Source organism: Schistocerca piceifrons, chromosome 6 (assembly GCF_021461385.2).
Source record: "Schistocerca piceifrons isolate TAMUIC-IGC-003096 chromosome 6, iqSchPice1.1, whole genome shotgun sequence".
Lineage (NCBI taxonomy): Eukaryota > Metazoa > Arthropoda > Insecta > Orthoptera > Acrididae > Schistocerca > Schistocerca piceifrons.
In genome coordinates, this window is record NC_060143.1 from 63118337 (window position 1) to 63190425 (window position 72089).

Genomic DNA, 72089 nt, shown 5'->3' on the forward strand with positions numbered 1-72089 from the left:
TTGACCCTGAATAAAGAAAAGTGTGAAGTTATTCACATGAGTAGTAAAAGAAATCAGCTAAATTTCGATCACGCGACAAGTCACACAAACCTGAGGGCTGTAAATTCAACTAAATACTTAGGGATTACAATTACAAATAACCTAAATTGGAACGATCACACAGATAGTATTGTGGGTAGAGCAAACCAAAGACTGATATTCATTGGCAGAACACTTATAAGGTGCAACAGGTCTACTAAGAAGACTGCTTACACCACGCTTGTCCGCCCCATCCTGGAGTATTGCTGTGCGGTGTGGGATCCGCATCAGGTGGGACTAACGGATGACATCGAAAAAGTACAAACAAGGGCAGCTAGTTTCGTATTATCACGAAATAGGGGAGATAGTATCACAGACATGACACGTGGATTGGAGTGGCAATCATTAAAACAAAGGCATTTTTTGTTGCGATGGGATCTTCTCATGATATTTCAGTCACCAGCTTTCTCCTCTGATTGTGAAAACTTTGTGTTGCCACCCACCTACATAGGGAGAAATGATCATCACAATAAAATAAGAGAAATCAGGGCTCACACAGAAAAATTTAAGTGCTCGTTTTTCCCGTGTGCCATTCGTTTGGAACGGTAGAGAGAGAGCTTGAAGGTGGTTCATTGAACCCTCTACCAGGCACTTTATTGTGAATAGCAAAGTAATCACATAGATATAGATGTAGATGTGCAGCTTTCACAGCTTCTGTTATGCAATGTCTCAGTTCATTCATTGTTGTTGGTGATGGGGGCACATAAACAGAGCCTATCCTAAACCCCCACAAGAAATAATCAGATGCAATCAGGTCCGGTGATGTTGGAGGCCAGTAACGTAAGGCTGAATAATTTGGTCCAGTGCGACCAATTCATTGTTCAGTAATCCTTTAATTTAAAAATTCCTGCACTTCCAGAAGCCAGTGCCCCATCCTGTTGATAAATGAAGTTGTTTCAATTAGTCTCCAACTGTGGGAAAGGAAAGCTCTCATGCATACTGACATGCACTGCACAAAACGTTGAACAAAAAACACTTTCTGTTGTCCCAATACCATTCTTACTAGAACTGAAGTGGGCACACACTGCTGCTGCCTAGGAGGAACCATGTAAATCTCGAGTGTTTGCCCTTTCCAACAGTACGTTGTTCATGCACATATCTCAAATAATTTAATATTTATGATTTTTTAAATCAGATGATTCTTTTTGATACACCCTGTATAATGATATAAGTGGAATATCAAAGTGCCTATCACATTATATAGATATGATAAAACAAGCAAAAAAGTAGCTCACGGTATAGGTATAAAATATATGTGCTCACTAGCACAAGGAAGGATATCAGTAATGTGAAATATACTAACAACTGGTACAGGATTACAGTGTTCAGGTGATATAATATCAAACGAAGGGAACATATAATACTGTAACAGAAGTATGTAGTACAACACATGTAACATGGTGCTAGAGTTCGAAGTTTGGTGTAATAAGCATATAGTATCATACCAGCAATTACTTAATGAGTTGTTGTTGTTGTGGTCTTCAGTCCTGAGATTGGTTTGATGCAGCTCTCCATGCTACTCTATCCTGTGCAAGCTTCTTCATCTTCCAGCACCTACTGCAGCCTACATCCTTCTGAATCTGCTTAGTGTATTCATCTCTTGGTCTCCCTCTACGATTTTTACCCTCCACGCTGCCCTCCAATACTAAATTGGTGATCCCTTGATGTCTCACATGTCCTACCAACCGATCCCTTCTTCTAGTCAAGTTGTGCCTCTTCTCCCCAATTCTATTCAATACCTCCTCATTAGTTATGTGATCTACCCATCTAATCTTCAGCATTCTTCTATAGCATCACATTTCGAAAGCTTCTATTCTCTTCTTGTCTAAACTATTTATCGTCCATGTTTCACTTCCATACATGGCTACACTCCATACAAATACTTTCAGAAACGACTTCCTGGCATTTAAATCTATACTCGAAGTTAACAAATTTTTCTTCTTCAGAAACGCTTTCCTTTCCAATGCCAGTCTACATTTTATATCCTCTCCACTTCGACCATCATCAGTTATTTTGCTCCCCAAATAGCAAAACTCATTTACTACTTTAAGTGACTCATTTCCTAATCTAATTCCCTCAGCATCACCCGACATAATTCGACTTGCTTATGTTGATGTTCATCTTATACCCTCCTTTCAAGACACTGTCCATTCCGTTCAACTGCTCTTCCAAGTCCTTTGCCGCCTCTGACAGAGTTACAATGTCATCTGCGAACCTCAAAGTTTTTATTTCCTCTCCATGGATTTTAATACGTACTCCGAAGTTTTCTTTTGTTTCCTTTATTGCCTGCTCAATATACAGATTGAATAACATTGGGAATAGGCCACAACCCTGTCTCACTCCCTTTGCGACCACTACTTCCCTTTCATGCCCCTTGACTCTTATAACTGCCATCTGGTTTCTGTACAAATTGCAAATAGCCTTTCGCTCCCTGTATTTTACCTCTGCCACCTTCAAAATTTGAACGAGAGTATTCGAATCAACATTGTCAAAAGCCTTCTCCAAGTCTACAAATGCTAGAAACATAGGTTTGCCTTTCCTTAATCTTTCTTCTAAGATAAGTCATAGGGTCAGTATTGCCTCACGTGTTCCAACATTTCTACGGAATCCAAACTGATCTTCCCCGAGGTCGGCTTCTATCAGTTTTTTCATTCGTCTGTAAAGAATTCGCGTTAGTATTATGCAGCTGTGACTTATTAAACTGATAGTTCGGTAATTTTCACATCTGTCAACACCTGCTTTCTTTGGGATTGGAATCATTATATTCTTCTTGAAGTCTGAGGGTATTTCACCTGTCTCACACATCTTGCTCACAAGATGGTAGAGTTTTGTCAGGACTGGCTCTCCCAAGGCTGTCAGTAGTTCTAATGGAATGTTGTCCATTTCGGGGGCCTTGTTTCCACTCAGGTCTTTCAGTGCTCTGTCAAACTCTTCACGCAGTATCATATCTCCCATTTCATCTTCATCTACATCCTCTTCCATTTCCATAATATTGTCCTCAAGTGCATCGCCCTTGTATAAACCCTCTATATACTCCTTCCACCTTTCTGCTTTCCCTTCTTTGCTTAGAACTGGGTTTCCATCAAAGCTCTTGATATTCATGCAAGTGGTTCTCCTTTCTCCAAAGGTCTCTTTAATTTTCCTGTAGGCAGTATCTATCTTACCCCTAGTGAGATAAGCCTCTACATCCTTACATTTGTCCTCTACCCATCCCTGCATTAGCCATTTTGCACTGTATGTCGATATCATTTTTGAGACAATTGTATTCCTTTTTGACTTAATGAGTTAGTGTATACAAATAATTTGCAATATAGTGATATATGCAGGATACCAAAGTAACTTTTATTATATTATATACACATAGTACAACATAATCATAAAAGATCATCACAGTTCGAAGTGTAGATATCAATTATCACAAGGAAGGACATCAGTAATGTGGAATATACTAACATCCACAGCATTACCGTGTTCAGTTGGTGTAATACTTGAAAAGGGGGATACATAATAGAATTTCAAATGTATGTAATGTGACAGAAGGTGTCACTGCTAGTGTAAGATGGAGCTCTAAGTCTATGTTTGCTGTAATATGCATATGTTATTTATATTAAAAACAAGGAAGAATATCAATAATGTGAAGTATACTGATAACATGTACAATATTACAGTGTTCAAATGACTTAAAATTAAAAAAAAAAAAAAACGTGCAGCCTCATAACAGGTGATCCATCGTACAACACAAGGTCTTGCGGCCAACATAACATGGTGTTTGTGGTCTAGGTTTTAATACAAGAAGCTTGTAGTACGAGAACAGACCATAAGTAATAAGTAGTGTACATAAATAAGTTATTTTGTTGTAGCTATAAATTCGTAGATTTTCTACACTCTAATTTTTTACCTTTAGGAACATTAGGTAAAACTTTTGTGTTACAGTGAATATCTGTAATTCTATGTTTCCTGGCTCAGAGGAGCCCGCCATAAATGGTTGTATTCTTCATTCTTGTGTGCTCCTTGAATCTTGTAAAAAACGAATAACCCATCTGTACCACATAAAAACCACTGCACTCACCACAATTTAATTTGCAAACACCTGTTTTTGTTGTCATTCCGCTTTAGGTTTAGACTTTGGCATATTAGACGTATTAAAAGCAAGAATAACGTCTGATTTCTGAAAATGTCATTCACTCTTTTCAGACGCTTTCCCTCTGTAAGTCATGGATATGTGTTTTAATTTTGGTTTCAGGTTTTTATTCTGATTTGAAGAAATTTTTATTTAGTTTCATTTTCAGTTTTACATGCGTCTTCTCCTAACTCCTGGGAACAGCCATTTACAACAGTATTCTATGTAGTCAATTCCTGCTCTATACCGTACTTTTAACATCCAGCTGTAACTAAAATATTCTATCCATCATTGTATTACAATATGAAATCTTGCAGCACACTGGATGACAAGACGATGCTTAAATAATCATGTTAGTATTTGTGGGAGCCCTAAAAACACTAAAAGCATGCTCACCATTTTGCTTTTTAGGGCTATATCCAAGTAATTTATGGCATTGTCTTTCTATACTTTTTTTAACATCCAATTGTAACTTTAATATCCTATACAGCATTGTATTAAAACATGGAATCTCGTATTTATTTATTTAGTCCTTCAAATCCTATATGTATAGAATATATACAGGGATATTGGACATGGTTAGGTATTTACAAGATAGAATACAGTTTGTATTGCAATCCTAAGGACTAGATATTGAAGTAATTTAGCAAAGATTCATACATATAACAAACATTACAGGCAACATACAAAGTAAAATACTAATAATGCTTTTATATATTACAGGCAACATACAAAGTAGAATACTAATAATGCTTTTATATATTCTGTCAGACTGTAAAAGCAATGATCAATTAAATATGCCTTTACTTCAGCCTTAAAACTACAGAGTTTACCTATTGATTTAATATGGTTAGGTAGATTATTGAAAATCTTTATCCCAGTATGTAGTGTGCCTTTTTGGCACAGTGATGTTCTCACCTGTTTCATACGAAGGTCAGATTTTTGCCTTGTATTGTGTGCATGTATATCTTCATTTTTTAATAAGATATCTGGGTGTCTATCGATATATTGTTTGATGAAAACTGATGTTTCGTAGATAAAAATGCAAGGAAGAGGAAGTACTGACAGTTTTTTGAATATGGGTCTGCACGATTTGGTATTGTTTACCCCTTCAATAATTCTTAGTATTCTATTTTGCATCCTGAAAAGTTTAATATTTGTTGTTGTATTGCCCCAAAAGATTATGCCATATTTAATTACCGAATGCACATAGGAGTAGTATACATTTAACAGGCTGGCTTTGCTGCAACAAGTTTTTAAGATCCGTATCATGTAACAGGTTTTGCTTAGTTTTCTTTGCAAATATTCAATGTGTACCTCCTATTTTGTGTTGTTCTGGAGCCAGAGTCCCAGAAATTTAGTGCTGTCAACACTTTCAAGAACTCTGTCCCTAAGTTCTATTTCTATGTTTGGGTGCTGTCTTCCTTTTACTTTATAGAAGTTCAGTGCTACTGTCTTTTCTTTGTTTATAATTAGCTTGTTGTAGCTGAACCACTGTTCTACACTGTTCATTGTTTGGATAGCGAAGTCTTTAAGTTTTTCTTCTGTTTTATCACTGCAAATTGAAGGGTAGTTTGGCAATACTTGTTGTACATAAGATCATTGACACAGAGGAGAAACAGAATGGGTCCTAATACTGATCCTTGAGGGACGCCATATTTCACATTTTCATATCCTGAATAGTAGTAGCTGATTTTGTTATGGTCAGTATATTGCACTTCAACCACGTGTTTGTGACCACATAGGTATGCCTTGAGCCACTCATTGGATATACCTCTAATTCCTAATTGGTCAAGCTTCTGCAGTAGGGCATTATGGTCAATGACGTCAAAAGCTTTGATAAATCAAGACATATGCCTGTCACAAACACACTTGCATCCAGTTTAGTATAGATTTCATTAAGAAATTCAAATATTGCACTTTCAGTTGAATAGCCTTTCCTGAAGCCATGTTGTGGAGAGAGAATTTTATTTTTATTTAGGAAATCAGACAATCTCTTATAAAAAAAAACTTTTTCTAAAATTTTTGAAAATATAGACAGTATATAATTTGAAACACATTCTGCGTTTCCATTTTTGAACAGTGGTTTCAGTTTTGTTGTTTTTAAGCATGAAGGGAAGGTTCCTGATGCCAGTGAGCTGTTGCACAAGTGTATCAAGGGTTCAGCTAAGGCAAGACAGCATTTTTTAATAATTGCATCTGGTGTTCCATCAATTCCACATGAGTACCCTGTTTTCAAGGTTTTTATAACTGATAAAATTTCTTCAGTATTTGTGGGTGAAAGGAACAAAGATGTAGACACATTTCTCACACTATTGCATGATAGAGGTGATATTTTGTTGTGTTCTTCCAGTCCACTCACCAATTGTTCACTTATGTTTGCAAAATATTTGTTGAAGGTCCCTGCAATTTCTGTTGGGCAAGAAATCATTTGTCCTTCACAAGTTCATATTTTTATATTGTTTAGTTTCACTTGTTGTTTGATTTTTTATAACTTCCCATATAGCTTTAGATTTGTTTTTTGAATTTTCAATGTACTTGTCATTTGCCATTGTTTTAGCTTTCCTTACAACATTTTTGAGGATCCTCTTGTAATTCTTCAGGTACAAATGAAATTCGGGAGGCATGTTCTGTGTCTTTGCTATATCGTGTAATCTTCTTTTCTCTGCACAAGATTCTAATACCTGTTGTAATCCATTTGTTCTTTTTGAAGTTAGGTTGACGTTTTTGTTTTTTTAATGGAAATGCAGTTTCAAAGTATGACATGAAGATTTCCATGAATTTTTCAAACTTTTTGTTAGTATTTTCACAAGTATACACTTCGTACCAAGTTTCTTCACTTAGTCTCTGTACAAAAAGGTTTATTTGTATGTTAGTGAAATTCCTTGCTTCTTTTATAAGTTCCTCTTTCTCTGTTGTTTCACTTGGGGTGTGCAAAGCAATAAACTGTGCATAGTGATCACTGAAGCCAGTATTAAGATTTCCGGCACAGAAATTGTGATTTACATTTGTGTTTATTAATATCTGATCAACTGTTGAGCTAGTTGTTGGTGTAACTCTTGTAGGAGAGCCTATGGTGGCTTTTATGTTATATGTTTCCAGTAGGGTCATCAAGCTTTGCTGGTCTTTTGAGATTTCTTGAAAATCAATATCAAAATCTCCACATATGATCACTGTTTTGTTGAAGTTTTTTATAGTATTTAAAGCTGCTTCTAGTTGATGACAGAAATCATTTAAGTTCCCATCAGGGCTCCTATATACACAGATGATTATTAATTTTAATGCAGAGTTCAACTGCGGATACTTCAAAAACTTTCTCTTCAGCTAACAGTTCCATGGGTTTTATGTTATAATAATCAATGCCACTTTTAACAAATATACATGACCCTCCATGACTGGATGTAATTCTAGAAAACGATGATGAAAGATTGAGGTCTACAAGATTTGTGACTGACATTGCATCTTTAGGCAGCCAGTGTTCAGTTATACACATTACAGAAGTGTTTTTTAGCTCATCAGTACATAAAATTTCAACTTCACTTAATTTGTTTAACAGTGATTGGACATTTTGATGAATCAGCATGAAATTAAAGGATTTGTTAGGCTTTGGCATATTGTTAGACTTTGGCATATTTAACTGATCACTTACCTTTACCTTGTCAATAAAAAATCATTGGGCATTTTGTATATGGTAACTGATTAAAGGTTTTGGTAGCAGCATTATTTAGTCTTTGCAGAGTCAATTTTAATGAAGAGTTGTGATGAAGCAGGTTGACACCCACCCCCCCTATTTAAATTTCCACAAATATTCTTTTCAAAATTCCAGTATTATGTTCATACATTACGCACAAGTTGTGCATATAATCAGAATGGTAAAAAAAAAATTCTCCTCACAAAAGTTTATTATTCAGATATTCAGTTTGTTATCCTGGTTGCAATGAGCTACATAAATATGTCAGAAATGATGGAAATCAAAAGTTATTGCAGTTATCTAGCAATATGGAAAATCTTATAAGTTAATAGGTAATTTTGGAATGAAAGACCACATCCAAGTTAAACAGCTATTTTTCGTCTTTTCAGTAAGGTATTTATATTAAGCTCAACCAAAGTGTCAGTGCCAATTATAGCTAAACTACTTTAAATTTCCATGATCTCTCGACATGCTTTTAATCACCTGATTTTTATTATTACAATGACATCTATATCAATTAGTGCAAGGGTCCTTAATTAAGAATTACCAAATTTTAGCAAACCTGATGGATGCCATGGTCATAAACCTGTGATTCCCATTGCACAGGCATAAATTAGTACTGCATACTTTATAGATGTTGCTCATGAGCAATAATATACAAACGAAATATGACAACAAAATAATGGCCAATAAAAGATTAATCTTCTGACCTACAGAATTTGCAAATTATTATAAATCAACAAAGTTCAGTGATATCCTGGAGTGAGTGTTGTTTATAAGGCTTGTGCCATTTTCAGTCAGACTGCACTCTTGCTCATTCTGTTCCATCTGCTCTTAAGTCTTCATCTGATGTAACTTCAGACTAGCTGGTCTGTTTTTTTTATCATTATTATTATTATTAACCCACCCTCAGGAATCACTTGTGTTGACTCTCCATTCGTTTAATTCAAGACGAGTGAACATGTTTTATAGCTATGAACAACGGACATCAAATTGTGTTTTGGTTCACGGAGTAATATTTGCAGCTACAGTAACCATTCTATTTAATTGCGTGTGAAGCAATGTGGATCACTTCATCTACACTGTATGAAATTTTACTTTTTGAAGAAATAAGAATTATTACATTCCACTTACATCCGTACGAAGTACCTGTGTGTAAACATTATACAGACTGCAAAAAGACCTGGTCATCATTGGTAGCATCTTGAAGACACAATTAAAGATTCATAAACTTCCAATTGTAAACTTAAAAAGAAGCTTCTGGCTATCCATTTTAAGGGTAAGTCCTACAGCAGAAAGTTTCAGGTGGTGATCCTGCAAAACTGCGTAGCTACTAAGATTTCTTCCACAACAGGTAGGTTTCATTATATGACAAGTGTCTTTCTTCTGGTTTTATAATATACAAATAGATACTGAAAATAAAGCAAATTCCTTACAAAATTTGGTCTAAACAATCCAATACAGTTATGGAGATGTAATCGTGTCCATAAGTATTAACTTTTTTAAGACTGTGAAGATTACAGCTTCATTTTATCCATTGTGTTTTCAAACACACCAAATGTTAGTAAAGATGTTTCATATGTAACATTTGAATGCACTACTATGTAAACTGTTCTGTCTTAGTTTATAACATATGGTCTTGTACTTGAATTTAAGTAAACATATAACACACAATATCTAAAAAATGCTCTTGTGGGCAAGCACTTCCTTCCAACAACCCCATGGGTACTGCCATTATCAACTTTTCATTGTGGACACAGTTATATGTGCATAACTATACTGGATTGTTTAGAACAAATTCCATAAGGAATTGTATGCTTTCCTTTGAAAACCCATTGCCTCTTAAATTACCTAAAATACGATTGTGGATGAACACACCGTATTATTCAAATTGCACACTTTTGTACAAATGAAACTTTCTTCCCATATGTTGAATTACTCCAAATATAGTTCCACAGACTATTATTGACTGAAAAGGAGTGTAGTATATAAACCTACGATTTTGTTTTTGTGCAAGACTTGAGGCTAGAGAATGTTTTCTTTCAATTTAAAATTCCATCACAGCGTAAACTCAACATCACTGAAGATTCTTTTTTATTTATTTATTCTTCACAATGTAATAAACTAATCATTGCTTTTTTACCCTTTGATATGGAAGATTGATTTTTTCCTGAACCAAGCCTCAATATTCAACATTGATCTGCAAAAAATGATGTTCAAATAGATATCAGTACTTGTACATATTTTTTTAAATTAAAAAATCAAACTTTGCTCTCGTGTGAACGGCAAATTCACTGCTACCTGGCAAATTTTTATGCACACATGACATAATTACACAATAGGAAATGGACCTGCATTAGGAGAACCCATGTACAACAACGAACACTTCTGAGCTCCGCGAATGACCCACGATCAAACACCAAACAATGCAACAATTCGATACACTTCCTCACCTTTCCTCATGCGTCTCTACAATCATTTCCAAAGCAGTATCCCAAGAGAAAGTTGCAACAAAATTACTCAGTACACATCTTTCCATTACGAGACAGTTCAATTTTCCCCAGTCTCAGAATCCCTCAACTATTCCAGTAAATTCAATTTCTCTCGTATGTTCCAATTTTCTAGAAGTCCTCACTACATTTCAATTCCTATAAAGCTGTGTAAACATTTCCAGGTGGACAGGAAACATAGGAACTAGATAAAGAATGCATGGAATACAACAGTAGACAGATTTAGAAAATGTTATTCCTTTATTAGCATTTGTTTTTATTCATACATTACTTTTTTTTTTTTTTTTTTTGATAAATAGAAAACACTGGAAATACTTCAACCCTCATTATCCTGTTTTCTCGACAAAGGAAATAATCGATATACTAACAACCATCATATACTAAACATCAAGTAATAAAGGATTAAAAATATTGCCATGACACTGCTGACACTTGCCAGTTATTAACAATTCATTGGATTTATGGAGCAATGGGTTTCCCATAATGGAGAAATATGTTTCCCACAGTGCCAATACACAACAAATTACTGTTGTGCAGTGTGATCAATTGAAACATGAAATAATTGCAGACATGAAATAGAGTTGTGGTTATAATACTGAAGGGCTGATAAGAATTTAACACAAAAGGTTTCACAAGATGTTCTAATTTAAGCAAGAAGTATCTAAAATGAGGAAGAAACTGCAGACTGGATTTCAACCAGAGCACTGGTATATAATCTTTATTTCACTTATGCAAAGACTGACTTTGATTACAATAGTTTTATTAATATGTAAGCACAAATTCCATTGAAGACGTTCAGTTTAATGTATTATCCATACAGAAATTCAAGATACTGCACTGTCTCACAAAGTAGTAGAGAAACAGAACTATCATTACCATATCTGATGCAACCAACCAATGTTATAAAAAAAACTATGATTCTATGCTATAATGGTGTTCATACTCTGCACTGAATATTAACAAATGGTAAAGACACCAAAGCAATTAGTTATGTACTTAATATGTGACGTATTTACACAACTCATCAAATGTTCAATGAGAAGAATTTCATAAACTAAACCAAATTCATGTTTGAGCGAGGCATATTATGAATCCATCCTGGTGTTTAACTTCAGATACTCGAGAAAGACACCCTCTCTCAAAATTAATAAATTAAATAAAAAGAATTTAGTAGTTGAGAGTTAAAGTTAATTTTCATTACATGTGAATCAAAAGATAAGACATGAATACAAATTTCCACTTTGGTGCGCTGATAACCTCAGTGTTGAGTGCCCATAAGTCTCTCTCTCTCTGTCTCACACACACACACACACACACACACACACACACACACACACACACACACAGTTTAAGTAACTTATATAAGCTGAAATGAGAACTCTGATGGAAGTGTTTCTCTATTTGGAAGGTGGAACCGACAGAGGAATAATAGAAAGGAAACTGCAAACATTAACAGCCACCTGATGGAATTTTTAATGGGACACTCACACTAGGAACTGCAATGGAAGGTTCACAAGCAACACTAGTAAGTTTATGGCATGGAGGAATGCAACTTTTCAACCACATTAGAGCAATAAGTCCTGTATCAATAATTATAGACCAATTTCACTTGTGCCTATTCTCTCAAAAATAATAGAACATTGCATACTGCAGCAAATATGCATACACCTATCAGACAATAATATATTAAATGATTATCAGTATGGATTCAGGTCAAACTTATCAACAGTCAAAGCAGTTGAAAACCTTATCTCTTTTGTACTAAGCGCATTTGAGTCAGAATTATCTGCTGAAGCCATTCTAATTGACTTGAGTAAGGCTTTAGACTCAGTTAACCACAAATTATTATTAGATAAACTGTGTTGCTATGGAATCAAACACTTGGAACTCTCACTAATTGAATCATACCTCACCAATAGAAAACAAATAGTAAAGCATAATGACCAACAGTCACAGACTTTAAGTATAAAACGAGGTGTTCCTCACGGCTCAGTGCTTGGCACTCTACTATTTATATTGTTTGTAAATGACTTTCCGAATAACTTACCCTGTAAATCTATCCTCTATGCTGATGACACAACATTAGCTAATTCTGGAAAGGATATAAACATATTGAAGGAGGAAAGTGAAGAGTGTCTCAAAATATCTAATATCTGGTTTAAAGCTAATGACTTATCTATGAACCATGAAAAGACTGTCAAGATAATCTTCAGTTTATCAAACAGTAACATGGAGTTATCATCTGTTAAGCTACTAGGAATACACATTGACTCAAAATTAACTTGGGACACACATACAGATTATGTATGTCGAAAGCTATCACGAGTTATCTACCTACTAGCCAAACTACACACGTGTTACACAAGATTTATTGCTTCAGTCATACTATGCCTTCTTTCATTGCCATCTACAATATGGCATTCTTTTATGGGGTAACTCTCCAGGAGCCAAAAAATTTTCACTTGGCAAAAGAAAGCAATTAGACGTTTTTACGGAATCACTGACAACAAGACCTCTTGTAGACCTTATTTTAGAGACTTAAAAATTCTCACAGTCCCATCTCTTTACATATATTGTTGCCTATTAAACATAAAAGAAAACTTAAACAACTACACTATAAGGAAATCAGTTCATCAACACAATACTCAACAAACAAATATGATTGATATACCCACAACCAGACTTAAGAAAACCCAATCTAGCTATGAATACATAGGCATTAAATTATTCAACACTTTACCCGTACAGGCTCAATTGGTTTCAATGGATATTTTCAAAACTAAAACCAAAGTGTAGATGAAGAAAAATATTTTCTACAGTGTAGAAGAATTTCAGAATAGTTGTAAAGATGATCTAATTTATTGATAAACTAAGGCTTACTGTTATGTATAGTTATGGATGTAGAGGCAGCTAGCTGTAAGCTAATAGGGTACAACACTGTCTTTTTTTTCATGTAATATTTTTGTTATATGAAACATAATGTACAAATAGCTATAATACTTCTGACAACATTGATTGCATGTTAATGCTGATAAATTATGGCTTACTGTTATGTATGGATCTAGGTGTAGAGGCTGTTGTAAGCTAATAGTTGACAACATTGCTATATTTTTACTATGTAATATTTTGGTATGTAAAACATAATGTACAAATAGCTGTAACTCTTCTGACGACATCGATTGCATGTTAGTGCTGAAAGATGGATAAAATAAATAAATAATATAACATCACTGATAATAGTTTTGTCACCAATCATAAGAACAAAGAATGTATGAAAAGTGTAGGACCTCCATTTGTCTGGTATAATTCCTAAAGTAAATAAATGCTTTGTTTTCAATTTTTTAGTTTACTTTTGGATATCAATTACCTAGTAAATATTACAATTATTTCAGTTTTCCTGAGTATTATTATTCAGGCAATTTTTCTATAATGTACTGACAGATGTCGCATAGTTAGTTTTGTTGAGGAACATTTATTTTACAAAATAATTTGGTACATAAAACTTCATAGTATTAGGTGCTCTAAAATGTTGATCCTACTTTAAAAAATCTTGCTAGAAAATTGATCTGTACTGATTTAAAGTAGTAAGTTTCCTGATTATAGAGCAGTGCTTAAATTATTCTTCAAAAAATAAGGACCTGATTTATCACCATTTCCAAATCTATATGAATTACTGAGATGAACAAGGAAATAATATCACTAATAAAGATTACATTAACTGTGAAATAAGTATGTATTACAATATCAGTATAAACACACACCAATGTAAGACTACATACAGGACCATAGCAAGTAATGCTCTATATATACTTGCCAATTGCTGCCTATTAACGACAGCAAATTAATATTTTGGTATCAACTATGTTTCAGTATGTTAGGTTTTGATTAATCATTCACAACTGCATTCTTTGTAAAACATTTTTAGAATTCAACTGTTATTGAGTGATGACTTGTTATCCAGGAAGACCTTTCTCATGAACTGTGAAATTTAATGAAATGATGGAAGTCCAGTACTAATTGCACAGTCAATTGTGGAATTTAATTAGGTCATTTCATTACACGTGGGTGACTGCCCCCATATCTCTCTTAAGTGGAGTTTTCTTTATGAGAACCTGGTGAGAGAACTGCATCATCCAAAGAAGTGATAAATAATCAAGCTAATGCAGCACTCAGTGAAAATTTTAGACTGACAATCACAATAAAAGACTGCATACAAATTGGAAGACCCAGAAAGGAATGCATGATTGGAATTATTTTAGTGTGTGTGTGTGTGTGGGGGGGGGGGGGGGGGGGGTGTCACACACACCTTGTTCCTGCAGTCATGTTGACAAGTAAGTATGTGATGCAGAATTGAGACCTGCTTCAAAGTAATACAGTGTGTGTACATAAATACATTTGAAAAGGAAGTTTATGTCTTTGGCATAAAAAATGTGCTGATTATCTGTGATGAGTCTGCTAACATCAATAAATAAATTTAAAAAAAAATCCAACTGCACTTGTGTGCCAGAATGAACGGTTACTACCTATACCTCTCATCACTCTCACATCTCTTTGATTTCAGTGATACAGCCTCTGAATTTCTTAGGATACATCTGCTCTAATGAAGAAGTAGATAGGCCATAATGAAAAGAAATAATACTCAGATATATGCCGCAATTCTGTTCCATACAACCTCTTAAGAGCAGTCCAATATCAAGAGTTAAAGCCACAGCTTTACTGGGATATTTCTGCCAGTAAATGTAATTTGTATACAACAGGTGACTAAATCAACCAGCACAAAAATGGCAACACCAAATGTTAAGTATACATCATTAAATACCATACGTAGTCTTACCTGCTTTGAGCCAATTACACAAAACCAAATATTTCACTATTGACATTATGCACAACAGAAAATGCTAAAAAGAACTGAGACATCACTATGGCACACAAGCTAACCTTTGAATGCCAATGTTGTGCCTTCACATGGATCAAGTTTTAATTTTTGAGAGGCAAGGTCTCAATTATGTCTCTAAAGCAGGAGACACCAGTTACATAAAAGCATATGACAGACCAGAATCACAAAAAATTCACAATTAATATGGAGACAGTCAATGAACATCTCCATAAGGAATAAGACAATAAACCAGACTGGTCTGTAACTTAGGCAGCCAGCCATAAAAGTGAACATGATGCATGGTAATACAAACTATGGAAAAATTTATTGTACAAGCTGAACTGGACACTGTAATGTGTCAACTGACAGGCATCTATTTGGTACCATATGCACCAAATCACTATCTCCTCCATGATGCACAAATAATACCATAGGAAGTTCCACGTGGTGTCCTTTCAGCTCGTCGTACACCAGGGATACGCTATGACTTGTGACACATCTGATGCATGCCAAAAAAATCTTACAACACCTCTGACAAGCATGTTAAAAAATCTTAGGACACCACAATGATATGTAATTAGAAAAACCAAGGTCACTTTCACGATGAACGATGAGACAAAAGCAAGACCCCCCCCCCCCCCCCCTCCGCGACAAACGATGAGACGAAACCCGGACACCTCCGCGCCGCACGATGAGACGAAACCCGGACACCTCCGCGCCGAACGATGAGTCGAAACCCGGACTCCTCCGCGCCGAACGATGAGACGAAACCCGGACACCTCCACGATGAACGATGAGACGAAACCCGGACACCTCCACGATGAACGATGAGACGAAACCCGGACACCTCCGCGATGAACGATGCGACGAAACCCGCACACCTCCGCGATGAAACCCGGACACCTCCGCGACGAAACCCGCACACCTCCGCGACGAAACCCGGACACCTCCGCGACGAACGATGAAACAAAACCCGGACACCTCCACAACGAACGATGAGACGGAACCGCGATACCTCTGCCAGTAAAACCGTGACACCTCTGTGATGAATTCTGCTGGACACTCCATGATGAATCCCGGATCGGACATTTCCACGACGAATCATGGACATCTCCATGACTCCTGGATACCTCCACGACGAATCCCAGACATCTCCGTGACGAATCCTGGATGTCTCCGCAACAAATCCCGGACACCTCCGCATCGAGTCCCGCGACGAATCCCGGACATCTCCGCATCGAGTCCTGGAGAACACCTCCACGACAAATCCCAGACACCTCCACAATGAGCAATGCAATGAATCCCGGCTGCCTCCACAATAAACAATGCAACGAATCCCAGACACCCCCATGATGAATCCGGGACACGTCTGCGACAAAACCCGGACAGCTCTGGGACAAATGCTGGACATCTCCAAAATGAACAGGACCCCTCTGTGATGAATGGTGCAATGAATCCTGGACACTTCCACGACAAACAACAGATACCTCTGTGACAAATCCTGACACCTCTGTTATGAATGTGGCAGTGAAATCCAGCCACCTCGGCGACATATAGTGCGATCCTGGATGTATCTTGGACACCTCCATGACAAATTTGACAAATCCTGGATACCTCCAGGCAAAAAGAAAGCTGGGCACTTCTGCGTTGAACGATATGGAGATAGGCCAGCTAATCACGGTACAACCAAAATATTAACAAGGTAAACATTCTAGAGCGCATGCGCATGCACATAGCTTACAAAACATACTTGTCTGTGGTCTCGCTTGTGGTCCTGGTAAACTGAAACTTGAACACAGTAAATAGGTATGACCATATAAGGAACCCGTTAAGAGATGGACCAATCAAACGGATTGGTCTGGCTGAGTGGTCAGTCAGACTCAACTGTCTGTATCTGGTGAATTTTTGATAAATGGTTTGACATCCCCTGTTTAACAGTTCTATATGATTATCCAAAGAACCAATTACAGGGGTTTTTGTTTCCTGGAACTAAATTTGTATTAACTGGTCACTATCCTCGTCCCACAGTTGCTGAATTACTGCACATGCAAACCTATGACCTCTTGGATAAATGCACAAAAGAAATTATCTAAAAAAAAAAAAAAAAAAAAAAAAAAACAACAAGAGTACGTTTGACAACCAATGCAAATTTCACCACAGGAAACTGAAGTACCTGTAACTGTAGGAAACACCACAACACTACACAAACACTTAAACAATGACTAACAATTTACTAACAAATATAACACTGCGACATGGGATGGTACGAGCAGTTGTTGCATCAATCAGACTGTGGTGATAACAGCCCCAGCCTAGCACACAGATTAAGAGACAACACACAGCATCTGATAAAGAGATCCACAGCAGCCAAAACTGAAAAGCATATTAAACTGCAGCAAGGGGCCTAAACTTCAGTACACTCTTTTGTATAAAAAACGCCTGCAGAGCAGAGAGACTGAGGCATGTGGTTGCGAGTGGCTACAGCTGCTACAACCAAACACTGAATTAGCAGTGGTCCAACTGACCAATGATTGGAGACTAGTGGAGAATCAGCTGCATTCCACTTTGCACAATGTCAGCACCCAAGTTGATAGGCAAAGTTGCGAAGGACATCATAACGTGCTGAAACACTGTGTACAAGGCGCAAAATGCCCATGGTCTGCCAGACATTACAACTAAGGTCTGAACTGTACCACGCAGTACACAATAGAGTAAATCTCCTACAATCAAGTTCTTCAGTGCATTGCACAACAAGAAATTCACATCCTAAATCCACAGTGAACTGCAAACTGCACCATACTTCCAGGGGAGTGGAATGCAATACTGGCCTCACACTCAAACTCCTTAACACATAATGATGTCCAAAGTTCCACAACTAAGGTAACAACAAATTTAATGTTTTCAATCTCTTATGGCCTCAAACAAGTATGCTTTAAAAATACTCTATGCTTTTAAAACACTATATGGTGTCAGACCCAGCATTCTGGATCACATCAATCAAGTTGAATCTTAACACTCAGAAGCATTTTATGTTTTGGAAAGATCAAGTAGTGCAACTATGGAAAATGCAGTCAACAAGATCTACAGTTCAATATTGGTCCCCATATCTGAAAGGAAGTTGTTAATCATTGCAATGTTGTCAGTATTCTTGAGCAGCAATCACCATCAGAAATGGACCCATGAGTAGAATAGTCCCCAGCAAACTGCCACCACAAGTAGAACTGTAACCAGAATGACAACTACCACAAGATCATTGCTTGGACAACAGTACTGGTGTGTAGCGAAGTCACCTGTAAGATAGCCCTCACAAATGAAGCAGTCGATAGCCCCCACGAGTGGAGCATCAACCAGGAAGATGGATTCCATGGGCAGAACAGTTGATAGCGTCACAGCTCCCACGAGCAGAGCAGTTGCTAGCACCACGGCTCCCATGAGCGGAGCGGCCGACAGCACCACGGCTCCCACGATCGCAGCGGTCGACAGCACTACGGCTCCCACGAGCGGAACAGCCAACAGCACCACGGCTCCCACGAGCGGAGCGGCCGACAGCACCACGGCTCCCACGAGCGGAGCTGCCGACAGCACCACGGCTCCCACGAGCGGAGCGGCCGACAGCACCACGGCTCCCACGAGCGGAGCGGCTGACAGCACCACGGCTCCCACGAGCGGAGCTGCCGACAGCACCACGGCTCCCACGAGCGGAGCGGCCGACAGCACCACGGCTCCCACGAGCGGAGCGGCTGACAGCACCACGGCTCCCACGAGCGGAGCGGCCGACAGCAACACTGCTCCCACGATCGGAGCAGTCGACAGCACTACGGCTCCCACGAGCGGAGCGGCCGACAGTAACACAGCTCCCACGAGCGGAGCCGTCGACAGCACCACGGCTCCCACAAGTGGAGCGGTTGACAGCACCATAGCCCCCATGAGCGGAGTGGTCGACAGCACCATGGCTCCCCCGAGTAGAGCAGTCAGTAGTACCATGGATGCCGGGAGTGGAGCAGTGATTCATGAGTCCTCTCCTAGCAGGATTGCCACCCATCACAGCTGTATCACATGAGTGGAGCTGCTGGCAAGAAGCCCAGCTTTAGGAACACTCCTTCCCATAAGGGGGATGCCCCAGCAACAATAGCAGATCAGGTGAAGAACTGCCATTGTGCTAACAGCATCCAACCAGCAATGCAGCAACTTAGATAACCACCACTGTCAGGAGACTGGTCGCTAAGGGCAATGGTTCTCCACAAGTAGGCGTCACCGTGTTGACCTGGACATAGAAACTTCCATACATCTTACAAGTTATATTTACCACAATATGTTTCAAGCTTATATATCCTGTTATCAAGAGTTTAACATTGCTATCCCATAGACACCATCAAACTAACACACTACAAGCAAACATGCCATATTAAACAAATAAAGCTCTTCTTTGAATATCTCATTTTCTCACATAACCATCTCACAAAGCTCTGCTTGTAACTGACCTTCATGATAAGGTTATGCAAAAAAAAAGAAACATTCACGGAAGAGATTTAAATGTTTGACAAGGCTTGTTTGTTGCTGGATTTTTAGCTTTGATAGTTCCTAATGACATAGCTTTAACCATTTGATTATCTGATAACGCAGTCCCAAAACATGTTGTGGTAAATATATCATTCATTTTTGGCAACTTGGGCAACTGCTCCATATATCTGAATCCCATGAGTTTGGATTCCATCTGGGGCCCTCAAGCATGACATTAGGCAGCCCAACACTGCATGGCTTTAATTAATCCCAGTGATAGAAGAATCTTTAATTTCTTTAATTTCAATGCTCTTTATAATAATCTACATCGTTACAATAAAATTTCTAACTACTGCCCACAACTGAAAAAATTATTTTTTAAGGAAAATTTAAAAAACTGTTGGACTAATTGACTGGTGCCATTAAAATCAACAAACTACGCAATGAAGCCAAGACCTAGAAAAATCACACAATACTAAAAGATAATGTCACTAATGGGTCTCTAATTAAATGTGAATAGAGATTAACCATTAAACTGATAACTGCCCGAAATAAAGTGACTTACCAGGTCATTAACCTGCTTGCAGGGCAGATACAATATCTGACGGCAACATTCCAAGAGCAAGCTGATCAGTTGATATGGCGACCGAGTTGTCCAGCCATCATTCTCTGAGCAGAGCAGTTGTTGGCCTGACAAGCACCTACCGAACCCAAAATACCGCGGACTGAGCCGATGCCAGCAAGACAGCCTCCTGTGGAGATAAGCAGACACGACGACAATGGCCCCCAAGGAGCTGACCAGACATGCACAGTAGACCACACGAAGTTGAGCAGACAGAAGCATGACAGCTCCCCGCGAGTGGAGCTGTTGACAGGCCATGTGACGGGAGTAGATGCAAGTTCGGCAGTGTCTGCGAGCAGATCAGTCAGCAGCGCGGCGGTGTCTACGAGAGGATCAGTCGGCAGCGCGGCGGTGTCTACGAGAGGATCAGTCAGCAGCGCGGCGGTGCCCGCGAGCTGATCAGTCGGCAGCGCGGCGGTGCCCGCGAGCTGATCAGTCGGAAGCGCGGCGGTGTCCGCGAGCTGATCAGTCAGCAGCGCGGCGGTGTCCGCGAGCTGATCAGTTGGCAGCGCGACGGTGTCCGCGAGCTGATCAGTCGGCACCGAGGCGGTGAACGCAAGTGGATCAGTTGAATGTGCGGCAGAGGCCGCGACCAGAGCAGTCGGCAGCACAGCGGCAGCCGCAAGCGGAGCAGTCGGCAGCGCGGCATCCTCCAAAAGAGGAGAAGCCGGCAGCGCGACGGTATCCGCAGGCAGAGCAGCTAGCAGCATGGTGGCGCCCGCAGGCGGAGCAGTCGCCAGCACGGCAGCACCCGCGAGCGGAGCAGTCGCCAGCACGGCAGCACCCGCGAGCGGAGCAGTCGCCAGCACGGCAGCACCCGCGAGCGGAGCAGTCGCCAGCACGGCAGCACCCGCGAGCGGAGCAGTCGCCAGCATAGCAGCACCCGCAAGCGGAGCAGTCGCCAGCACTGCAGCACCCGCGAGCGGAGCAGTCGCCAGCACAGCAGCACCCGCGAGCGGAGCAGTCGCCAGTACTGCAGCACCCGCGAGGTGCGGAGCAGTCGCCAGCACAGCAGCACCCGCGAGCGGAGCAGTTGCCAGTTCGTCAGTGCCCGTGAGCGAAGCAGGCAATATTGACTGCTCCACTCAATATTGACTCACTCAGTATTGAGTAGTCAATAACGACTGACTCAATATTGACTCATTCAATATTGAGTAGTCAATATCGACTGAATCAATATTGGGTAGTCAATATTGAATGGCTTAACTGATCCCCAATGATATAAGAACGGACAAATTTTTCATTTTAATATACTCAATCACAGTAGTCCAATACATTACAATAAAATTTCAAACGAATGCTTACGAGAGATGTTTTGGCTGCCAAAAAGAGAGGAATTCTATTTCTTAAGGTACATTTTAAAAACTCTGAATAACTTGTACTGTTAAAATCAACAAACCACGCAGTCCTACAATACATATAGAAAAAAATTTCAACAATACTGGGACCTATTATTAAATAAGAATGAGGGTTACTGATTGAAAAGATTATTGTCTAAAATAAAAGTGGGTTACAAATTACACTCTACAAGGTAAGAAAGGCAGGACATTAACCTGCTTGCAGGGCAGCTACAATACCAGATGGCTCCCAAGGGTGAGCAGATCAGTTGATATGGCCAACAAGTTGGGCAGCTGTCCAGCCTCTCAACACAGTTGATGTTCGCCTGACGAGCACCTACCAAACTCAAGAACCACGAGTGGAGTCGACGACAGCATGAGTGCACCCGTGGAGAGCAGTTGCCTGGATGACAGTGTTGGTGTGTAGGGAAGTAACCTGCAAGACAGCACAACCCTCCCCCCTTTACACCCAAGTAGGACAGCTGAACCGTTAACAGGGCCAAGACAGCATACAGCTGCCAAGAAGCGGAGCAGATGCCAATATGACACCCTGCATTGGGTACAGCAGCCAACAGCCCATATGTTGTGAGTAAATATTACCACTCTTTTTAAATAACTGGAGTGTAACATTCACATTATTGCTCCATATGTCTGCAACCTATGAGTTGGGTTTCCAACTTGGGCTCTCAAGAGCAACTTCATGCATTCCAACGTCACATAACTTAATTGAATGACAGAAGAACAGGTACAATTTTAAAATTAAGTTCCAATAAAAATATAAACTGCCCTCCCAAAAAACAAAAAAACTACTTTTAAAGAAAAATTCGTGCATGTCTATCAGGTATGGAACAACACTGGGTCACTTACTCAATGTGAATAGGTGTCAACCATTAACAAGACTGCTACCTAAAATAAATGTGGCAGCACGACAGCGCCTGTGAGTGGAGCAGTCGCCAACATGGCAGCGCCCGCGAGCCGAGCAGTCGCCAGCACGGCAGTGCGAGCAAGCCGAGCAGCCGCCAGACAGCCAGCGCCCGCGAGCGGAGTAGTCGTCGCCAGCATGGCAGGCCCCGCGAGCTGAGCAGCCGCCAGCACGGCAGGGCCCGCGAGCCGAGCAGTTGCCAGCACGGCAGGGACCGCGAGCCGAGCAGTCGCCAGCACGGCAGGGCCCGCGAGCCGAGCAGTCGCCAGCACGGCAGGGCCCGCGAGCCGAGCAGTCGCCAGCACGGCAGGGCCCGCGAGCCGAGCAGTCGCCAGCACGGCAGGGCCCGCGAGCCGAGCAGTCGCCAGCACGGCAGGGCCCGGGAGTGGAGCAGTTGCCTGCACGGCAGGGCCCATGAGTGGAGCAGTCGTCGGCATGTCAGGCCCCACGAGCGGAGCAGTCGCCAGCACGGCAGGGTGCGTAAACGAAGCAGTGGCCAGAACGGCAGCACCCACAAACGGAGCAGTGTCCAGGATGGCAGCGCATCACAATCTGCGCAGTCGCCAGCACGGCAGTGTCCTGAGGGCTCTTGCAGCAAAATTGCTGCCCCGTAGTCATCAAGATCCTCAAGCAGAGACACTATCTTCGACATCGAACATCATAAGAAGAGTAGTCTCCAGAATGGGCCAACCTATCATGAATGGTGCCGCAGCGACAGTGTGTCAGGTAACAGCAGCGAACTGGCTATGCAGCTGCTTAGTCAGCATCCACTAGAAGCACACTGCTCGGTGAAGCCTACCATTCTCCATGAGTAGCTGTCACCTTGTCGACCTAAACAGAGGAACCTACATACATCTGCATCCCACAACCTGGGCTTCATGCTGTGCCCCTCATGAATGACTGCCTGTTCCCCAACATCGCATTGCTCAACTGAACCCCTCCGCCCAATGATAGAAGAATACGCATGATTTTAACTTAATGCCCTTAATGGCATAATATTCCAACATATTAAATAAAATTACAAACAGTTCTTTCAAATAAGAACTATTTTTTACGGAAATTCAAAAAATTTGGATTGATTGAGGGGTCCTTAATGGTAACAAACCATTACTGAAGCCACTATTTAGAACAACATTACCATATTCACATCTCATTAAAAGATTAAGCATAACAAATGGTCTCTCACCAAATGCCAATAGGTGTATACCATTAAAGAAGTCATTGCCCACAATCAAGGTGTGTTAGCTATCATGCTCTACAAGCTAACAACTTACAGCAAAAAAGAACACAATAACTAGCATAGTTGTATTCAGGGCAGCTAAAATACCAAATGGCTCCATCCCACAACTGAGTGGATCAGTTGATGACGGCCAAAGCGCAGGGCAGCTGCCACCTTCTGAGTGGTACAAATGTTGGCCTCACAAGCCCGCACCAAACCCGCAAACTGCGAGCCGAGCAGTCGCCAACACGGCAGCACCCCCGAGGCGAGCAGCAGCCAGCACGGCAGCGCTCGCGAGCCGAGCAGTCGCCTACACGGCAGCACCCGCGAGCCGAGCAGTCGCCAGCACGGCAGCGCCCACAAGACGAGCAGTCGCCAGCACGGCTGCGCCCGCGAGCCGAGCAGTCGCCTACACGGCAGCACCCACGAGCCGAGCGGTTGCCAGCACGGCAGTGCCCACAAGACGAGCAGTCGCCAGCACGGCTGCGCCCGCGAGCCGAGCAGTCGCCAGCACGGCAGTGCCCACGAGCAGAGCAGCCGCCAGCACAGCAGGGTTCGCGAGCGGAGCAGTCGCCAGCACGGCAGAGCCCAAGAACCAAGCAGTCACCAGCACGGCAGAGCCCGTGAACCGAGCAGTCACCGTCACCCAAGAGATGAGCAATCAGCACAGCAGTGCCCGTGAGACACACAGTGGCCAGCACAGCGGCCCAAAAGCCATAGTTCTTAGCATGGCACTGCTCACAAGCCGGGCAGTCACCAGTGCCAGTGACTGGAGCAGCTGCCAACACAGCACTGCCCGTGAGTGGAGCATACACCAGCACAACAGCCTCCACGAGCGGAACAGTCACTGAGGTGAGCGGTCTTGTAGCAAGCTTGTCACACCATCGTTGCCAGGACCCGAGCAGTGAGGCTATCTTGGATCTCGAACACCACAAGAAGGGCAGCCTCCGGAATGGACCATCCCATCAGGCGGGATGCCACCGCGATGACAGTGCATCCGGTGAAGCACTGGCACTATGTTAACAGCATCCCACTAGCTATGCAGCTAACCTCTACCAGCAGCAGACCGATCACTGAGGCTCATTCACCTGAAGTAGCTGTCACCACGTTGATCTGGACATAGGAACCTACATACATCTGCATCCCATGACCTAGGCTTCGTGCTGGGCCCTTCAAACATGACTGAAGGTATATCTTAACTTTTCATTGCCTAACTGATCCCCAATAACAAAATGGATACACTTTTAATTTTATACACTTAATGACATACTCCAAGATATTTCAATACATTTTGAAAGAGTAGTCTAAAACAAAAAAATATTTTTAAGGAAAATCCAAAAAACCAGACTGTTTCAAGGATAAGTTAAAAAAGACCTTAATGAAGTCACAATTCATAAAAATTCTGAAATAAGGTACAACACTTGGACTCTCACAAATTCGAAATAGGATCTACCAAGAAGGAAGTCACTGCTTAAAACAGAGGGTACATTATTACCTGCCACATGCTACGAACAACTCACCACCAAAAAGTACATGGATCAATCACAGTTATATGCAGGACAGCTAAAATACCAGATGGCACCCTCACAAGAGTGAGCAGATTAGCTGATGGTGGTGAATCAGCTGCGCAGCCACAATCTTCTGAGTTTTGCAGATGTTGGCCTTACGAGCTCCTACCAAACCCACAAACAGCACATGCGTGGGTCAAGCGGTCGCCAGCATGGCAGCTGTTACAAGGGGAGCAGTCACTGGCCATGTGCTGCTGCAGCAGAATTTCCACACAGGTTGTTGTGACCCCAAGCAGAACTGCTGCATTGGAATTCAAACTTAACAGGAAGGGCAGCCTCTGGAATGGCCCGCCACAAGCAGAGATGCCACAGTGATGACAGTGCATCACGTGAAGAACTGCCACTTTGCTAACAGCACCTAGTTAGCTATGTAGCTATTTAGCCAAACTCCGCAACAGGCAGACTGGTCACTGAGGGTGATCACTCAACACGAGTAGCTGTGTTGGCCTGGACATAAGAACCTCCATATATCTCTATCCCAGGAGCTGGGCTTCCAGATGGGCCCTTCAAGCATGACTGCAGGCAGACCATTGCATGGCTCAATAGAACCCAAATGACAAGAGGATGGGATACTTTTTAGTTTTAATGCACTCAATGAAACAGCAATCCACAAAATCACAACAAAAATTTGAAATGGCTGTCTAGGAAACTAAGAAAATTCAGATTGATCAGAGGATAAGTGCCATTAAAATGAACTATAAGGAAATGTAGCACACTTAAAAAATATCTACACAATCCATGCAATGTAGCCATGATTTAGAAAAACCCTACTATATATACACCTTACTAAGAAATGAGGTACAACACTGGATCCCTTATAAAATGTTTAGATGTTCACCATTAACAAGATAATTGCCTAAAATAATGGGGTTACCTGCCAAGCTCCAAAAGCTGAGAACTCACCACAGAAAGTACTCTGGTACTATGATCGTGTACACAAATACAATTCTAGATGACACCATTCCACGAGTGAGCCGATCCGATGATGGTGGCCACTGAGCTGCTACCAAACCCACCACACCTTGCATCCAAGATCGATGATCGGGCCCTGAAGTGAGCTGCCACACACCACTGCACCACACCACATTAGCTAAGATGTCACCCACACGGCCTTGTACAGCATGTCACCACAAATAGGTGTGCCACCACACGACCTGGACACAGGAACTTCCAAACATGTGTGTCCTACAAGTAGGACACTGATACAAGCTCTACATGTAGGATTACAGGCAGCCCAAAACCGCACTGCAAATAATGATACTGCTTCTAGACACTACCTCATTAACAGGTCATCATAGTGAATGAGTTACAACAATAAATGGATGAATCAATTTTCATTTGTATTCACTAACGATATGGTGAATGAATACCTTGTACTGTATGTAAAATACCTGCAATACCACAAAATATATTCCTACAGAAGTCAGTAAAAATGATGAGGCCGAAGAAAAGAGATGTAAAAATAAATCTCATCGGCAAGTAGAATAGTTAAAGATATCGGAATAGTCTACACAATGTTGTCAATTTCTTTTTGCTCAGCTGCAAAAGATAAATGTTGGCTTTTCCTTATAGTTTAGGTACAATTTCGGTTCTCTCAAAACTTGTGAATAACTGCTAACACTAATATCATTGGTAATAATCCTTAAATTTAAACATACAAGGTGATTAATAACCTAAATTTATAATAAACAGAATTTCATTAACTCCTGAGCAGATACTAGGGAAACAGCCATGTAAATGCACTATCAGTCTCACAGCATCTCTTGGGTATGCCAATCAGCTTATGGCATCCCACAACCTTAGCAGCAAAATGTACCCCCTGAGCAGGGCAGATGTTATTCTAATGAGCTCCTGACAAATCCACTGTGCCTCACATTAAGAGCAGCTACAATGATCCGATTCCCTGAAAGCTACCATGCAGCAGACAGAACCATACAACCAGAATTTAGCTGTCACCAAATTGACACAAGCATAAGAATTTCATCCAGTATGCAGTCACCTGTCTCCCACAAGCAGGATTACAGGTAACCCAATATTGCATTGCAAACAATACTGGTTGCAGAACAGCCTCAATAGTGTAACTGCTACTGGCTTAACTGAACACCAAATAATAAAAGAACCCACATATTTTTAATTGTAATGCTCTCAGTGGCATAATAATCTGAGAAATTATGACAATACTTAATAATATTGAAAATGGCTGTGTCTAAAATCAGAATGTTCTAAAGGAAAATAGGAAAAACTATCAACTGAAGGGTATTTGCTATCAAAATACACTGTACTGGGATATAATGTAGTTAACTAGTATCTAAGCTATCCAAGCACTGTAGCCACAATTTTTTAAAAGTTCTACAATAGGGCTTGCATACACGTTACTAAGAGATGTACAACACAAGTCCCTCACAACATGAGAATAAAGTGTTTACCTGATGGGATCATTGCATAAAATGAAGACGTGTAACAGACTGATGCTCTATACCAAGGACATGCACTGCATTCCATTAAATGTTGCTTTCTGATTTCAGCATGCTACAAAACTGGCCCCTATGAGCTGAGAACAGAATAAAAATAAAATAACTAAGTCTCGAATAGTCGTATCTAATTCCAGAGCAATAAATAGGCAGTCAGTTATACAGCTACAATACCGGATTAGCACAATCCCACATTGAGCAGATCAGTTGCTTGTGCCCAATGAGTAGCCACTGCCACCCTCTGAGCACAGCAGATGTTGGCCCGACGAACTTCTACTAAACCCAACAGGCCTCAGGTTCAGAGCAGCAACCAAGATGGTAACAGCATTTAACAGCAAACAGTACCACACGATCAGGGTTGGAGCCTGGCTGCCTGTTCTCAGATGTAGAGCAGGTGCTAGACGGAAAGCTGCAGTATCCCTCTCTGCGGCCCATGAACAGAGTTGTCGCCTTGCTATTTACTGCCACTGGAATGCAGCCTCTGGAATGGCTGCATCCCTAGATGAGACATGCTACCAAAATGACAGTTCTGCAGCACAACTGCCAATGCATTGATTGCACTCCACTTGCTTGGACCACCTTGTCCCACACGTAGAGGTCACTGGGCTTCTCAATCACCGCGAGCAGATCTGCTACTATATGACCTAGACAAAGGAATTTTTAAACATCTTTGTCCTACGAGCAGGGCATCCAAATGAGCCCTGCACGTAGGACTACAAACAGCCCAAGCTGCAACGCAAATAATGATACTACTTTCGTGACAGTACATCTGTTATAGTGACAATACATCGGTTATAGTCTTAATGTATCAAAACCACAGCAATAGCACCTGACTGAAGAATTAGTGGTACAAAAAAAAAAAAAAAAAAAACCTTACTTGAATGTAGTAAAATATATGTAAACAGCTCACGCTATATTGTAGCTTTTCTCTTAAATTTCCTACAAAAATACTATGCTAGCTTTCCTAAGAGTTTAAATCCAACATTGGGTCAATCATGGAATGTGAGTAGCCACTAACATTAATATTATAATAACCTGTATTCGGAACACAGACAGCATTTCATAAAACACAGAGTAGCAACTAGGCAGATAACCATGCCAATACACTACCAGTCTAACGACATCCCACGAAGAAGCTTGTGACACCCGACGAGCTGAACTGCTATCACCACCCTCTGAACAGTGCAGGTGTTGAGCCAACAAGCTTCTGTCAAATCCACTATGCCTCGCGTGAAGAGCAGCTATGAGGTAAATCTCACTCCCTGAGGCAAGCTGCAAACAGCGGGCAGCACCTTACAACTAGGACTACTGCCAGGCTGCCATTACCATGCATTGTACAAATGAAGGATGGACAGTACACTGTCAATAAAGCCGAAATCGACCCAACTGCTCCCCTAGCAAAAACAAACCTACCCTTGTTGTGATCCATAAGCTGAGAAGCCCTCTTGCAGTTTAAACAACACAAGATGGGCAGAAACTGGAATAGTGGTCCCCAAAAGAAGAGACGTCACTGTGATGACACTGCCACAGGAGCACACTTGTCATTGAGCTAGTGGCACCTAACTATTAAGATAGCTGATTAGCCAACCTTCATCACGAACAGGTGGGTCGCTGAGGTTAATAATTCATCATGCAGTGAAGTATCTATTGGCTTAACTAAATCCCAGTGTTAGAAGTCTAAATACATTATCAATTTTAATGCACTCAAAGACATAGATATCTAAGGAATTATTATTATATTAAAAATTGATCTTTTTTAAAACTGAAACATTTTATAGCTTTATAGATAATAGTAAAAAAGATAAACTAAGGGTTAAGTGCTATTACAATATATATTCCTACATGTACCGCTGCACATGGTCGTTGCAAGGCTGCCTGTGCCAGAACGGAGTGCAGATGCCGGCTGGTCAGCAGTCACCATTCTCATTCTGACCCACGCGCAGAAAGTTCAAACACCACGAGAAGAGCAGCCTCTGGAGCGTCTGTGCCCAAAGAGACATGCCACCAAGACGTTGATGAGCAAGACATGAGCCATCATAGGGTTAACGATACGCCGTTAGCAAAGAGGCCGCCTAGATGATCTTGCACCGTGAGTAGATCGGCAGCTGGAGGCCAATTTTTCATGACGAGTAGATCTGCCACTGTCAACCTGGACATATGAACTTCCATCCATCCGTGTTCCACCAGCAGGGCAGAACTGCAGGTAGCCGAACATTGCATTGCAAATAAAGATACCGCTTGTGCGACAGAGCCACGGTATTTAAACAGTCAAAATGTTTAGCTGAGCGCCAATGATATAAAAATGAATATGGTTCTAATTTAATTGCCTCAATGTCATACTTTCTCAGGACATAAAATGAATGTTTTATGGCTCTGTTGTGAAAATGGAAAACTCTTAGAGAAAAGCAATAAGAATAACGGATTGAAGAGAAAGTGGTACAGAACTACATTATACTGAATGTAAAGTTCTAGATATCTAAAAACTCATTGGAATGTATTGCTTTTTCAAAGGTTATGAAATATGTCAGTACAGAGAGACTAGTTACACCATACGTTATCTCACTGAATCCATTGACTAGTTAAATGCGTAAAATGAAATTAGATTATCTGCCAAAAGTACTGATATCTTACAGTCAGTTTTCAAACAGCTTTTAAACAAATACAGCTTCCTATTAGCAGCTTACTTGCTCCCCAAAAACCAAGCACTCATCACAAAAAGAAGTGCCTACCCTCTGGTGCGCTGTACGCTGAGCAGCCTCCAGCACCATATTAGTAAAGAGGCCACCAACCCAATCCTGCAGCATGAGCACAGCTGCCGTTGGGTTGCTCTTCCTCTCAGTGTCCCAGGAACAAGATACGCCTGTGCCCTGTGAGCAGGACTGCAGGTAGCCCAACATTGCATTGTAAATAAAGATATTAGGTACAGTAGTGCCTCGCCACTGAAGTAGTAGTCAGCTTAAATGTACCCAATAATAGAAAAATGGGTAAATTTTAATTTTAAGTGTATTCAAGAACATAGTGATCAGTGACTTTCTAATAACATTCAACTACCTCAAAAAAAAATTAAAAATTTTATCTTTCAACATGAGCTTTAAAAATGATAGGTTGAAGAATAGGTACAAAAAAAATATTGTACTGGAACGTAGAATAGTTATAGTCTGACAGTGTTCTAACATCATGCAGTTCAATTGCTTACACCCTGAGAGCAGACCGACATGGCAGAAGTTTGTCCGGAAAACCGAAGGTTCCAGATGTACAGAACAGCCACCAGGATGGTGAGATGTGCTGTCTATGGGCTGACAGCACTGAACGATCCAGGTTGCTGCCACCCACAAGAATAACAGCTATCGGTCCCCCCCAGCAAATCTTGCACCACGCGTAGAACAGCAGCTGGGGTTAACGAATCGCCATCACGCTGCCATGTCGGCAGTACTACCTGGACATAAAGAGCCTCCATCCATCTGTGACCCATATGCAGGGCAGCTGCCTTTGCCCTGGGATTTCATTATAAAGCTACTGCTTGCACAACAGCACATTACTAGTTGAACAGTCATTGGTTAACTGTACCCCAATGATAAAGAGCCCCTTTAATAACACTTAAAATGGATGTGTCCACAACTTGCCAGGAACATATTTTAAAGGCAAATAGTAAAAACTGTAAGAGTAGAGAATAAGTGATATAAAAATATACTATTCTGTACTGCAGAACAGTAATAGATATTTAAACTATCCCTGCAGTGATGTCAAGTTTCTTTAAATCAAGTACGGCCCACTTTACATTTACTTAGTAAAGAGTATTAAGTATGAGAATAGTTTTCAACTTTTGTGGTCCTGTCCTCATCAGTTGCGCGTAATACTACGGTATATTGATAATTTTCACTTATGGACCGTCTGACAGCAACTGAATAAAACACAATTTTAGTGCCATACACGTTTCGCCTTTATTTTCTGCAAGGCATCATCAGTGGCCTGGAATATGTGCATATGTTAGCTATTTTATTTACATTTGCCTTGCAGAAAATAAAGGCGAAACGCGTATGGCTCTAAAATTGTGTTTTATTCAGTTGCTGTCAGACGGTCCATAAGTGAAAATTATCAATATACCGTAGTATGAGAATAGTTCTCTCACAAAAAATGTGACTCTGACAAGTTATTTGCCCAGAATGATGGCTGGGTTCATTACCAAATGAACTGATGCTCTGTACTCAGTATACTACATTCCATAAAATGTAAATTACTCTGGTACTCTGGCATAATCCGAGTCCCATGATCTGAATAGTTGCTAATCTGACAACACCCATATTGGCTCTTGTATGTCCCGTTAAGAAGGCTCTCAGGCTATCTACAGCCTGGACATATACTGAGGCCAGAGCACCTGCACACTGAATGCACCCTTACGGAAAAGTTATCATGGGTGCGAAGGCATCCCGCAAATAGGCTGTCAGGATATTTTAAAGGCCCTGGTTGCATAGGAGTTGGCAGTGTCACCAAGTTCTCTTTGAAGAGCAGCTGCTTGATGGATTTAACCCCAAGTGTGGCACAGGGTTTCCGTTGTCCTTGCTGTACCCCAAATCAGAATGACAGACAGTTCAGGTGGGTCCCTCGAACTGGTCTGCTGTCCACTGACAGCGCCTCATAGGTAGCTGCAGGCACTACTGCATCCCCAGAAGAGATGTACTGGCGTATCCATTCTGACCATTCGACATCCAATAGGCAGACTGCACTCCATAAGCAGCCACGGGCTAATAGCAGCACTCGATATGCCACCAGTCCACTGCACCAAACAAACAGTTGTTGACGCACAAGATTCATATTAACTGACAACAGTTAACTCCACTATTAATAAACCAAAAAATGTTAACATGGAAATCTAAAAACAATATGACAGCTGATGTACGACAAGTGAACCATATGTGTAGTTCATTGTATGGAGCAACATTGTTCCATTAAGAAAAGTACATCAACCAATCAAAAAGTGTAGGAGATGTAATGAATGATATGCATGCTGCACTTAACAAGAGGCAATTTCCAGTACCTACTAGCAGCCTGCCAATACACACATCACCATAAGTGGAAAGACATTACATAGAGGACAAACCCATAAATGCACTTAAATGCAATATCATGCTTGCCTTCCAACTCTATACTACCAAGTAGTGACAAACTGCATCAGCTAACATACAGAACCTTTTTGTAACTGCATGCTAAGAATTAATATTGAAGCCAACCAATGGTCTGCTGCAACCAATATATCTTTGCTTCTCTAACATTGTGCCATAAACCCAGAGTTTTGCTAACTTCACTAATAGATCTACAATATCTCACGTACAAATTCTATACACACCACATAGTCCTGTAAAGGAACAGCACACAACCCGATAAAGTATGACAACAGCAATTACTACGGTGCGCAGACAACTGACTACTCTTTCAATAGAAGACAAAACAATCCAGCATTATATCTGCCTGTGCTTTAGTATATGTAATTGGCGATTACTAACATGCACAAAAAAGAGAAAGCTTCCATCACATGTGTTGGTATCAAGCCTAAGCCTCAGCTATGCTGCTTCTATCTGCCTCTCCCTTGAGGTAGATAAATAGGTATTATTATTATCTGGTAGAAAACAGAGAGCTTTCACAACTTGTACTGATATTATGCCCAAATATCAGCTGTGCCAAGAAGCACAGCTACCAGTACTTTATGAGAACACTGCTAATGACAATGCTGTAAGAAAGCAGTTTTCACCCAATGTCTACAAGTGATAACCTTAAAACCAAGATACTGCAAATGAAATTCTCAAAAAATGCTTTTTTTTATTTGAGCAAAAGTAAATTTGCAAGTGATACGCAGCAGTCATATAAATGGAAATCAATTTTTAAAGGCAACCATCATAATATGGTCTAACATTGGTTCAAAGTTGATGTGTTCTACATCTCTATTCAAACTGAACTACTGCTTTGAACTATACATCTATTACATGCAAAAAGAATTAAACTCTGTTTTATACATGCAGTGACAAAATAAGACCCATCTCAGTTGGGGACATGTAGTCTACTGGTTGCTGGACTACCAGTTTTGATCAAATCCTAAACATAGCTGTCACAACAGTCACCCACTCATTAATATCAACAGGAAGGTACCTTAGTGAAATAGTTCTAAACTTCACAGTTTTCATCCACAGAAACTAACCTATTAGATTCAAAATATAAATCAAGATTCAGACTAAAATCTTAACAAGCTGGCTGATAGTCTTCTCGACAAGAGTTAATATTCCAATGGAAGAGAACAAAATACAATCATTGTGAACATTATTTAATAAGTAAATCATAGCAGCATAATGGCCTAGCCCATATACAATTTTAATTTCAATAAAGTCCCTTCATTTTCCACCATCTTCATGGTACAATATGGCACCATAAATGTGATTAAATCATAACGGTTGCCTTTTCACACCCTCAACATAAAATTGTGAGACCACACAATTTAAGATCTGTAACATATCTGTCAATCTGATGTAAGCAAAATTTATGTATTGCTCAAGCTGCACATGAGAACATCCAATAGAACAAATATATTAAAACTGGCACTACAAATGGATAGCTTTTACTAAAAACTAGCTTGAACAAGTGTACGATACTTATTTCGCATATGTACCTTTTAACTCAGATGTCAAGTAAATGAGAATAAAAGCTGATGTTCTAGCTCGAAAGTCTTGAGAAGCCTGGGTACCGCCATCAGAAAATTTGAAGAATTATCATGGTAACAGGGCTGACACGATGTAGTTAGAAGGGAAACCTGGTGACGAAGTGACAAGACAATATTATAATAAACATTGCAAATTAGGCCTCAATGTGGAGGATCAGGATAGGAAAGTAAATGAACAGCATTGAAATCAAAGTAAACAGATTCATCAAATTTTTCTTGTTTATTTCCCGAATACAGTTGTCTTACATATGATCTAGTACTATGTTTTAATCAATTTTCTTTTACAAAACAAGTGAGTTTCATCACAAGTTAAGGTTAATTTACATTACTCTAATTAATACAGACCTGACTTGAGAAAACCATCTGAACCTTCAACCAACACCATCCTTCTGCCATCTCAGTATTCCACACTGTAAAATACAACACAGAATATTGTATCTCTTTGTTATATGCTAAGTCTTTCTAAATAAGACACTTCCAGTTATTTTTTTTAGTAGAACAGAAATGCCTTAACACAGTGATACTGGAATGTTCTGTATACTGTAGGGAGGGGTAGATATCTTTAGTATAAAAAAGCCTACATTCTCAAGTTTTCAAGAACATCCAGAATTTCAGAATGCACTAATGTGAGATCATTATTTCTGTCTGTCTGGCTCACAGTAATTTGGATAATATGACCGGAAGAGGGAAAAAAAGCATAGATCTATCCAAAGTAAGAAAATGTGAGCTAGCCTATTTCACAATACCCCCAAAACTCATTCCACGTGGACACATGGAATACGACCAAGTAGCACTTGTAACACTGTTGAAAATTTAGGCTGAGTGCAGCAGACTGCAAAGACTCAAAGTTGACAAACAAAATCAGGTTTAATGATGGACAGAGGCAACTTTACATCCCCAAAAATTTTAGACTATGTATCAAGCATAACTACTAAACTATATTACATATCAGTGAACAAATAATCCATGGAAAAAAACATGAAAGTAAAATCAACTATAGCTTGTAAGTAAAAAAAATTATTAAACCCAATAAGATTGAAAAGTATATGAAAAACACACAGGACTATGGAAATAATTATCATTGCGGTATCACAATTCTAACAGTTTGAAGGAAACCACATATATTTATTGCAACAACCCCGAGCAGTAAGCTTGATGGCAGTGAACAGGGTGGGGGAGGGGTGGGGGAGGTGAGAGAGAAAGATGTACTTGAACAGTTATAGTTGTTGGAAATGTCTATAAAGTGGGAAGAAAATATAATACAATCAAAAACTTTTAGAGGACCAGTATAAATGACAAACTCCAAAAATGACAGAACTTTTCAATGAGAGACGACAACAAAATTGTTGAATTGAGAACAAACAAGACAAACACTAAGGCTATGAAGATTGAGTGCAGCAAAATAATAAACCTTAGAAAAATTGGGAAGAAAATACTGGTAAAAATCAGAAAGAAGAGCATGCAACATCGTCAAAGCAAGAGTACACAAGATGGCCGGAAAAAAAGTAAGATGGCGGATGCATGGGGTACTAGCTGCCATTTGGTGCAGATTGTAGAAGGTGAAGTATCTCTTTAACAGCACAAATTTACTAAACTGAAGGTTTTCCTGGCATTCAAACAGAACACACTCACACTAAAAAGTAAAGCATGAGGCAGATTTCTGTTCACTGGCAGAATTCTGAGAAAATACGTCTACAAAGGAGACTCCTTACAAAACAATTTAGTATCCCACCTTAAAATATTCATCAAGTGAGTTTGGGTGTGTGGTGCATGTGTTCGTAACAGGGTGGAGGCACAAGAACCAGCACTAACAATGGATACTGAACAAAGGATAGCATAAATTGTCACACGTATGGTTGATTCATGGAGGAGTACAATGAAATTGTTGAAAAACCTGAATTCGTAGATGCTTGAAAATATTCACAAACTATCCATAAAACCCGTTTCACAACGTGCATCAAGTGAGGAATCTAGGTATATACTATAGCTCCTATATATCATTCCCATAGGAATCAAGAGCACAAGAATTAAGACTAATTGCAACGTCCACAGGGGTATTTCAGTAATCATTCTTCCCAAAGCCCCTATACGAATGGGATAGGAAGCAGCCCTAGTAAATCGTATATTGGGAAGTACACAATGCCATATACTTCACGGTTTGCATAGCGTGCATGGAGATAGACAAAACATTGATATTGCTACTGACCATTCGTAAGAGCTTAATACAAAGCACAAAAACAGGTTTTGCATCAGCATCTGTCTGTAGATCTTCCGCTTGCAACAGTTTATATCGGGGAGCAGGCTTGCTTCTTCCACTCCCCACGCATCATCTCCAATTTACTACAGACAAAACGAATGTGAATGAAGGTACAGTACGGTTTATGCATGCTATTTTTACGGCAGCATCAGTGTATGAATGTATTTTTTATATTTTATATCCACCCACTACGCCCTCTTTCGGAGGAAGTTAGTCTCCAGTGTTACTGCGCTCACATTTGTATAAAAAGCGCGCGCGCACGCACACGCACACACACACACACACACACACAAAGAAATGAAAAAATCGTATGGAATTGTTGGCCGGGAGGCCCCCATTCGAGGGAGTTCCGTATACACTCCAATCCTTTAAGGGCTTGTCGTAATTTTTGTCTTTACATCCGCCGACTTCACATCTGTGAGTGCGGCTGCAGACGATAAAACATAGCGAGGAAGTCGCGATGTATTCCCAATACGAGTATTAAAGATCGAAAAGAATAAATTACAATGTACAGAATTTCTCTTGACAAAATTGCGCGATACCCAAAAAATGTTGATGACCTTTTAAGGCAATTGATACTTTTTATAGTAAAAATCTGCACTCTGAAATTTATAACGCACTGTTATCTGACTTTCTTATGCACTTCAGAATTTATCCTTCCGTGTAAACTCTCACTAAAACAAAGGAAGGCAAGAAGCAATGTTAAATGAAGAATTCGCCTAGGAACGGATTTAAACTTCTCGTTGGCGATGGTCGGACTACGGTTAGATTTGGGTGATAGAATCGTAGAATCCACTTACCTTCATCGCCGCACAATTCGCGCCCGCACATCCGCAGTCCTCCATCTTCTCGCAACTCCCGTTGCCTACGCCCTTGTTCGAGTCTTTTATCTCGCGCTACTGTAGTTCGCTACTGTACTCCTCCGCGTGCCGCATACAAAGTAGTTCCCTATTTTAACGTACAATCACTAGCTTTCAGCAAACAGTGACACTTTCTTTGGGTTTTCCAACCGACACCACCAAAATGTTGCTCAATAATTTGTAACAATAGCACTTTATTGAACCGAAAAATGGATTTCCGCTTTTCGCTAGAAGATTCGCTGGCGCAGGCACACTGGGTGCGTGGGCCAAGCGGTTGCGCTATTGACGTCATACTGTAGCACACAGAGTGAGAGAGAGAGAGAGAGAGAATCTGTCTGTGGACAGCAGCTTCTCATAATTCATTTTTATGTGATTCCAGTTTTTGTTATAATTTGTAGAAAAAAATATTGCAAAATTTGGCGATTATAGTATTTTATTATTTAAACACGAGATTTTCTTTCCGTCCGCAACTTTTATAAGATTATTCTATTGCTGCTGCAGTCTCCCGTTACGAACCACACCTCCATACGATTTCTATGTGCATTTACAGTGTGAAGAACCGTTGTTACAGTCAGACATAGTAATCTTCTTGATTGTACTGCCCTTCTTCATTGAAACAATTCAACTCAAAACCAAAATGGAAGGAAATAATTTTTCAATCCCAGAGAAATTCGTCTCCGTAAAAAATGCAAAAATCTACAAACGAATATTCTCGAAAATCGTATCACTTTCGCCTTTCGTATCTGTGAACTGTGCACAAAGAAAGTGTTTGGATTTAATTACCGCAAGAAAACTGCCGCATTTCTTGATTTCCCTTGGAAAAAATAAGAACGGTTTTCTATCCAATCTGCAGTCAATTAAACTGCACGTACGTAAACGAGGTTAATCCTGGAAATCCGCTAGACCACACTGTAATACAACAGAGGCGTTTTGTCCACAAATACTACAAAATTACGTCAGTCACAGTTTGGTACCCATTTCAGCCCAACTGTGTCCGCTTTCTGTCGTCTGCCGCTTTCAGTGTTCAGTTTAGCTATGCAGGAGGTTTATTTAAAAATGATACAGTCGAAGAGCTATAGAAGCGTGAGATTTCACTCGTTTTCAAGAAGCAAATATCTTACCAAGTTAAGAGTATCAGTATAGTGTATGTATTTTCATTTCGTGAACGATGTCCGTTTTCTGGTCCGCGAGAGAACAGAATATGAATTGTTATCAGTATTGCCAATTTTTTGCTTTGCTAGCTTTTCATTTCAGGCGGTCCATACTTTTCTGTTTCTATAAGACCATAGTCTTTCTTAATACATGTCCTATCGTGTGTCTCTTCCTTCTTGCTATTAGACACCGCAATTGTCTCTACTCTCCTACACTTCTTACTATATCCTCATGTTTCACCCTGCAGATTCAACTTATTCTTTCGATACTTTCCCTCATCCACATCATAAATGCTAACACCCTTGCTCTATTTTTGTTCCTCATTCCCTACGTTTCAGCATCATATATACAAAAAAAAAAAAAAAAAAAAAAAAAATTCACTTAAAATCTATAGCTAACTAATATATAGAATACAGGGGGGTCAGAAGTGTATGAAAAGATTGTAAAGGTTTTGCAGGGAAGGCTCTGCTGTGAAATAGTTCTCAAGGAAAAATATTCGATGCGTCACACCGAGTTAATTAGAACTGAAATAGTCAACCAGACCACTGCGTGTTCAAATTCAAGCTGCTTGCCAGATGCGGTTTATTAGTGTCGGTTGTTTTCAGAGCCTAAATGATAGCACACGAGACTGCTTAGCCTTTGGCTCGTGTTAGATTCTTACTACCGTCCCATGTTTTTGTATCGCTCTCTTGTTCGGTTTTGGGAAAGCAAACGAAGCACACTTTTGGCGACACTATCTCTGACAGGCCGCTGTAATTTGCGTGCTGTACAGCCTGATTGGCTAACATCAACGCAAATTAAATCGGAAACTGCGCAACGTATCAATTTTGTCTTAACAATTATTTCTCAGCACAACCTATTCTGCAACACATTTACAAGCTTTACGTATCAATTTTGTCTTAACAATTATTTCTCAGCACAACCTATTCTGCAACACATTTACAAGCTTTTCAAACTTTCTGACCGTCCTGTACAAGCAAATTTTGAAAATTCTACGCTCTGCTTGTCACTGAAGTTCCTTGATGTGATACAAACTGTAGTTGGAAGTGAATACATTTTTAGAACTGGACGCAGATAGTGGAACATACCCTGGAGAACCAAAGTGTTAACTTAAGTACCGATAATGCCACACAATTTAATAAACACACTTTACGGATCTGCATAACATAAAATAGGACATTCAGGGAGACTGGGGGAACTGCATTTACGTTGGTATTTTCTTCTGCAACTATTGCTATCAACCTTTCCACAAGATGACAAATACTAACCAAACTTCTACAAAACGCTCATCTGACTAGTTACTCTCTAGTCTCTACGTTATGAACTGCCTAGAGCACCACAAAACAAGATTTGAACAAGTCGCCGGTGTTTGAAAGGAAGGTCCTTCGTAAAATCTGCAAGTCCGTTGTCTATGCAGAAACCGGAGAATGAAGAGTCCGTACAATGCGCGAGTCTACCATCTACACCAAGAACCTAGGGTCGGTATTGAAAATACAGTGTCTGCAGACGGCCGGTGGGCAAATATAGTATTAAATGCTGAAATGACTGTTACCAGACCCTTTGGAAAATCCCAAACATGGTGCGTGAACTACAGTTCGAAAGATCTAGAGCAAATAATACTACTGGATGGATGTTAGCAAAGAGCATTGGACTAAAAGACTTGGAGGCCATCTCGCAATGAAGCTCGTGATCCTCTGGGCCTGATGGCGGCAGCTAAATAACTAACGAAATTGACAAATTCATGGCACACTACGTGACACAGAACATTAGATGCACAAGATGCACAAGAAAAATCGTAAAATGTTTAATGCGATCGGAGCTACATAAATATTTTGTGAAGTTGACAATCTGTCAGTATGCCTCCGACACGCGCGTCTGGCCATCCTGATTTAGGTTTTCCGTGATTTCCCTAAATCGCTCCAGGCAAATGCCGGGATGGACCCTTTGAAAGGGCACGGCCGACTTCCTTCCCCATCCTTCCCTAATCCGATGAGACCGATGACCTCGTTTTCTGGTCTCCTCCCCCAAAACAACCCAACCCCTCCGACACGATTCTCACACGGTTCATGTTAGGTTTTGTTTTTTCTTCTGTACGCTGATATAAAGGATATTCGCCTATAGACCGGATGCCAGTAACTGATGCAGAATACCGATTTGTTCACGCTAATGTTGGAGCGTATGGGAACGACTGTGATTCTAATGTTTTTCAATACTGTTAATTATGGAGATCTATCATCAACGGCACCATGGATCTAACAGCGGACAAGTGTCTTCCAGGCACACAGAATCCCAAAATGCCTTAGTATCTCTTAGAGATGACGCTTTCGGCTGACACAAGCCTCTCCTCAAACCGTACAGTGGACATACTTCGACAGTGGACAGAAGGATCTACGACTATCGTGTGTGTGGAGCTCGCAGGTACGTCGAATGCACTTTTGGAGTACTTAGGAACAAATGGAGAATCTTCCACCGCTTAATTAACTTGGATCATGACTGTCCTAGAGGTACAGTGAAAGATTGTGTAGTTTTGCACAATTTAGTACGAGACCGAGATGACGCTTTTTCACAATATATATAAATGACCTAGTAGATAGTGTCGGAAGTTCCATGCGGCTTTTCGCGGATGATGCTGTAGTATACAGAGAAGTTGCAGCATTAGAAAATTGTAGCGAAATGCAGGAAGAGCTGCAGCGGATAGGCACTTGGTGCAGGGAGTGGCAACTGACCCTTAACATAGACAAATGTAATGTATTGCGAATACATAGAAAGAAGGATCCTTTATTGTATGATTATATGATAGCGGAACAAACACTGGTAGCAGTTACTTCTGTAAAATATCTGGGAGTATGCGTACGGAACGATTTGAAGTGGAATGATCATATAAAACTAATTGTTGGTAAGGCGGGTACCAGGTTGAGATTCATTGGGAGAGTGCTTAGAAAATGTAGTCCATCAACAAAGGAGGTGGCTTACAAAACACTCGTTCGACCTATACTTGAGTATTGCTCATCAGTGTGGGATCCGTACCAGGTCGGGTTGACGGAGGAGATAGAGAAGATCCAAAGAAGAGCGGCGCGTTTCGTCACTGGGTTATTTGGTAACCGTGATAGCGTTACGGAGATGTTTAATAAACTCAAGTGGCAGACTCTGCAAGAGAGGCGCTCTGCATCGCGGTGTAGCTTGCTCGCCAGGTTTCGAGAGGGTGCGTTTCTGGATGAGTTATCGAATATATTGCTTCCCCCTGCTTATACTTCCCGAGGAGATCACGAATGTAAAATTAGAGAGATTAGAGCGCGCACGGAGGCTTTCAGACAGTCGTTCTTCCCGCGAACCATACGCGACTGGAACAGGAAAGGGAGGTAATGACAGTGGCACGTAAAGTGCCCTCCGCCACACACCGTTGGGTGGCTTGCGGAGTATCAATGTAGATGTAGATGTAGAAATGGAAAAAACGTTTTTCATCTCGGGTTTTGAAGATGTCCCCTGAGGTGAAATGAGGAGAAATCAGGCAACTACTTTAGTCAATAATGTAAGAGATGTGTTGAAAAGTTACTCCATGAACTGACTGTTTTCTAAAATCTGATTTATCTTAATACTGCGTCCGTTTTGTATTGAACTTTTTTGTCAATTTCTCCTCGTCTGGGAATATGTTGCAACGAAAAATCGAAAGCTTCAAGAGCCAAAACAGTATTTTACAATTTTTTGCAGAGAAACACTATGAAAGCAACATTGATGGAAGTGGGTATGAAAAGAACGCTAAATAGAAGAAAGAATGAATAGTAAATCGAAAGAGTCTAAGCAGCAGGAAAAGAGAGGAGGGTTTTCACACAAGATTAAAAAGGAATATACATTTAAGACGCAGAAAAGCAGGCCCAATAAGCCAAAGAAGGCAAGCAGAAGACTAATAATTTTTGAAGACAAGTTGTGAGTAGATACTGACGAAAGAAAAATCTGGAAAATTATCGAGAAATGTGACACTTCTCATCAGTTTCCTAACGAAATATAAATATGTTTAACGTGTGAGTTTGGTGGGTCCGAACTACGGTATAGATGAGTCGGTTATGGAAAATGAGAACATGCTAAATGCTATGGATACCAATCAATTTTACGGTTCATTTGCAATTTTTGTCAACAGACCAGTCATTAATTTACAGCCTATAAATTTTTAGTTTTATTAATTCAGATTACTCGTTGCACGTTACTGTTTTAAATTTTTAGTGACACGCACTGTGTTCACGATACTGATTTGTTACTTTTTCTTCAGAAAGCAAATTAACAATTTTCTTTGTGTTTCACTCACAATTTGAACCTAATGTTAGTGTTTGATTACATACAGTCCGATACTAACATACTGTGCACGTAAGTTGATGTAAGCGAAGATGGTAAAATGTGTTACTTTTATAGAGCGGGACTTGTATACCGTCTTTATTACATTCTATTGCTATATCCCTGTAGGTCTGTTTAACACGTATCCGTTCGGTTCGGTTCGTTTTTGGTTATTTTTCGGTCGGTGCCGACGACGACAAATGTGAAACGGTGCATCGGTTTCTATTTGGTGCCTAATAGAAACAGCAGAACACCGATCACTCCTTCGACACGAAGAGGTTTCATCAGGTATCTGAGAGGTTGCAACTCCGTTCCAGGGAGCAGAAAACTATCAAGGCGTTCATGCGCGCACGGTTCAGTTTTTGTTTTAACCCCGCAGAGAATGAATCTCTTCAAAAACTGTCTCTTATTACTGTTTTCCGACAGTTGTTGTCGCAGTTTTCCTGATAAAATGATCGGTTTCCCATAAGCCGACATGGATTGGCTGATTTCTGCAGTGCAATATAAAGAAGTGATGCGGGGCAAAACATGTGAAAAATATAAGGATAAATTTAAGGCGCGCGAAGCGTAGAAAGACGTTTGTGTTGAAATTTTCAACTACTTTGATGAATTTTACGTCACTAAAAAATGGAATTGGATAAGTATTGAGAAATTCATTTTTGTCGAATAAGGCGTTAGGACAGTTGGTAAACTCACTGCGAATTTGAGGAAATTTAAAAGGAAATGATTTGAAAACTTCGAAAATCACCAATGACATTTTTAAAATACATATCAAATTATAATACAGTACTCCATTTTTGAGATAACCTTCATTGCAACCTCCATGCGTGGTTCATGGAGTTAATTTGACGTAAGCCCAGAGTAGCAGTTCAGAGTTGATTGTCCTTTGGAATGCCTTTCAGCCTTTCCCCTGATTTTAAGGTTTCTTTTTCTTTCTTTCTTATAGTCATCTTTACTGACTGGTTCACAGCGAGGTAATGCAGGTTCATCGTGAGCAAAATCCCTACAGTGGTTTTCAGTTTCATCATATATATATATTGGAAGACAAAATCCGTATTGTCCTGAAACCAGGCGCAGCCATGTCCACACATAGGACATCCAGATGCGGTTAATTAAAAAAAAAAAAACAGATTTATGTCATAGATAGTTATTTTGTGGAACGAGGTCTGTTCAAAACCTTCCGGAACATTCGTAATTTCACGCCAGTGGTACGTTGGAGAGAAGTGCGGTTGGCATCCCTGCACACACCCGTGTTTAACGTGTAACTTCTGGAAATTTCATTGTTGCATGGCTGTTAAGTTATTGTTCAGTGCTGTACTGAGTAGAACGTTGTGTCGCACAGTTTGCGAATTTCGAGATGGTAGAGTTAAGAGGGATAATGCGTCTGCATTAACTTTTTCAGGAAATTCAAGAAAAGCTTTACAGAAACACATCAAATGATGTATGAAGCCTACGGTGATGAGTGTTTAGGCCGTACTCGGTGTTACGAATGGTTCACTCGGTTTGAAGATGGCCGGACGAAAGTTAAAGATGACCCTCGTTCAGAGCGCCCTGCGACGTCTACCGACGACGTTCATGTCAGGAATGTTAACGAACTTGTGCGTGCCAATTGAAGACTGACTGCCCGAGAGATTGCAGAAGAATGTAACATTTGAATTGTATCATGTCATGAAATCCTGACCAGCATCTTGGAATGCATTGTGTTGTCGCCAAGTTCGTCCCACGGCTCATGAGTCAAGACCACAAAGACCTTCGCCTCGCAGTCTGTTTAGAACTTTTGGATCGCACAAATGAGAACGAGATATTCCACGAGAGAATCATAACTGACGACGAGACGTGGGTCTACGGTTATGATGTTGAGACCAATGTTCAGTCTTCACAATAGATCGAGAAAGGTTCCCCAAGACCAAAAAAAGCTTGTTAGGTCAGGTCAAATGTCAAAGCCGTGCTGATAGACAACAGTGTCACTTCCTTTTATGGACAACTTAGCTGTCTCTCTTGCGGCCGTTCTGGAAGGACAACTCTGGGACATCAAGCTGCCATGCACTGGCATCTTCTGTGGGTCAACTTCGTCTTACAGATGCATTTCTTCACGTGAAAACGTTTCAAGTTCTCACAACGTATTAAAAGAAATCGCCATCTTGAGCACTGCTAGTAACCTTTTAACCCTCCGTCGCTCGCGCGGATGAAACTCGTCATCCACATGACTTTCCTGCTCAATTTTGTCTGACAGGGCAGGATTGAGATCGCGCCATTTTCAGTACCTTTCTGTTAACTGGCTCTGAGCACTATGGGACTTAACTTCTGTGGTCATCAGTCCCCTAGAACTTAGAACTACTTAAACCTAACTAACCTAAGGATATCACACACATCCATGCCCGAGGCAGGATTCGAACCTGCGACCGTAGCAGTCCCGCGGTTCCGGACTGCGCGCCTAGAACCACTAGACCACCGCGGCCGGCTTCTGTTAACTCTCCAGCAGTTAGCTCCAGTCATTGTTGGCTTTCAGTTACGAAAGATACATTGTTTATGAAACATTATTATAGTCTGGAGGACATCAGTCATCCGCGCGAGCTCTGTTGCCACAATATGAAACAAAGTAAGTCTGTATTACTTTATTGCTTTCCTAGATTCAATCGATCTTTCATGTGCGTAAATTTGGACTTACAGAAACTGACTACAGTTACCTTCCGTGTTACCTAGTATTCTCTTTATTTTTAGATTATGGAAGAAATGTCAAAAGCAAAAAAACCTCGGGCAGAGTTTAGTAGAGATCCTAATGTATAGTTGGAATGGTTCAAGGAGCTGAATAATGAAGTTGCTCACAGTGATAGCGCTGACTCAGAGACTGAGGACTGTGTTCATGAAAGCGGTCATGATTCAGGAACAGAACAAGAAGTGCCAGAGTATGATGAATATGAGTCACAGGAAGTAGTAACTCAAGAGGATGCATTTCTTTTAGGGAAAGATGGAATAACTAAACGGAGGAAAAATAAATATCCTACCATTGTTAGAAGCAGATCTTGTAATATTATTACGCATTTGTCTAGACCAAAAAATCAAGCTCGTATAAAAAAGACAGAAATAGAAATTCTGAATTTGTTCTTGGATGAAAACATAATAAGCATTATCGCAACATGCACTAATTTATCCATCAGTGAAGTTCGTGGCAACTTCTCTAGGGAAAGGGATGCTAAAGAAACAGATGCGATACTTATCAGAGCTTTCATTGGTTTGTTATATCTGTGTGGATCTTTGAGATGTTCTAGGAAGAGTATATCGAAATTGTGGGATAACTCAAAGGGAAACGGACTGGGATCTTGTTATTTATGCATAAGTGAAAACCGATTCAGGTTTCTTTTCAGATGTCTTAGGTTTGATAATATCCGTGATAGAGGTGTTCGCAGAGGGACTGACAAGTTGGCTCCTATCATAGAGGTACTTGAACTATTCACGAACAATTGCCAAAAATGTTTTTCACCTAATGAATATCTTACTGTTGATGAACAGCTTTTGGCACATTTAGAGGAAACTACCCATTTCATTCAGGCAATATATCCCTAGCAAAGTTAAAAGTGTTTACTTTGGTTGATGTAAAAACAACTTACACTCTGAATTTAGAATCGTATGTCGGTAAGCAACCAGAGGGACCATGTAATGCCAGTAATTCAGCTGAAGATATTGTTCTCCGAATGGTCGAACTGTTTCAAACGTTAGAATATGTTATACTGTGTAGAAATATTAAATGTATTATATTTAGATTTAATTAAAAATCATAAAATCAGTCATGTAGACCGCTTGCTTTGTGGATGACACCTGTCATCCGCGCGAGTGACCATGTCACGAATTTTCGCACGGGTAACGGAGGGTTAAAACAATTAGATGTCAAGGTGCAAAAATCGGGGAACAATAGCTCTATACCTGTCTGTCATCACTTGTTATTTATCATCTCTCTGGCACACTCGCATCACACACAAAATTTATATGCAATTTTTCCCACTCATCATTTACCGAAGTTTCTAAATTGATTTTTAGCCTAAAATTCTTAATTTTCTTTAGTCTAATCACTACTGAAGTCATCACCAGCCCTCGAGAGTATGGGCATGGCTCCACGTCCGCTATGCGGTACTGTTTCTTCAGTAACTTGCCATATAGTCTGCAGATTTCTTAAATTTCAAACATCGATTGTATACAAATGCAGAGTTTTACAGATAAATTAAGTTGCAGTACTCCCTTGTAGGATGGCAAATAACATCCTCCCCCCTTTTTTTTAATACATCGCAAGGTACACACAGACGCAAAATTATACATTTTAAATTGCTAATGCAGCCATTTTACAGTGTTGGTTACATATTCATCTGTTTAAACCCAGATGAAATCCGTAATTCAAATTGTCATGAAAAAAGTAAATGGAACCATGAAAGACAAGAAAGTAAGTTCAAAGTTTTCCAGTTTTAATCGTCCATCTCAGAAACAGTTATGTGACTTGTCTAACAGTTCAGCGAAAATTTGAAAATCAGTTGTAGCAAGAAGGAAGTTATCCAAGCGCTTACAGCAGAGCTCAGTTTCTAAAATTTTTGATACTGGAATGCACATCTTCAACCATACAATCCCCCTCCCTCCACCTGACCATAAACAACACAAATTTTAATTTTTGAAAACTTGTGATAGAACTTACGATGCAAAACTGTTGCGTACATAGTTCCGCGTAGTCAGCGCATACACAACTTTCCCACTAGAGCGCGCCCCGCTAAGCACAACAGCGCAGGCACAGCGCTCGTCCATCTCTGCACTACGAGATGGCGCTGCCTAAGAGACGGACCAAATTCTGCTTCCGCCGATCCGCGTATAAATATGTAACGCAGCAAATGAGATTGATGCTAACGCAGAACCTATTCTCCTCGCGGATCACTCTTGGGCAGTGATACATGAACGCGCGAGGTATTATAACGAGTGTACAGACCTTCGATCAGTCAGTCTGCATTAGTCTGTGCCAGTCTGCATTTGTCTGTGACAGTCTGTACCAGTCTGCATTAGTCTGTACCAGTCATTAGTCAAGTTTCAGTCTGCACCTAATAAGATTACCATATTCCTGTACATAGCCATGAAGATAAATGAATAGACACTTTGTCAAGTATCAGAGATACGTGAGAATAAGATTAACGTACCAAGACCAAAGGAACTTCAGATTGTCAGTTGTAAACAGCATCCAGAATCAAGTTACGTAATGTCTATGCTTTTTATTATTTTAATAAATGTGTGTGAAAATTAATCAAGTTCTGTTTAGAGTTGGTCACCGTCAATCTGCTACCCTAAGCATGCTAGTGGCATTTCTACGGTCTGACGTAATGGCAGAAGATAAACACGCCACGATAAGACCACGAGACATTTTGCTGACACTCGCCTACTTCGTTAGAGCGACAAATCAAATAATCTGATGGTGTGTGTACCGAAGGTCTTACAGTGCGCACACCACAGAAATCATTTTTTATAAATTGCTGTTCTTAAATCTAGGTTTTTAAAACATAATTTGTCACAATCAACACAGTAAAACTACAGGTTTTAATGTAAACAACAGGTGCTATAGCCTATCCCGTAGCATTGTCACTTTGCTCCCTAGTTCTGCTTCATGTATATCGCACTAGCAGGTAGTCTTCTTGGCTATGACATGTTTTCAACTGCTGCCAGGCGCTATGCTCAAACAGTTGCATAATAGCTGCTCGATGAACGTGTGTCGAGTATTAATCAAGCATGACGTTGGTCACACATAGGTTCACTGATGCTGACGTAACGGCAAATTACGGTTAAGGCTGCAATTTAATACAAGTGTACTATTTTAAATCTCCAGTGCCGACTTGTTCCAGTGAGTTCAGAACCAATTCTCTGGGAGGTGCCGGAACGTCTTTCCGGCGAGACCTCGCCTTAACTAAGCGCTGATATACAGCCCAGCTAAAAGCGTATGCCGTGTATTAAACACATAGACAGAACTTATTATAACACTTGACTCTGACAGTAAGTATCAAAACACATATTCCGTGTGAACACCACACCAGAAGCACTGAACATCGGAGCATAAATGTTATATATTTCTCAACAACAGCAACTTGAAAAAAAAAAAAAAAAAAAAAAAAACTACTAGCAGCAAACTTGTTTGTAGAAATATCAGTAAGTTGCGTAAACACGACTTTTGCGGAAACGTAATAACAATATACCTTTTGTTCAAACGACGGCAGCTGCAGGTGGGTACGGGAGATAATCTTAATTACCTTTGTGCTCTCTGTTTTATTGCTAACGCAATGTCGCTGCAGTTTAGCTGTCAACGTTATAGTGCTGTTCTCAGTTGTGTATAGGATGTACGTGTCATGCATTTTAAAAACTTCAAATACCAACTCTTACAATAGTCCAAGGTCGTTTTCATTTGATCGCTTGACGAAGAAGCAAGAAGTGAATCAGAAGTACTGGAGCATTTTGCCTAAACGTAGGCGTAAGTTACCTTCGTTGTATGTAAAAGTATATTCCGCGCTTGAGACACGATTTAATAAACATAGCTACACAATAAGCTAAAGTTCAACTATTTATCAATCTGGGTGTTTTGATCATAACGCGGTTGAGGATAAAACACGCAGTAGTTAGAAGGGGTGTTCTAAAAGAAACGAGCTGGAGGCATAATTACAGAAATCAGTACCTGTATGTTAAATGTATTGACTCTGGCTGTTGAGACACTTGTCCCACTGTGACACAACGTAGTGAATGGCTGTCTCATAAAATTCCAGGGCTGCGATGTTAACCAGTTCCTCACGTACAACTGGACGTCGTCGTCCGAGGTGAATCGTTTGTCCCTCAGAGCCTTTTTAAGAGGATCAAGATGGCCCCTTCTGATTCACTTCCTGCAGCGCGGGACACCAGTGAATGCCCAGTGTTATTCGCAAGCCGTGACCACCCTTCGCCAAACGATCAAATCAAAACGACCAGGCAATCTCACCCGTCGGTTCATTCTGCTCCACGCCAATGCAAAGCCTCATACGCCCAACACAGTCGCGGCACTCCTTCAGAAATTCAAATTGGAGGTTGTCGGCCACCTTCCATACAGCCCGGACCTCTCTCTTTGTGATTACGCCATTTTTGGTCCCCTTAAAAAGGCTCTGAGGGGCAAACGATTCACTTCGGACGACGACGACGACGTACGTGCGGAACTGGTTAACATCGCAGCCCCGGGAATTTTATGAGACAGCCATTCACCGCCTTCTGTCACAGTGGAACAAGTGTCTCAACAGCCAGGGTCAATACTTCTAACATACAGGTACTGGTTTCTATAATTATGCCTCCGGCACATTTCTTTTTGAACGCCCCTTATATATTTCACGCAGGTATTCAACTATATACATGAAATCCATCCTTTGTGTTTTGTAGTTTACACCGCCCATCAAATATATGTACGATAAGGTTCCGCTATACACACAATCTTCTGACAAAGCCTCACTTGAATTGATGTCATTACGAATAGCTGTCGAACAAAATTATAATGTCTTGTAAAATTTATTTATGTATTCCAAGCATGTTTTTACAGAATGTCTACCGGAAGCAGCACAGCACATTTTTTAAGAGTCCAAAGAAAGTGTATTTTTTATATTTTCTTACAGTCCTTAGGGCGGATGTCAAATCTACTTTTGGTGTGTTGGGTACGAAGGACTGCTATACAACGAAGCAGCGCAAATGAAAGAGAGATGTGATCACTGTGCAGCCTTGAGGAACTTCTTAAACGACGACACTCGTGACTTCATTGGAATGTCTACTTGAAGGTTACGTATGAATGTCATACCTGTTTGTACCGGTGGATTATGCACACAGAGGCAGCTGGCTTACTGTTCCTGGCAGTGTCACTATGGTGCGACTGTAAATTAGTTAGTTGCGTACACCATTTGAAACAGCTAGGTCCGGTGCATGAATTACGTTCAGCAATTTCGAAATAATCGTAGCCCAATATCTATTTCCATTTAAGAGAGCTGCAACAAGTAAACGAATTTATGGTGCCATGCGTGTCTGACTCAGCAAAATAGCCCTGTGGGAAAACGTTGAATTCTAATACAATTCTTCAGTAGTTGCCCGTGCTTACAAACAACAGACTACTGAATCGGTCACTCTACAGATATGTCAGGATTCAACTCAGATAACGAATATAAAAGTTCTGCATAGAATTAACAAGAAACGAAATTTATGGCACATCTTCAGTAAAAGATGGACTCATCTGGAAGTATCAAAGAACAGTTGATGTGGTAATAGCGGGAAGTGCGGGGAAAAACGTAGAAGGAGACCAAGACTTGATACCAATAAACAGGTTCAAGTGGATGTGGGATGCAATAAATAGGCGGGATCAACCAGCAAGGAGATCTGCTTCACACCAGCCGAAGACCACGGCGACGACAACAATGATTTCATTCGCAATTTCTGCAAAGCAGACTGCGATGTTTATGTGGTGGAAGGTATCCATATCAATCGAGTTATTTATAATAGTGGAAACACTAATAGCACTATAGCACTGGAAGCAGAAGTTAGTAGCTGAAATGTTGCTGGTGGAACAAATTTTAGTTGGCGTTTCCTAATGGCACTAAGTGCGCACCAGAATCCTCTATTAATTTCTAAACGTTTAATTTTAAAAAATTATGTAAGGTTCTTCCAAAACGGACTTTGGGTAGCGTGGTGACATGCCAAAACATTCCATACAGCATATGTATTTCAAATGAATTCACATCAAGTAAACAAAATGGTAGAGAACGTCAGCTTTCTGCCACGTCAAGAATTCATTGTGAGAATGTTCTGACGCCAAGTAGTCTACACACAACTAAAGAGCCACTGGATAAAAAGTGGTTAATAGCGCGTTCAACGTGTTTTGGTACAGCTTGTGATTTTTTTTTTCTCTTAATTTTTGCTTTACTAAGTGCTTTATTCACGACCACTTGCGAAGATTGGATGAGGAGTTTATAAATTAACAACGAATGCTTTCTAGCAAAACAAAAGTACTCTTTTGCAGCAGACAGAAGCGAGAAATTGTTAGAAAAATATGTGGCTCCGCATAAGGAAATAAAATTTGGATGAAGATGAGGAATCTGCCTTCTACACGCAAATAGGTAACATTTGTAACACCTTGCGCTAGAAACACTTGAAATTCACGGCCATATTCAAAGAATTGGCAAAAACAGACTCACCAATAGGCACTTCAACATTATTGATTCAAAGAAGGCCAAAATTAGTTGGTTAGGAGAAACTAAGGAAAATTTGCAAGGCAGAAACATAACGGCAGAACTCATAACAAATCGTCTATCCTTTGGAACTTTAGTAACGAGAGAAGAGAAGATTAAAAAGAAAACTGTCAAGAAGCGGTCAGAAGAACGGAATAAAACGATATCGGTAATAAATTCGTGCAGAGATTCTAGTAACAAAACTAAAAGCCCAGGGCTGAATTGCTTCGATGTGTTCCTTTAATCCAACCTGGTACGGATCCCAAACAGTGGAGCAATAATCAAAAATAGATCGCACTAGCGTCCTATGTGCCGTCTCCTTTACAGATGAACCACACTTTTCCAAAACTCACCAATAAACCGAAGTCGCCCATTCGCCTTCCTCACCACAATCCTCACATGTCCGTTCCATTTCATATCGCTTTGCAGCTTTACGCCCAGATATTTAAACAACATGTCTGTGTCAAGTATGCCCGCATCTCGTGGTCGTGCGGTAGCGTTCTCGCTTCCCACGCCCGGGTTCCCGGGTTCGATTCCCGGCGGGGTCAGGGATTTTCTCTGCCTCGTGATGGCTGGGTGTTGTGTGCTGTCCTTAGGTTAGTTAGGTTTAAGTAGTTCTAAGTTCTAGGGGACTGATGACCATAGATGTTAAGTCCCATAGTGCTCAGAGCCATTTGAACCATTTTTTTGTGTCAAGTAGGACATAGAAAGAATAATCCTTTATTGTATGATTATATGATAGCGGAACAAACACTGGTAGCAGTTACTTCTGTAAAATATCTGGGAGTATGCGTGCGGAACGATTTGAAGTGGAATGATCATATAAAATTAATTGTTGGTAAGGCGGGTGCCAGGTTGAGATTCATTGGGAGAGTCCTTAGAAAATGTAGTCCATCAACAAAGGAGGTGGCTTACAAAACACTCGTTCGACCTATACTTGAGTATTGCTCATCAGTGTGGGATCCGTACCAGATCGGGTTGACGGAGGAGATAGAGAAGATCCAAAGAAGAGCGGCGCGTTTCGTCACAGGGTTATTTGGTAACCGTGATAGCGTTACGGAGATGTTTAACAAACTCAAGTGGCAGACTCTGCAAGAGAGGCGCTCTGCATCGCGGTGTAGCTTGATCGCCAAGTTTCGAGAGGGTGCGTTCCTGGATGAGGTATCGAATATATTGCTTCCCCCTACTTATACCTCTCGAGGAGATCACGAATGTAAAATTAGAGAGATTAGAGCGCGCACGGAGGCTTTCAGACAGTCGTTCTTCCCGCGAACCATACGCGACTGGAACAGGAAAGGGAGGTAATGACAGTGGCACGTAAAGTGCCCTCCGCCACACACCGTTGGGTGGCTTGCGGAGTATAAATGTAGATGTAGATGTAGATGTAGACACTATTAATGCTGCATCCGAACATTACGGGTTCGTTTTCCCTACTCATCCGAATAAACTTACGTTTTTCTACATTTACAGCTGTCTGCCATTCATCACACCATCTAGAAATTTTGTTTAACAGAATGAGATTTTCACTCTGCAGCGGAGTGTGCGCTGATATGAAACTTGCTAGCAGATTAAAACTGTGTGCCCGACCGAGACTCGAACTTGGGACGGTGCCTAAGCCATGTCTCCGCAATATCCTTTCTTTCAGGGGTGCTAGTTCTGCAAGGTTCGCAGGAGAACTTCTGTAAAGTTTGGAAGGTAGGAGACGAGGTACTGGCAGAAGTAAAGCTCTGAGGACGGGGCGTGAGTCGTGCTTGGGCAGCTGAGTTGGTAGAGCACTTGCCCGCGGAAGGCAAAGGTCCTAAGTTCGAGTCTCGGTCCGGCACACAGTTTTAACCTGCCAAGAAGTTTCAATTTTGTGTAAGTCATCTTCTATTCTCCTACAGTCACTCAACTTCGACACCTTACCGCACACCACAGCATCGTCAGCAGACAACCGCATATTGCTGCCCATCCTGACCGTCAAATCATTTACGTATTCAGAGAATAACAGAGGTCCTGTCACACTTCCCTGGTGCACTCGTGACGATACCTTTGTCTCTGATGAACACTCGCCGTCGAGGACAACATACTGAAGTAGTCTTCGAACCACTCACGTATCTGTGAACCTGTTTCATATGCTCGTACCTTCTTCAACGGCCTGCAGTGGGACACCGTGACAAACGTTTTCCGAAAATACAGAAATATGGAATTTGCCTGTTGCCCTTCATCTACAGTTCGCAGCGTATCAGGTGAGAAAAGGGCAAGCTGAGGTTCAGATGAGCAATGCTTTCTAAAAACATGCTGATTCGTGGATATAAGATTGTCGGCCTCAAGAAAATTTATTTTGAAAAATGGTTCAAGTGGCTCTAAGCACTATGGGACTTAACATCTGAGGTCATCAGTCCCCTAGAGTTAGAACTATTTAAACCTAACTAACCTTAGGACGTCACACACATCCATACCCGAGGCAGGATTCGAACCTGCGACCGTAGCGTTTATCCTTGTTATTTACCGGAGTCACCTGCGGCCTTTTCCAGTCGTTGGGGCCTTTGCGCTAGGCGAGAGATTCGCGATAAATGAGAGCTAGGTAAGGGGCCAACGCTTTAGAGTACTCTTTGAAAAACCGAATTGGGATTTCATCCGGACCTGGTAACTTACTTGTTTTCACCTCTTTCAGTTGCTCTTCTGCGCCAGGGGTGCTTATTACCATGTGGTCCATACAGGAATGTGTTCAGTATTTGTCTCACCTGTCGCAGCTAACGCTGCCGGTTCCTTAGGGGGTACTGATAAATCAAAATCAAAAGAATAACACAAATGTATATCAACATAGCCTGCGAAAACTTCTTTGATTTAGGCACTTCCAGCTTCACGTTGCAGAGCTTTATAGTGCTCTTCGTACGATCCTCTAACATAACAATCTTCAACAATAAATCTTTGGTTGCTCGAAGGTCAGCCTAATGCGCCTACCAATAAAGAAATCTTCTCCACACCCTCGTTTTCCAGAGAATCCACGACCTCGCTACAACACAGACGAAACAAAAGTGTGTGAATATTGTGGGAACAATTTACAGGTGTGACAGGCCGTGTACGTATTCTATCGCTTTTCCGGATGCACGACCAAAGTACTGCTCTCGAAGAAACCAGAAAAATGCAGTTCGATGTGTGTGTGGCCGCAACTGCGCAGTACTCGCCGGGCGCTGAGTCAATACGGGTTGCGGAACAGCCGTGAATAGCCACGACGAAATTCGCGAAGCACGTCTACAGCTCAGAAAACATGCGGGAGACTTCTGGGCTGTAAGACTCAAATCGCTGTGGGAGGCGCTGATCACTTCCAGCATATTTATGTATATTTTATTAATGGTGCACAGCAACCGGTCACAAACTGTTTTTAGGTTAGTTCATTCAAAAAGTACCGTTATCGGTTTCGAATTTATACAGTTCATCATCAAGTAACTTTCGTGCGCTCGTCAAAAGATGTGATGCATAGGTTTTCTGGTGGCTTGCACCACGACAAATAATTATTCACGGTTACAAGCATGTAAAGGTAGTTGCACAACCTACGTGTGTCAGAATGCAATTTAATCGAAATATCCTTCTGGAACATTTACTGTCGCAGTTTACCTCCAACGAATCGTATTCGTGATCATGGTTGTATTTCCACAATCACACACGTCGGTGTGCATTATTATGACCAGCGTTACGATTATAATTCGGGGAAGGAACTCTGTGACAACAAATGTTCCAGATGACATTTCATGAAAGTTGCATTCTAACACAAGTTAGTGGTGCAGCTACCTTTATTATACGCTTGTTACTGTGAATAATTACTTGTCCTAGGGCAACTCACTACTAAACCAATGCATCGTATACTTTGACGAAAGGGTGAAAGTTGTCTGATAACGAATTGTATAAATTTGAAACCGGTAACGACACTTTTTGAATAAAGTAAACGGTAATTTTAGAATAAAGTACAATCTATTTCGCGCAACAGCCACAGTCTCGAACTATGTATTCATTTAACAAAATTACATTTATATAGGTTTGACTAGTGGTAAAAAATAGTAGTGCAAATTTGAAAAGCAGTAGACGTCATCGGCATTCTAACAAAAAGATAATTTTTTTAGTATAAATATTCTGTTACGAGATGTAACTTTCAGTTGAAAAAGACGGATAATATTTACACTCATCTATACGATAAACATAAAACAAGACATGAAGGATAAGTGAAGACAGGAATTACAAGGAAAGACAGAATAATAAACAAATTAATCAGGCGAACAGAATACAGTTATTTTGGATGGGGGAGTCATCGACACATGTAGAAGTAACTTCGGGTGTGCCCCAGAGAAATTTGTTGGGACTCTTGCTGTTCATATTGAATATTAATAACCTTGCGGACGACAGTAATAGTAATTTTGGACTTTTCACAGATGATGCAGTTACCTGTAATGAAGTACTGTCTGAAAGAAACTGCATAAATAAGCAGTCAGAAGTTGATAAGATTTCAAAGTGGTGCAAAGACTGGCAATTTGCTTCAAATGTTCAGAAACGTAAAGTTGAGCACTACACAAAATGAAAAAAACTTAGTAACCTATGACTACAACATCAATGAGTCACAGTTGTAATCGGCCAACTCATACAAATACTTGTGTGCTACACTTTATAGAGACATGCCATAACTTGAAATGGAATTGTCATATAGGTTCAATCGCGGGTAAAGCAGGTGGTAGACTTTGGTTTATCAGTAGAATACTGAGGAAGGCAATCAGTCTACATATTCGTTATCTATCAATCACGCGACCCATGCTAGAATTTGCTCAAGTGTGTGGGACCCGGGCCAAACAGGACTAACAAGGAATATTGAACGTATACAGAGAAGGCAAGCACAAATGTTTACAGGTTTGCTCGGACGTAGGCTATCCCGACAAAAGGCTGCTTACAAAGTTCAAGAACCGACTTTAAATTATGAGTCTAGAAATGTGCTAGGATCCCCTATGTATCCCTTCCGTAAGGATCGTGAGGAAAAGATTAGGTCAACTACAGCACGCACAGTGGCGTTTAAACAATCATTCTTCCCGCACTCCGCATGTGAATGGAAAGGGAAAAACCCTAATAACTGGTACAATGGGAGTTATCATTTGCCATGCACTTCACAGTGTCTTGCGTAGTATAGATGTAGTTTTAGAGTGAAGAGACAATAATGAAAATGAAATGGAGGTTGGTAAAACGTGCAGCTAGACTTTGACTCAATGCAGGAGATAAGAAAATATCTTGGCAACGCCATAATGGAAGATGGGAAGCTGACATTAGCAAACATGCATCAGCAACATGTACATATATACTGGGTGATTTAACTAAGATGTTCACTTCAAATATTTCAGAAAACGTCATTCTGTTTTCAAACAGATGAATTGTGGGAAGTCCTCACTGAGCGAATGTTGTATCTTTTTATACGGTATTTGTTTATTTATAAAGTTCCGTGGGACCATGAGAGAAAAAGAAGAAATAATTCACTACAGAGAAAAGTACTCAACTCCTGTACGGAATAGAAGCAGTGTGATTCAAGTAAAACGTTTCAACTCAAGAGTTGAATATTGGGGTTTATCCCTCAATTTTTTCAGCTCTGCTGGAAGTCTATTGGAAGCGAAACTTGATGATTAACGACAGACGAGACAACAGAGTAAAATAAGTTAAGTAAACAAGCCCACGTGTTTCAGTATTGGAAGAATTCTATGACAATGTAATTCACCCAAGAAAGAGGTTGCATATAAAACCGTTGTTCGAACAGTCTTTGTACACTATCGTCGGTCATATCATGGGCTAATGGAAAAGACCTAAAAAATTCAAAGAAGAGCTGCGCTGTTCGTCATGGATTACCTCGTCGAGGGGGAATGTAAATGCTTAACAAACAGCAGTGGCAGATGTTACAAGGAGAAATCTGGTTCAAATGGTTCAAATGGCTCTGAGTACTATGGGACTTAACTGCTGTGGTCATCAGTCCCCTAGAACTTAGAACTACTTAAACCTAACCAACCTAAGGACATCACACACATCCATGCCCGAGGCAGGATTCGAACCTGCGACCGTAGCGGTCACGCGGTTCCAGACTGAAGCGCCTTTAACCGCACGGCCACTCCGGCCGGTAGAAATCTGGTGCTCAGCCAAAATCATTTCTGCTAGCGCTAAAGTTCAGACATGAGTCAAGAAACATACTAGGCCTACTTCTCAAGGACGTCCGCAATAACTGATCCAAAAGGGGCAAGATTCTATAGCTGATATTTTTTATGTAACTGATTCGATGAATTATGGCATTATAACCAATTGTACCTCAAACGTTTGATACTTATGATTTTCGGGTATTCCATTAGTATATGCGAATATATTTTTTGGTATTACCAGTATGAATAAAGACGTCATCTTTTTATTCAGCTATCTGAAACTTCGTCCTCATATAGTAAAATGTAGCGTACGCAGCTAGTTAGGAAAAATATTCACAAAAGATATTTTTATTCATAGTCCAATAATGTTAGTTTGAAACAGAATATTAAAATTGTGAAATAGTAAAAAAAGAATCAGATCCAATGAAGAAATTCTGTTGGATGTCAATAAAAATAACCAGCAATAATTTCAATTGATTAATACCCCTCAAAGTGGAAACATTTGAAATGAACTATAAAATAATGTTATTCCATTTCCACGCCTTCTATAACACTTTCTTGTTTATAAAAGTGGTTTATTAATAGATTTAATGCATTTCTTATACTTAATGCTTTTTTTAATTTTTACTGGTATAATAAAAGTTGAACAAAGTGTAATTTGAGAGCCATCTTTTTTGGGGGGAGCGGAGGGGGTGGTCCTTTGGGTAAAGTGTAACCCAGAGCTACTTTTTGACGAGACGAATGTAAGGAACCTTCCTGAAAACCTAGGACGAAGCTGGCCCTCACAGACTCAATTTGAAACGCTGCAGTACAACCATGCCAAGTGCGTGACTCTGTGACTGGATGTTGCGATGTGTTGCACCCCATACAGTGTGAAAAAGACCTTCCTTTTGGAAATGACATATTAGCAACTTCGAAATTATACCCTTTTCCTCTCTCTTCTAGAGCAGAAAATGTTCTTTGGGGCTCACACATTTGGGTCCATTGATGAAGTATAGATGAACACGACTGCAATGTATCATGGCCATGTTATTCAGAGTGTGCCGTGTAAAAGACCATCCTCCATACAGTCCTGACTTGGCCCCATCCGATTTTCCTCTGTTCACAAACTTTAAAGAACACTTTAGAGGACTTCATTTTGATTGTGATGAAGTGGTGCAAGCAGATGTGAGGTTGTGGCTCCATCAACAAGTCAAACATTCTACAGTGACTGTATCAACAAACTGTTCTGTCGTCGCCGGGGTAACTAGGTTGAGAAATAACATTTTCTTTATTAAAATGTTATAGAGTCCTCACAAAAAAGTTCGGAGGCATTACTTTTCAGCACGTCCTCGTACATTACGGTGTAGTAGCAATATCAACAAGCATTTCTAAAAATGCGCAAAAATTCTGTAACGAATAAGAAGTCTGTATCCTACATTCCAGAAGGGGGTAACTATCCCCGCGTGCCCTCCCCCCCCTCTCACCGTTTTTAGACGACTATGCTTAACTTATATCTTGTGTAACTGCCACAATGGAAAAGTCGAGAAAGTCTGTCTTTTGCAAATGGACCCCAAAAATCTTATTCCTCGTCCACTATCCGAAAACGAAGATGAGGGGGGAAATGACTCTGGTACTATCTGTATCACTCTAGCACGCACCGCACAATCACTACAGGGAACAGTCGTAGATGCAAATAACACACCACTTAGAATCTGATGGTCTGAGTGGCTTCTTACTCGGGGTGATTTCAAGTGAGCGAGATAGTGCAGTGACTGAGACGCTGGGCGCATATTCGGGACAATGGCAGATCAAACACCTTTTAGCCGTCTAATTTCAAAACCGTTATTTTATTTGGCTTCCAGTTTCGGCGATTTACTACGCCTTCTTCAAGCCTTCTGACCGACGTGTACGAAGATTCCAACTTCGGTTCCGGTCAAAATGGGGGCCAGCATTCAAAGACTGGTATCTGTAGATTTCTGCTTGATACAGCGATAACTTCAGCCATAATCATCGGGGCCTGAAGATGACATAGTAAATCGCCAGAACTAGTAGCGAAATAACATGTTGTTGTTGTGGTCTTCAGTCCTGAGATTGGTTTGATGCAGCTCTCCATGCTACTCCTGTGCAAGCTTCTTCATTCCCCAGTACCTACTGCAACCTACATCCTTCTGAATCTGCTTAGTGTATTCATCTCTTGGTCTCCCTCTACGATTTTTACCCTCCACGCTGCCCTCCAATGCTAAATTTGTGATCCCTTGATGCCTCAAAACATGTCCTACCAACCGATCCCTTCTTCTAGTCAACTTGTGCCACAAACTTCTCTTCTCCCCAATCCTATTCAATACCTCCTCATTAGTTACGTGATCTACCCACCTTAACTTCAGCATTCTTCTGTAGCACCACATTTCGAAAGCTTCTATTCTCTTCTTGTCCAAACTGGTTATCGTCCATGTTTCATTTCCATACATGGCTACACTCCATACAAATACTTTCAGAAACGACTTCCTGACACTTGAATCTATACTCGATGTTAACAAATTTCTCTTCTTCAGAAACGATTTCCTTGCCATTGCCAGTCTACATTTTATATCCTCTCTACTTCGACCATCATCAGTTATTTTACTCCCTAAATAGCAAAACTCCTTTACTACTTTAAGTGTCTCATTTCCTAATCTAATCCCCTCAGCATCACCCGATTTAATTTGACTACATTCCATTATCCTCGTTTTGCTTTTGTTGATGTTCATCTTATATCCTCCTTTCACACACTGTCCATTCCGTTCAACTGCTCTTCCAAGTCCTTTGCTGTCTCTGACAGAATTACGATGTCATCGGCGTACCTCAAAGTTTTTACTTCTTCTCCATGAATTTTAATACCTACTCCGAATTTTTCTTTTGTTTCCTTTACTGCTTGCTCAATATACAGATTGAATAACATCGGGGAGAGGCTACAACCCTGTCTCACTCCTTCCCAACCACTGCTTCCCTTCGAAATAAAATAAGAGTTAGGAAATTAGACGGCTGAAAGGTGTTTGATTTGACATAAGGTGCATTACATATGTAGAATTGTGGACAGTTGAGAATGTCTCACGGGAAGCGTGCAAGGGATAAGTCCCTGCAGTCGTGCTATTCATCTGTGTCCTCGGCGGCTCAGATGGATAGAGCGTCTGCCATGTAAGCAGGAGATCCCGGGTTCGAGTCCCGGTCGGGGCACGTATTTTCAGCTGTCCGCATCGAGGTATATCAACAACACCTGTCGGCAGCTGAGGGTTTCTGTTAGTCATCATTTATTCCAGGGAAAAGCTGCACGGTCATCAACAGTATTCTGTTCTTTCGAGAACAGTTACTGTCTTCATACACACTCAATTTTAGCGTTGAAGTGTATATGAAAATAACCACTCGAAACAGACTAGGCTCAGAACAGAAATAAGATACCAGGGGCGCTGCAGCAGACTCACTTGGCTCGAGCAGTCATTTGCGACAAGTAAGTCGGCTGTGTAAAAGGAAATTACGGTTGTGTTGGTTTACACTGAGTGGCCAAAATCAGAAAGGGAACTAGGTGTGACGTCGTGCGCCCACTGCTCAAGCCTACGCGATGCATTCGTCTCCATTACAGTCCTGGTAGATGTGGGTTCCAAACACCGCACAATCAAGTAGGCGGTGGTCTGACTCACAAGAGATCGTCGATCGCCCTATTTGGCGCTGCGGACTGGGTGTGACGTCCGTTCGTTAAACACTTTCGTGGTTGCCCTGCGCGGCTGTTTACGCTTGAGGACACATTGCTTCTGCGACACTGTTGACCTCGCAAACCCCAATTCTTGTCCGCTGAATAGTGAGATCGGCTGCCTGCCATGCAAGGGGGCCGGGTTCAACTCCGGGCCGGGTAGGAGGTTTTGCCCGTTCGGGGACTGGGTATTGTGTTGGCCTCACCATCATTCCATCATCATCGACGCCCAAGCCGAAGTGGCGTCAAATAAAAAAAAATAAAAAAAAAAAGGCTTGCACTAGGCGGCCGAACAACCGCACATGGAATCTCCCGGCCAAAATGCCATGCGATGATTTCGCTTCACCCGAATTCTTGTATAATCTCCGATATGTTTTGAAACATACGTAATGGCATCAATTATGCCGGTTAATTTGCGACATAGTGGCATGTGAACTACACACTTGGCCGCAACAGTCTGCTCCGACATCGTGTCTACGCTGGCACCGTACGCGCCTATCTATGTATACAGGGTGTTACAAAAGGGTACGGCCAAACTTTCAGGAAACATTCCTCACACACAAATAAAAAAAAGATGTTATGTGGACATGTGTCCGGAAACGCTTAATTTCCATGTTAGAGCTCATTTTAGTTTCGTCAGTATGTACTGTACTTCCTCGATTCACAGCCAGTTGGTCCAATTGAAGGAAGGTAATGTTGACTTCGGTGCTTGTGTTGACATGCGACTCATTGCTCTACAGTACTAGCATCAAGCACACCAGTACGTAGCATCAACAGGTTAGTGTTCTTCACGATCGTGGTTTTGCAGTCAGTGCAATGTTTACAAATGCGGAGTTGGCAGATGCCCATTTGATGTATGGATCAGCACGGGGCAATAGCCGTGGCGCGGTACGTTTGTATCAAGACAGATTTCCAGAACGAAGGTGTCCCAACAGGAAGACTTTCGAAGTAATTGATCGGCGTCTTAGGGAGCACAGAACATTCCAGCCTATGAATCGCGACTGGGGAAGACCTAGAGCGACGAGGACACCTGCAATGGACAAGGCAATTCTTCGTGCAGTTGACGATAACCCTAATGTCAGCGTCAGACAAGTTGCTGCTGTACAAGGTAACGTTGACCACGTCACTGTATGGAGAGTGCTATGGGAGAACCAGTTGTTTCTGTACCATGTACAGCGTATGCAGGCACTATCAGCAGCTGATTGGCCTCCACGGCTACACTTCTGCGAATGGTTCATCCAACAATGTGTCAATCCTCATTTCAGTGCAAATGTTCTCTTCGCGGATGAGGCTTCATTCCAACGTGATCAAATTGTAAATTTTCACAATCAACATCTGTGGGCTGACGAGAATCCGCACGCAATTGTGCAATCACGACATCAACACAGATTTTCTGTGAACGTTTGGGCAGGCATTGTTGGTGATGTCTTGATTGGGCCCCATGTTCTTCCACCTACGCTCAATGGAGCACGTTATCATGATTTCATGCGGGATACTCTGCCTGTGCTGCTAGAACATGTGCCTTTACAAGTACGACACAACATGTGGTTCATGCACGATGGAGCTCCTGCACATTTCAGTCGAAGTGTTCGTACGCTTCTCAGCAACAGATTCGGTGACCGATGGATTGGTAGAGGCGGACCAATTCCATGGCCTCCACGCTCTCCTGACCTCAACCCTCTTGACTTTCATTTATGGGGGCATTTGAAAGCTCTTGTCTACGCAACCCCGGTACCAAATGTGGAGACTCTTCGTGCTCGTATTGTGGACGGCTGTGATACAATACGCCATTCTCCAGGGCTGCATCAGCGCATCAGGGATTCCATGCGACGGAGGGTGGAAGCATGTATCCTCGCTAACGGAGGACATTTTGAACTTTTCCTGTAACAAAGTGTTTGAAGTCACGCTGGTACGTTCTGTTGCTGTGTGTTTCCATTCCATGATTAATGTGATTTGAAGAGAAGTAATAAAATGAGCGCTAACATGGAAAGTAAACGTTTCCCGACACATGTCCACATAAAATATTTCTTTCTTTGTGTGTGAGGAATGTTTCCTGAAAGTTTGGCCGTACCCTTTTGTAACACCCTGTATAGCTACAACATTAGCAGGAACAGGAGATACATTTTCAGTTTCTTTTTCTTCAGAAATAAACTGTATGACGGGTTCTTCTTACGTATTTTTTGTTTCTTCCAAAAAAACACTCATGAGGATACAATGACTATGATGTGTATTCCTCCTGGAAATTTCCTTTCACAGTAACCAACTTGGTACATCGCACTACTTATTGAAAAATTATCTCCCAGGTAGGTTCTCCGAAAGTAGGTTATGAGCGGAAAAGCAGGGCTTGATTCGCATGCTGCAGAAACAACATCTTAACAGATAAAAAGCCTTAAAAGTTGAAAGATCTAGATTTAGTGCCTACATCTTTTTCTTTGTTTGATTTTTAAGTAATCGTTTGATTTGATTTGAAGATAGCATGTAGAGTTTGGACTAAGACCCAAAAACAGGAACATGGTAAGCTAACGATGGCAAAGCCATGTTTAAAAAGCAGTTCTGCAGTCCTGGCTATAACAGGAGACAGATTAATCTTATGGTAAGCTTAATTACTGGCCAAGGGGACTTAAGGAAATTTCTATACACAATGCAAATAAAGAAAGAAGATCCTACGTGCAAAGTGTGCGGTGAAAGTGACGAAACTGGACCATATTTAATATTCCAAAGCGAACCACTAGAGGCTAAAAGACACAAAATGTTGAATCACTAATCCCTGAGGAGACTGTGTCGGACAAAGACCTAGTATGGGGATCATACTTCTCTTGAAGGGTACTTGCTGGCTGTACTAGAATGGCAGGGAGAGATACAGCACAGTCATCTACATCTACATGGATACTCCGCAAATCTCAGTGTCTGGCAGAGGCTTTGTCGAACCACCTTCACAGTAATTCTCTATTACTCCAATCTTAAACAGTCCGAGGAGAAAACGAACCCCGGATCTTTCCGTGCGAGCTCTGATTTCCCTTATTTTATTATGATGATCGTTTCTCTCCATGTAAGTAGGCGTCAGAAATTATTTTCGCATTCATAGGGGAAAGTTAGTGATTGAAATTTCGTGAGAAGGTACCGCCGCAACGAAAAGCGTCTTTGTTTTAATGATGTCCGCCCCAAATCCTGCATCATGTCAGTGACATACTTTCCCCTATTTCGCGATGATACAGAACATGCTGCTCTTTTTTGAACTTTCTCGATGTACTCCGTTAATCCCATCTGGTAAGGAACCAGACCGCGCAGCAGTACTCAAAACGTGGACGGACAAACGCAGTGTAGGCAGTCTCTTTAGTAGATCTGTTACGTTTTCTAAGTGTTCTTCCAATATAACGCAGTCTTGGTTTGCCTTCCCCACAAAATTTTCTATCTGTTTATTCCAGTTTAAGTTGCTCGTAATTGTAATTCCTAGGCATTTAGTTGAATTTACGACCTTTAGATTTGTCGAGTAACCGAAGTTTAACGGATTCCTTTTAGCACCCATGTGGATGAGCTCACACTTTTCATTATTTAGGGTCAATTGCCAATTATCGCACGGCACAGATATCTTTTCTAAATCGTTTTGAAATTAGTTTTGATCTTCTGATGGGTTTACTAGATGACAAACGACAACATCATCTGCAAACAGCCTAAGACGGCTGCTCAGATTGTCTCCTAAATCATCTATACAGATTAGGAACAGCAGAGGGCCTATAACACTATCTCGGGGAACGCCAGAAATTTCTGTTTTACTCGATGACTTTCCGTCAGTCACTACGAACTGTGACCTCACTGATAGGAAATCACGAATCCAGTCATGTAATAGAGACGATACTCCATAAGCACGCAATTGCACTACAAGCCGCTTACAGTGTCGAAAGCTTTCAGGAAATCTAGAAGTACGGAATCAATTTCAAATCCCTTGTCAATAGCACTCAACACTTTGTGTGTGTAAAGAGTTAGTTGTGTTCCACAAGAACGATGTTTTCTAAAGCCGTGTTGACTCTCTTCGAGGTAATTCATAATGTTCGAATACAATATATGTTCCAAAATCCTGCTGCATATCGACCTTAGTGATATGGGTATGCAAGTTCGTGGATTACTCCTACAGCCTTCTTGAGTATTGGTGTAATGAAATGGTTCTGAGCACTATGGGACTTAACATCTGTGGTCATCAGTCCCCTAGATCTTAGAACTACTTAAACCTAACTAACCTAAGGACATCACACACATCCATGCCCGAGGCAGGATTCGAACCTGCGACCGTTGCAGTCGCGCGGTTCCGGACTGCGCGCCTAGAACCGCTAGACCACCGCGGCCGGCTGAGTATTGGTGTGATGTTTGCAACTTTCCAATCTTTGGGTAAGGATCTTTAGACAAGCGACCGATTGTATATGACTGTTAAGTACAGAGCTATGGCATCAGCATATTCCGAAAGGAACCTTACTAGTATACGGTCTGGACTGGAAGACTTGCTTTTATAAAGTGATTTAAGTTGCTCCACTACTCAGAGGATATCTACTTCTCTAAGTTACCCTACTTCTCCAAGTTACTGTAAGTTACTCATGTTGGCAGCTGCTCTTGATTCGAATTCTGGAACACTTACTTCTCCTTCTTTGGTGAAGGAATTCAGGAAGGCTGTGTTTTAGCAGCTCTGCTTTGGCAGCACTGTCGTCGATAGTATTTACATTGCTATCGCACAGAGAAAGCATTGACTGTTTCGGTGCGGACAGTAGGACGCTACGTCCGCTGTTGTTTTGTCTCTCTGATTAAATCAAATTAGATCAAGTAATAATTCTTTCCGTACGTTTTTTCTATGGTTCATCTTCTTCTGTATTGTGCTGACTGTTTCGTCTGTGCATCCCTATTACAACCCACATCCTCGGTAACTTTCGTTACATACTCCAATCTTCCTCTGCCCCTATAATATTTGGGCTCTACTCCATTTTAAAGCGGAGTACGCCTTGATATAAACGTTCCATTTACTGTTAAGTCTTTTTCACAGACTTTTTCCTTTCACTTTGTGCTTTATCACCCCAATTACTTTTTCAAACCGCGCGGTGTCAATATATCTTGTCTAGTTCCATTTGAATTTTCGCACAATTGCTGGATGAGCATGCTCTTCTATACTATAAATGGTTTGTAATGTTTGCACTATCCAGCACTTTTTTTACATTTTGTGCGGAACCAGTCGAATCCGAAAGCGCACAACAGAGTCCATAATATAATTAGCAGTCAATGTAATCTACAGTCATTCCCACTTAACATTCTTTGTCGAAGATACTGAGCTAAAAAATAGGTTGCCCGACAACACCGAGATATCAGCGAAGCCGACTCTGCGCAGCGAGGACAATTTGCTGCAGTGCGCTGCGCAGTTGCCAAGTGTTGCAACTGCCGCATCCTGTAGCGGCTACGCAATCACTGCGAGCTAACGAGCTATTAGCGAAATTCTATTGCGGATACAAGCGACGACTTAGTAAACAGTCTTCGTTTCAATAACGAGAAAAGCTTTGCTACGTTTTCTACAGTGTCTATAGTTATCATTAGGTACCTTGATTATTTCATGTGTATTAGATATGCGCCATTTCCTTATCAATCGAAAATTCTATTTCAGTCTTCAGTACTGCTACTTTTGGCTGAACTGCCAACAATTATTCACCACCGTACACATTTAAAACTAAATGTTACGTGAAAATATTTTCCTTGCGTTCGAAAACTGTGGGACTCCTCCGTAATAGTAACTACAAGCGACAATTTTTTAATAAATTCCGAGTGATCAAAGCGAGAAACTATGGAAATCGTTTTTAAATTCATTTGTTTTGAATATAATTATGTGTATAAAGAGTAGTGGGTCCGGGGTTGCAATACCAGCGCGCAGTGATACTTCCGGCGGAGAGAAATTTCTGCGAAACCTAGGGGCCCCTGCTGGGGTAACCGGCTTTTCACAGGCAGCGTATGGACACGCTAAAGAATTTGTTTCCTGTTTAGTTGTGTTGCACAGCGTGCTGCAGACTGCGACACATACAAGGAATTAGTTTTCATATATGTTGAAAGGCTGAAAAAACTGCCAACATGGATAAAATAATGTTTAATATGTGTGTTTCATTTGTTAGAATGAGATGTAACTGTGACAAGGAGAATTATTGGATGTAATTGCGTGTCATTCACCTGCGTTTCCGCTGCTACGCCTTTGTTTTTGGTGTCTCCACCCATACAGATTCTGATTCTAAGAGTCTCTTTCGGGAAACGTCGCGATGATTCCCTATAAATGGCATTGCCTTTGAGACACTGTTGTCGGTTTTCATTAGCGAATATCTTACGGACTGGGGCAGACTACGACAAGTGTTGCAAGGAATTAGTTTTCATACATGTGGAAAGGTTGAATAAACTGTCAAGGAATTAGTTTTCGTATATGTGGAAAGGTTGAAAAACTGCCAGCATAGATAAAATCATGTTTAATATGTATGTTTCATTTGTTGGGACAAGATGTATTTATGTGGGGGAAACTGATTGGATGTAGTTACATGTCATTTGCCTGCGTTCCGCTGTAACGGTTTTGTCTTCGGTGTCCACCAAAACGAAACTGATTCTAAGAACCCTTCTTTGAGAATGCCGCGATGATTCCCTAGGAATGGAATGGCCTTTGAGAAAGTTTTGGCGCTCTTCAATAGGGAATATTTCACAAATTGGAAGAGATATTTAGCCGCCTTTGTGTCGTTTCCTGAGAACAACACGAAGAGGTAGTCTCTTATCATCCCACATTACATTTATTTACAAGATTGCCAATAAGGATGACGTGCATTGAACTTCTTTTCAGTAGTTACACAATTTCCAATGGTTGTTACGTTTTCTTCTATACTGTAATTTCTGTGCGTCGGCACAGATTTTAAGCCGTTGTCAATTTCGAGTCATTTTAAAGCATTCTCAATAATCTTTTGTCTTAATTGCTGGTCTCTTTATTCTTTTCCCATCGAAGTTTAAAATTAATCTGTCAGATTGTTGCCTGTGATACTGTGCCTCTTCTCGAAGATTTTTTGCTAATGTGTTATACACTTGAATGATCTTTTCACGTTAATGTATTTATTCTTCAGTTCCATCTTTTAGAGTCGTTGTGAGTACGAAGATGCTTTCCACTGCAATTCCACACATCTCTTAGCGTATGCTCGCTGTCGAGACACTGGTGCACAAAATTGTCATGGAGGTACTGAAACCTTTGATTTTCGAACTTGCTCTCCATCACCAACATTTCCAGAGGAAGATGAGTCAGAGATGGACACATGTGACAACTGTTTCTTCGTTTTCGCTCCCATAAACATTGATTAACATAATAAGTGTTGCGCACAATCTCTGATTCAGAAAATGAACTTCCAGCTGACAGGACGATAGCAATTTCAAAATCCATTACGACAGACACAGGTCCAGGCAAACTGGTTTTAATTGCTTTAAAAATGATCACAAGTCTCTCGCTTTTTGTTCGATAGCAAACCGTACAAAGCTAAATAATGTTCGTTTTCGCCCAAGAACTTTTAAAATCGGATTCAAGCATACAGTTGCCCTAACTACTTGCTCCAAGTGTCTTCGACTGCACAGAAATAATGTCAACACATTCGATCTCCGCTCGAGAGGCACTCCGCACAACCGTCACAAAGTAGTGGGCTCTCGGAATATTGCAAGATCTCCGCTATGCGCAGCGCCAATCTTGTATCGTCATCCACCGCAGTCTTAAGCATTTGTGTGACTCACGCTGAATAAACGAACGCATGACGAAGCTTGCAAACACACAACTTTCTACGCTACGTCACTCTTTTGTACACAGATTCATTGTCTGCAAATTGCCTCAGACATTCACAAACGTTATCTGTCGTCCTATCACACTTTCTAGAGGTACTCTGGAAGCTGTTTCGCTTCTAAAGACGTTTCTCCATTTGGAACGACATTCAGACTTTTGTTTACAGCGAAATCTTCAGTGCAATCGCACATTAGTTCGGATATTCCGTAAGCACGTATTTCTTGTATTGGGTGACAATGTGGAACATTATCAGGTTTTTTCTACAACTCAAGAAAGATACTTGAGACCTAAATTCCGATTCGATTCCTTCTTGAATCTTACGAACAATCAGAGCAAGATCGGTTTTCCAAGATAAGTATTGCGGGAAACGTGTTGTTTCCCAGAGAAATACTCTTTGGTCTCCAAAAAAACCAGCTTACCCAGCTATAAATTATGCTCCATAATCGTACAACAGATATATCTATTGCACTGCACATTTTTATGTAGACCCATCATCTTCGTGAGTGTAAGAATCAACAACCAGTTTTAACTGCGTATTTTATTAATTCTTTTCTGTCGTCGTTGCAATGTATTTTACGGTGACAACTACTTTTGGATACCTTAAACCTGTTTTAAAACAGAACACCCAAATTTATTGCAGCACTCGTGAAGAAATCACACGGCTTAATTTAACATTTAATTGTCATCTGGATATTTCTCCTGGGACCACTTGCATAGACTAGTTCACGTTTCGTTGTTTTATTGTACTAAATTGTTTCCAGAAATTACCTATTTCTTCCGCATAATCGATATAGACTCCTACCGAGCACCTCATTACATTCATTTTGCTTTCCTCTGTCAAGCGACTTTAGACGATTTTCACTTCCCAGCTCACTTGTCCCAGGAGGAATGATCAATAATCAGGGATGGCAAGAACAATCAGTCAAAGTAAAAAAAGTCTAGTAAATATGGGCTCTTAAATTCACACCTTAAGAGGTACGAACACTTCGATACTGTGAAACAAATCTCTTCTACTGCAAGCTCTTTGTTTTTCATATTTTGGGGGGTGGTAGTATAGACCAAAACAAGAGAAAGATGTCTAGTAAACATGGACTCTAAAGTGCATAACTTAAGAGCTATGAGGACTTCTTCATTTCACTACTGTGAAACTCATCTCTTCTACTGAAGAATTGCTAGTCTACAGTTTTTTCTTGTTTCCGTCCATACTGCTTCCTCCTAAAATATAGAAAGCAAAGAGTTTGCAGCAGAAAAGTTTTTTTTCACAGTATCGAAGATGAAGGTCTATAGCGCTGCAGTCATGGACTGTGCGGCTGGTCCCGGCGGAGGTTCGAGTCCTCCCTCGGGCATGGGTGTGTCTGTTTGTCCTTAGGATAATTTAGGTTAAGTAGTGTGTAAGCTTAGGGACTGATGACCTTAGCAGTTAAGTCCCATAAGATTTCACACACATTTGAACATTTTTTTGTTCTGAAATTGGAAGTAATTCTGCTTTGTACGTATTTGAACAGCAACAATTGTGGCAGGTAATTGTACAGGATTTACTTTGGACGTGTTAAAATGTTTATACATTCATCAGCAGGAATGTAAATAAGCTAGTGATGACAAACGATACTCGTTTAGATCTTGGTGGGATTGCTTATCATCACTCTTATTGATTTTATCAATAAGAGCGATACAAATTTTGAACTGAACTGTTAAGAAACTGGTTCACTTTGATAACGTAATCATCTTTGTTCAAAAGAACTAAACTGCTCTGTCGGTTTTGGCAGCAATAACATTCAGAGAGGTGGAACGAGCATATAGAGGGTCTATACAAGGGCGATGTACTTGAGGACAATATTATGGAAATGAAGAGGATGTAGATGAAGATGAAATGGGAGATGTGATACTGCGTGAAGAGTTTGACAGAGCACTGTAAGACCTGAGTCGAAACAAGACACCGGGAGTAGACAACATTCCATTAGAACTACTGACGGCCTTGGGAGAGC

The 72089-nt window shown here is 40.9% G+C and overlaps 2 protein-coding genes and 2 long non-coding RNA genes across 7 annotated transcripts in view; all 4 read right to left on the reverse strand.

The window, feature by feature from the left end:
- Positions 1 to 8480, reverse strand: part of LOC124802874 — a 16201-nt gene extending 7721 nt beyond the window's left edge. For both annotated transcript variants that reach the window (XM_047263918.1, XM_047263919.1), the window contains exon 1: positions 8452 to 8480. In XM_047263918.1, the coding sequence (XP_047119874.1) occupies positions 8452 to 8471 (20 nt within the window). In that variant the 5' untranslated portion in view covers positions 8472 to 8480. The remainder of the gene's footprint in view (positions 1 to 8451) is intronic.
- A 6187-nt stretch (positions 8481 to 14667) lies between these two features.
- LOC124802861 (collagen alpha-1(XXV) chain-like) lies at positions 14668 to 22827 on the reverse strand. Of its 2 annotated transcripts, XR_007017159.1 has the most exons (3): positions 20341 to 22827; positions 16123 to 19341; positions 14668 to 16054 (listed from the first exon to the last, which is right to left on the reverse strand). XR_007017159.1 is itself a non-coding variant. In XM_047263896.1 (2 exons), the coding sequence occupies exons 1-2, from the start codon at positions 20653 to 20655 to the stop codon at positions 18619 to 18621; spliced, it is 1038 nt and encodes a 345-aa protein (XP_047119852.1). In that variant the 5' UTR covers positions 20656 to 22827; the 3' UTR covers positions 14668 to 18618. The 2 variants fall into 2 exon arrangements, 1 of the variants encoding a protein (XP_047119852.1); XM_047263896.1 differs by having other exon boundaries at positions 14668 to 19341.
- A 6804-nt stretch (positions 22828 to 29631) lies between these two features.
- On the reverse strand, positions 29632 to 31830 carry LOC124802725. Its single transcript, XR_007017146.1, has 2 exons — positions 31111 to 31830; positions 29632 to 30781 (listed from the first exon to the last, which is right to left on the reverse strand). It is a non-coding gene; the product is annotated as an uncharacterized LOC124802725 (long non-coding RNA).
- Positions 31831 to 31909: 79 nt separating this feature from the next.
- Positions 31910 to 37971, reverse strand: LOC124802726. 2 transcript variants are annotated; one of them, XR_007017148.1, is made up of 4 exons: positions 37678 to 37971; positions 34966 to 35030; positions 34570 to 34710; positions 31910 to 32688 (listed from the first exon to the last, which is right to left on the reverse strand). It is a non-coding gene; the product is annotated as an uncharacterized LOC124802726 (long non-coding RNA). The 2 variants fall into 2 exon arrangements; XR_007017147.1 differs by lacking the exons at positions 31910 to 32688; positions 34570 to 34710 and having other exon boundaries at positions 34825 to 35030.
- Positions 37972 to 72089: the final 34118 nt, after the last annotated feature.

What these genes read in the sequence shown, in the direction of transcription:
- LOC124802861 (XM_047263896.1), bottom strand. Translation starts at nt 20,655, where the DNA reads ATGGCCTGTCAACAGCTCCACTCGCGGGGAGCTGTCATGCTTCTGTCT. An exon ending in GCAAGCAGGTTAATGACCTG is followed by an intron (nt 19,342 to 20,340) that starts GTAAGTCACTTT and finishes TCTTGCCAGCAG; the next exon opens with CTCCACTCATGTGATACAGC.